We start from the raw sequence: 72089 nt of genomic DNA on the forward strand, positions 1-72089 counted from the left end.
AAGTGATTAGTTCAATTTCTTCACCACCCACATATGAAGGGGTGGTAAAGTAGTCATCATCCTGCGAGAACCATATGAGAAAGGTGGCATTGAAGCTAATGCACTTCTCTTAACAGTAGGGGGTTAATGTACTCATATGAATATGCAGAGAACTGGTTTTGAGGATTTATGAACATAATGATTTGAAGAGTAACGCTCATATTCATATTCCTTGTAGTTTCCCTGCATATTAGAAGCATTAGCACGGGTACGAGCATTGTTTTGACCAGTTGAGGATTTTGATCCTCTTGAAGACTTTGGTCCTCCTGAGGAATTTGATCTGGGGTTCAGATTCTTCATTGGTGGTGTCATGAGGACATTCACCTGAAGATTTTCAAGACAACTTTTGGGAACCCAGATTTTCCTCAGGGGAGGGCCATTCCTGCAGTTAGTTCCAACATATCGAGCAAATACTTCACCACCTTGATTTTTGAACAGTTTATAGTTGGAGTCAAATGACTCATCTGAGGAATAGCATAATTCACATGAAAAGCCAGTTAGATTGGATGGATCAAAAGGAGGCCCAGTAGCAGCAACCCATGAGGTTTTGGGATACTGCTCAGGTTTCCAATAAGATCCATGAGCATTCAATTTCCTCTCAAAGGCAATTCCTTCTTTCCTCGGGTTCTTGTTCAAGATCTGCTTTTTGAGCACATCACAAAGGGTTTGATGTCCTTTGAGACTTTTGTATATGCCTGTCACATACAATTCCTTCAGCCCTGCATTTTCATCAGTGACATTTGTGTTTTCCTCAAGTGAGGAATTTGACAGTACAGGAGCAGTTGAAGAATTTGTAGCAATAGAAGCATTTGATGATTCTGGTGAAGAATTAGCAGTTTCACGTTCAATGCATTTAAGACATGGAGGAATGAATTCAGCTTGAGCAGCGCTGATCTGTTGAGCTAGTAATGAATCATTTTCCATTCGAAGATCATCATGAGAAATCCTCAACTTCTGTAGATCAAGCTTCCTTTGAAGAAATTCATAGGAAAGTTTCTCGTGATCAGCGAGGAGTGTAACATGACGATCTTGAAGATTGTCAAATTTAGACTGAAGACTTTTCATGTCATCAGTGAGGATTTGGGTAAGATTCATTTCATCATTCAACAGATCATTGCTTCTATCTAGCAGTTTCTGAAGCTTTTCCAGGGCAGTTTGTTGTTTAGTGCCAATGATAGCAAGTTTACTGTAACCGGGTTTTTTATAATCATCAGGTTCACAGTCACTTGAATCAGAGGAGGAAGCATCATTCAGTACCTTTGAACCTTTTGCCATGAAGCAATAGGTTGGAGCGAAGTCATCAGCATAGTCATCAGTGTGGATGGTGTTATCATCTTCTTCAAGGTTGAAGATTGACTTGCTAACGAAAGTGGTTGCAAGTGAAAGACTAGCCTGTACGGATTCTGAGTATTCATCAGAACCCTCCTCTTCATCACATTCCTCTGATTCTGCTTCGGAATCCATTTCCTTGCCAATAAGTGTCCGAGCCTTTCTGAAACTAGTCTTCTTGTGCGATGAGGGCTTTGAAGATGAGGATTTTGAAGATTTCTTCTTCTTCTTCGAGTCATCAGAACAATTATCCTTGTATTTCTTCTTCTTTGATTCCTTTCCCCAACAGGGACAATCAGCAATGTAGTGACCTGATTTCTTGCATTTGTGACAGGTTCTTTTCTTGAAGTCCTCAAATGAGGATTCTGATTTCCTCATATCTCTTCTTGAAGATTTACCGAGCTGGCCACGTCGTGTAAACCTCTGGAATTTCCTCACGAGCATTGCAAGATCATGTCCAGATTCTTCAGGATCACCAATGCTATCATCCGAGTCTTCTTCTTGAGATGAGGAAATTGCTCTAGCCTTCAGTGCACGTGGTCCAGAATAGCTTGGCCCATATAGATCTTTCTTTTCTTCTTGCTGGTATTCATGACTATTGAGTCTTTCGAGTATATCAGCTGGATCAAGCATCTTGTAGTCTGGTCTTTCTTGAATCATTAGGACTAAAGTATCAAATGAAGAATCCAAAGATCTTAGCAGTTTCTTCACAACTTTGTGATCAGTAATGTCTCGAGCTCCCAGTGCTTGCAGTTCATTTGATATGCCAGTGAGGCGATCAAAGGTATCTTGGCAACTTTCATTGTCGAACCTCTTGAAGCGATTGAAGGGATTGCGAAGAACATCAACACGAAAATCACGCTGGGTTGATACTCCTTCATTTACTTTGCACAGTCTTTCCGAGATAAGTGTCGCTGAGCCCAAAGCACTCACTCTGCCAAACTGGCCTGGGCTCACATGGCCATAGATGATATTCTTTGCTTGAGAATCAAGTTGCTTGAATTTCTTCACATCAGCAGCAGAGACACTAGCAGAGATGATGGGGATGCCATGTTCCACAATATACTAGAGATCATTGTCAATAGCGTGTAGATGCATCTGCATCTTGGTCTTCGAGAAGGGAAAGTTCTTTCCTTCGAAATTAGGACATGTTGCAGTAACCTTAATCATGCCTATAGTCGACATAACTTAAACTCCAGGTGGTTAAACCAAAATCACACAGAACAAGGGAGTACCTCGCTCTGATACCAATTGAAAGTGCATTATATCGACTAGAGGGGGTGAATAGGAGATTTTTAGAATTTCATCACTGAGGAAATTCCTGTTGAGGAAATTCCTCACTGATGACTAACTTACAGCGGAAACAGTAAAGGATCAGGAGTGCAAAGTTTCACTACAGTAGTTTTTCAGTATGAGGAATGTGAAAACAGATTGCACAGTAAGTAGGCACGCAGAAAACAGATGAGGATTAACTTGCGTGAAGAATTTGGGGTTGAGGAATTTCAGAGAAAGTCTTCAGCAAATTCTTCAAACAGTGGCAGTGAAAATCATCAACAGATAATCTAAGGAATATAAAGAGTTGAGGAATTAGAACCCGTTTCACAGCAAAGACAGTAGTTGATGACCCAGTTCCAACTGTTGTGACAGTTGTACATCTGGTTTAGAGCGGCTTGGTATTCAAACCGAAAGACACACAGTCCCGGGACACACAGTCCCTACCGTATTCTCCTTGGGCTAAGAACACACAGTCCTCGCCCAACACTCGTGGTAAGTCTTTAGGGCAGACTTCCAAACCCTCACAAACTTGGTCACCCGGCGATCCACAATTGATTGCTGGATTGCTCTAGACCATGACACCTAACCATCTGGAGGATGCACAGTCCTCAAAGGTAAAAGGCTTCAGTCCCACACAGGAACAACTTCTTCAGTGATGCTCAATCACTTGGTTCTCGGTTTGTGGTTTGGTGTTTGGGGTATTTCCTCACTGATGAATTACTCTCGAATACTTTTGAGGAATTTGGGTTGCTCTTATGACAAGTGTCAGTTTCTAACGGAGCAGCCAACCAGCTAATGGTTGCGGGGGCGGCTATTTATAGACTGGGAGCATCCCGACATGATTTGACACTAATGCCCTTAAATAATATGACCGTTGGTGTGGATAAGACCAATGATGTGGCGTGGCTATCGAAACGGCCGAGACCCTCAACTGTGAGAGTCCTCATGTCACTCATATTTCTCACTTGAGTCTTTTGGTAGTATTAGGCTTGGGTTGAGCATCATGAGGAAATTCATTCCAATGTGTTACCACGACCCCCTTTAGCAGTACGGTGTTCCTATTACTCAAGTGTGAAGAAAACAAAACAGAAAGAGTAAATCTTCATGCTTCAAAGTCTTGAGAATGATTTTCTTCAGGACACACCGAATTCCTCAATTTCAATATCTTCATGAGGAATATCAATTTCATCGCAAATTCTTCACGATTCAAATCTTCAGCTTCAGAACAATTTCTTCAACCGAAGATATACATTTTTAGGGGTCGATATTCATCGAATATTTCAAACTCCTCAGTGACTTATAGATCCTGTGTACACTCATGAACACATTAGATACTTAACCTATAAGTCTTCAAACCACCAAAATCACTAAGGGGCACTAGATGCACTTACACTTAGAGTCATGTCGGGTCTAATCCATCTGGGCGATGAATCGGAATGGATGTGTTCATGTCCTACTGTGTGAGAGCTAAGTGAGCGAATACGATCTGGTAAAGGTAGCGATGAGAGGCCATGTAGGAGTACATGGTGGGTTGTCTCATTGGGGTCGTTCTCAAGAACTGAGTTTTGTGTATGTTATCCAAGACAAGATACTACCACAAATTGAGATACTTAATTGACCCTCTCCGCCTATTAATCGCCATGATCTCCGTCGAGGAGTTGCAACTAGTTTTTGGTGTTTGTAGGAAAAGTATTGGCGACCGTGTTTAGCGCCGCCTCACGGGGTGGGCTTCCATGTGGTACATACACAATGGCACGGTGTACCAAGTGGCACCCGAATGGTGGGATTCTGGAACCATGCACACATCATTTGGGTCCGTATAGGAAACTTCTGGTGAACTTCCTTGCGGGTTCAGTCTCAAATAGGTGATAAACCTGGACTAGAGTCTTGTATGGTTAACGATCGTGGCCGATGCCCACGCTTGTGCTTCTGCTTGAAGGTTGCCGAGATGTGTGACATGCATATGGTGATAAGTGGTGAGAGCATGTGTGAAGAAGTATGCCCCTGCAGGGTTAACTAATATGTTCGAATAGTCGTGTCCTCGGATATGGACTACTTGGAAAGTTTATGTGGTACATAGAAAATTGAAATGGATACTCTAAAATGCGCAATATAAGTGTGAGTGTTATGGATGGCCTTATCGTAGGGAGATGGGAGCGGATCCATAATGGTGCATTGATGTGGTGAATGTGTGGACTCATGTGCGCCCTCTTACCCGAAAGAAACTACTCATAGTCGTAGTACAGGTTAGGAAAAAGTCAAAGGTGGCTTGCTACAAATAAGCTCCACAACCCCCTTGTTGATAATGATGCATATGTAGATATTTATTATGTAAGTCTTGTTAAGTACCTTTGTACTCACGGTTTCTTAATTATGTTTTTGCAGTGGAGACCGTAGTCTCATTATTGGTTTCTACACGAAGTTCAATGTTGATCGATTAGCTTGGAATCGCAGACAGAGATTTGGCTCCTTTGGGAGGGTGGTTGTAGATTTTCAGGCTCCTCCAGCCACTTTAGTAGATGTCTGTACTCAAACATGATGTGCTTCCGCTTGTTGCTTGTACGACTTGAATGTTGGGTCATGTGATCCCTGTTTGTAATATCACACCATGTTGGATCTTATGAGTCTTTAATAAATACTTGAGTCATAGAGTTATGTTGTGATGCCATGTTGTACCTACGCATATCGTGCATATTGCGTGTCTGTTTAAAATGCATTGGCATGTGTGGGATTCGACACCTAGTCGTATACCTATGGTGGCCTTCTTTACAGGGAAATGCATCTTTGTGCTTCCGTTGAGCCCTAGTAGCTTGCTACTGCTCCGGACACATTGATTGGCTCGCATGTATCCTTCTTTCCTGATGTGTCTGTCCCTACAAGGAAATGTCACGCGGTGTAATGGAGTCCATGTAGCCTGCTATGACTCGTCTACACATGTTGATGAAAGAAATGTCACACTATATAATGGAGTCAGTGTAGCTTGCTATGACTCATCTACACATGCTAATGACCGACACCTGCATTGTTGGGTTACATATGATTGTTCCTGTATGGTTGTGCCACTTGGTTCTATAACTAGTCATCTTGACCCGGGTTCTTTGACGTATGATTGCTAGCGACATAGTCATATAGATGAGACAAGAGACGCAAACGGTCCCGACCAAGGTAAGGTGGCAGCCGTGGGGATTACCGTGTGTGAGCCGCAAAGTGATATGATGTGTTACATGCTAGACTTGTATGGCTTAGGATCGGGGTCCCGGCGGTCTGAAGATTTAGAAAATTTTGACTCGGGCAAATTATGAACAATGGAATTGCTAGTAATTTTTATCATCATCCACATTCCAGGTTTGAAATGCATTAACATTCTAAAAAATTACTTTGTATGCAACATGTTCCATGGGTTTGATGTACATATAGTACAAACCAAACGATAGAGAAATAATTTCTCATGTACCTTGTTGCCATATCTTTGATCTTTGGTGAAGAGTAGATACTCCAATTAGTTGTACTCATGGGTTCCAATGTGAAAACACTTTTTATGGATATCTCGATGACTGGTCAGGGTACGTGATGAGTCGGGATACAATAAAGCATCCTCAATCATCACTTGTGTACCACTTGGGAGTGTGAATATGGCACGTTCAATACCAACAATCACTGTATCGTGTTCCGCGTTAGTTAGAATATCTCCATTCATGTTTTTCATAGTTTGGAAATATTTCATCTCCCTCAGTATGGAGTCTGTGGTACCACTGTCCACAAGGCATAATTCCTCTTCCATCGTATTGTCCCGTAGAGAACTATGTAAAACAAAGATTTCAGTAAGAAAAACCTTGTGTTAATACATAGAATACAATCTTATTATATCAAATGTGTTGATACAATATAGTGTAAAGACAACAACAAACTTATGTTCTTGTTGCCGAAGTCGTCGATGATCACAAGATCAAGATGGATGTAATGCGCTTGAAGATTAGAAGGATTAGAAATTATGCCCTTAATAAAGAGGCTTGGTTTCACTATGTTGTTGGATCAATTGTTACCTTAGTTGCGATCTTGATCGCATTTGTTGTTGCATTTAAATGCTTTAGCTAGAAACTCATGTATGTTGTTTTATGAGAATAAGTGTGTATGAACCTTATGTGTGAACTTGTATTAATTTGGTCTTTTCGGTCTTGTGTAATGAAGATGAACCAGCAATGGATGTACGAAGACCGACGCTCTCCCCAGTTCATTAATGGCTTGCAGAGTTTTCTGCGTACGGCTGAGGCAAACAAGCGGGGTGGTTTTATTTGTTGTCCATGTGCTGTCTGTAAGAATATCAAACTTACTCTAAGTCAAAAGTCATTCACGTCCACATGTTTACATCTCGTTTCATGTCCGGTTATAACTGTTGGACCGAGCATGGAGAAAGAGGGGTTCTAATGGAAGAGAATGAAGAAGAAAAGGATGATGACGGCTATCCTTCGTCCCCTGAATACGATAGTACTATAATGGGGGAAGAAGCTGAAGTAGAGGCACTACATGAGCCCGCTGATGATGTTGGTCGGGTCATTGCTGATGCAAAGAGAAACTGTGCAAGTGAACAGGAGAAGCTGAAGTTGCAGCGCATGTTAGAGGATCACGTGAAATTGTTGTACCCAAATTGCGAAGATGACAAGAAAAAGCTCGGTACCACATTGGAATTGCTGCAATGGAAGGCAGAGAATGGTATATCTGACAAGGGTTCTAAAAAGTTGCCGAAACTGTTAAAGAAGACGCTTTCAAAGGACAACGAATTGCCCGACAGTACATACGAAGCAAAGAAGACTATCTGCCCACTAGGATTAGAGGTGCAGAAGATACATGCACGCCCTAATGACTGCATCCTGTACGGCGGTGAGGAGTACGAGAATTTGAAAACATGCCCGGTATGCGGTGCCGAGCGCTATAAGATCGGTGGGTGACCCTGGTGACGATGTTGAGATCCAGCGCCCCAGGAAGAGGATTCCTGCCAAGGTGATGTGGTATGCTCCTATAGTACCACGGTTGAAACATTTGTTCCAAAACAAAGAGCATGCCAAGTTGATGCGATGGCACAAAGACGAGCATAAGAAAGACGGGAAGTTGAGAGTACCAGCAGATGGGTCGCAGTGGAGGAAAATCGAGAGAAAGTGGCCAGACTTTGCAGATGACCCAAGGAACTGTTGGTTTGGTTTAAGTGCACATGGCATTAATCCTTTTGGGGAGAAAAGCAGCAATCATAGCACCTGGATCGTGACTCTATGTATCTATAACCTTCCTCATTGGTTGTGCATGAAGCATAAGTTCATTATGATGCCAGTGCTCATCCATGGCCCCAAGCAACCCGGCAACGACATTGATGTGTACGTGAGGCCATTAGTTGAAGAAATTTTACAGCAGTGGGCTATCAAAGGTGTATGTGTGTGGGATGAGGACAAACAAGAGGAATTTGACCTACGAGCATTGTTGTTTGTAACCATCAATGATTGGCCTCCTCTTAGTAACCTTTCAGGACAGACAAACAAGGGATACCATGCATGCATGCACTGTCTAGATGATACCGAAAGTATATACTTGGATAAATGTAAGAAGAATGTGTACCTAGGACATCGTCGATTTCTTCCAATCAAGCATCTCTTCAGAAAAGAAGGCAAGCATTTCAAAGGTGAGCCAGATTACCGGAAGAAGCCTGTCCACCGTACTGGTGATCATATACTTCATATGGTCAAGGATTTAAATGTAATTTTTGGAAAGGGTCCTGGCGAACAATCGGTTCTGAATGGCATTGATGGACACGCACCCATGTGGAAGAACAAATCTATATTTTGGGAGCTACCTTATTGGAAAGTCCTAGAGGTCCGCTCTGCAATAGACGCGATGCACGTGACTAATAATCTTTGCATGAACCTTCTATGCTTCTTGGGCATGTATGGGAGACAAAATATACACCGGAGGCACGGGAGGACCAGCAACGTATGCACGAAAAAGACGACATGCATCCAAAGCAGTATGAAGGTCTTGCAAGCTATGCTCTTGCCAAAGAAGAGAAGGAAATCTTCTTTGAATGCCTGCTCAGTATGAAGGTCCCGTCTGGCTACTCGTCAAATATAAAGGGAATAATAAATATGGCAGATAAAAAATTCCAGAACATAAAGTCTCATGACTGCCACGTGATTATGACGCAATTGCCTCTCGTTGCATTGAGGGGGCTCCTATCGAAAAACGTCTGATCATCCATTCTGAAGCTATGTGCATTCGTCAATGCAATCTCTCAAAAGGTAATCGATCCAGAAATCCTACCAAGGTTACAAAATGATTTGGTGCAATGTCTTGTTAGTTTCGAGTTGGTGTTCCCACCATCCTTCTTCAGTATCATGACGCACGTCCTAGTTCACCTAGTCGAAGAGATTGCCATTCTCGTTCCTGTATTTCTACACAATATGCTCCCGTTCGAGAGGTTCATGGGAGTCTTAAAGAAATATGTTCACAACCGTGCTAGGCCAGAAGGAAGCACCTCCAAGGGCCAAGAAATAGAGGAGGTCGTTGAGTTTTGTGTTGACTTTATTCCTGATATTAAGTCGATTGGTCTTCCTGAATCGGGGCATGAGGGCAGACTGGGTGGAAAAGGCACGCTAGGAAAGGATTTAGTAATATGTAACGACGAGCATTCTTGGGCGGAAGCACACTACACAGTTCTACAAAATTCCACCTTGGTGGCTCAGTATATCGAGGACATATGGATATTGTACGCTCCAAGAACGCGGAGCAGTCTGATCCATGGATCAAACGTACACACATGTCTTCATTCGGTGGTTGGTTGCAAACACGTCTCATGCATGACCCTGAAGTTGGAGATGACATGTACTTGCTGGCCAAGTCACCATCTTCGACTATATCGACTTTCAAAGGGTACGAGATAAATGGGAAAAGAGCACCAACCAAAACAGCGGTGTCCGCTTTGATGCAGCAAACACCAACAATAGGCGAAAGGACACATATTATGGTTATATAGAGGAGATATGGGAACATGACTATGGAAACAATTTGAAGGTCCCTTTGTTTTGGTGCAAATGGGTCAATTTGAAAGGGGGCGGGGTAAAGGAAGACCCGCGGTACGGAATGACAACACTAGAACTCAACAATCTTGGATACACAGATGAACCATTCGTCCTAGCCAATGATATGGCGCACGTTTTCTATGTGAAGGACATGTCTACCAAGATGAGAAAAAGAAAAGGTGAGGAAGGGAATACATCATATGATGAGCCAAAGCACCACATAGTTCTTTCAGGGAAAAGAAACATCGTGGGAGTGGAAGACAAGGCAGACATGTCAGAAGATTATGAAAAGTTTCACGAAATTCCTCCCTTCACGGTGAAGACTGACCCAAGCATCATGTTAAATGATGAATATTGTCCATGGTTACGTCGCAAAGGGACACACGTGAAGAAAAAGTTTTATACCCCAACATCCCAATCTAGGAAGTGACCGACTTTCACTGTCATCACTTTCTTCTTAGTGAGTTTCCGGCTATATATGTGTGTGTGTTATGGCATTTGAAACGCGAAGAAAAATTATGTATCTCTTTCATATAAAAAAAAATCGAAGGGTTACGGCAAAAACAGGATGCACTTCATGTACAAACTCGACTATCTCTTTCGAAGTATCACGGTTCTGGACGAATACTCATCTCTTAAAAAGCCATTTCATTTTTTAATCTTATTTCAACTCGAGACTTTTTGTGCCCTCAATATGCATCATTCAAAGTCACCTCATAAATTTTCAACCCTTTCTCACCTCATCTGCTATTTTCCATGCATTAAATGATTTTTTAGCTAAATGACTCTAAAATTGGAAAGTGCTACAAATCAACTCTGAAAATGATGAAACTTGGCATGGTATCATCATTTTACCCACATGGCATGTGCTAAAAAGTTGAAAGGGTTATGGCCAAAACAGGATGAATTCGTGTACAAACTGGACTATCTCTTTCGAAGTATCACGGTTCTGGACGAATAATCATCTCTTACAAAGCCATTTAATTTTTTTAATCTTATTTCAACTCCAGACTTTTTGTGCCCTCAATATGCATCATTCAAAGCCACCTCATAAATTTTCAACCCTTTCTCACCTCATTTGCTATTTTCCATGCATTAAATGATTTTTTAAGCTAAATGACCCTGAAATTGAAAAGCTCTAGAAATCAACTCGGAAAAGGCTGAAACTTGGCATGGTATCATCATTTCACCCACATGGCATGTGCTAAAAAGTTGGAAGGGTTACGGCAAAAACAGGATGCACTTCGTGTACAAACTGTACTATCTCTTTCGAAGTATCACGGTTGTGGACGGATACTCATCTCTTACAACCCATTTCATTTTTTAATCTTATTCCAACTATAGACTTTTTGTGTCCTCAATATGCATCATTCAAAGCCACCTCATAAATTTTCAACCCTTTCTCACCTCATTTGCTATTTTCATGCATTAAATTATTTTTTTTGAACTAAATGACTCTGAAATTGAAAAACGCTACAAATCAACTCTGAAAAGGCTGAAACTTGGCATGGTATCATCATTTCACCGACATGGCATGTGCTAAAAATTTGGAAGGGTTACGGCAAAAACAGGATGCACTTCATGTACAAACTGGACTATCATTTCACCCACATGCAAAAAAATAAAAAAGGCCCACCTACTTACCACCAAGGCCTGCATACGACTAGAAACCCTAGAAATGGGCCAGGATGCAGGCCCGCAGTGCAAACAGACCTAACAGGGCGACTAATAGGCATGTACTGCCAGAAGTTGAGAGGAGCTCGAGTGGGTGGCGGCAGCTTCGCTTATATACCACTCTGAGCCCCTCTCAACTAGCGAGGTGGGACTAAACTTGTGCAAGCAGGCCGAACATGGCTTTAGTCCCGGTTGGTGGCTCCAACCGGGACTGAAGGTACCCCTTTAGTCCCGGTTACCCCTTTAGTCCCGGTTGGAGCCACCAACCGAGACTAAAGCCATTTGCTTCCCGCCCTCTCGGCTGCCGAAAATGACCTTTAGTCCGAGCTCGGGGCTGAAACCGGGACTATAGAGGGACCTTTAGTCCTGGTTGAAGTGACCAACCGTGACTAAAGGTGGGGCTATATAAGCGGCAGTTTGGAATTTTTGATCTTTCCCCCTCTCTCCATTCGATCCAGACGCCGACGCCGCCCCTGCCCCCGACGCCGCCAGGCTGCTGGAGTCGCTGCCGCCCCTGAAGCCGTCCTCGTCGTCGCCGCCACCTACGTCGGCCGCTAGCGCCTCCTCGCTCTGCCCGCCGACGAGCAGCTGTTGCGCCCCGGCCCTCCTCTGCTTCCCACGGTGAGCTCCGCTGCCGCTCCTTCCTCTCATTCCCTAGCTCCGGCTGCCTCCCATCGGGCTACGCTCCGGCGCCCCCCTCTCCTGACACCATGCTCAGGTGCCCCATCCTCTCCCCTCACCGGCGCCGTGCACCCCCCGTGCTCAAGAGCCCCCATGAGAAGGCGCATGCAAAAATTAGTCGAGGGATTAGTTAGCAGTGCAAACATTACTTCCATCTCTATTGCAAAAATTAGTTATGCAAAAATTAGCTATGCAAAAATCCCCTACGAGCAGTGCCAAAATTAGTTATATGCAAAAATTAGTTAGCAGTGCTTTATTGCATCATTGGGGATTACATAATATAGCAACTATTATCTATAAGCAATATTTTCTTTTTTGTTGAGTTTTTTGCTGAAACTAATTAAATAGTTTCTATTGGTATCTAGCAGTAAAAGTTTATTAAATAGTAGAAATTGAAATAGTTGTAGAATTGGTTCTCGGTGTTGACGTACGATGTCTGGCCCGCATCCTCCTCGTCGACTCGGTGGCGACCACCTGCTTGAGAGGCGCCAGCATGTGCGGGACTGGGCTCCGCCTGGCTGGCACTGGGAGGAGCTACCTTTCGGGGCGTGCAGCTTGGTGAGGAACCGGGGTCTCGTCGTTGACCCGGAGCTTCTTTGGTGGCGGTCGCGTGGGCCACTTTCGGTGCCGAGGCTGGTGGCCCCTAAGGAGGAGGTACGTCGCCGTGTCAGGGAGGAGGACGAGCACGTCCGTCGCTACATGGAAGCGTTGGAAGCCAGGTTCTCCAATACCTGGCAGGTTCTTCAGGGATCTCACCCAGCTATGATCCGGTGATGGTTCTTGCTCTTTGGGTGTCCATCGCCCGCGCCTCAATACAGCGGCGGCTCTTTTTTGGTTGACCAGTTAGATATTATTCGAGAGATGTATTAGTGATGTATTCAAGATTATATATTCGATAATATTAAATGGATTATTGGATGATGCATTATTTAAGTGGATTATTCGATGTATTAGTGATATTATATATACATGATGATCTTGCTAGCTAAAGTGAATACTAAATTGTTTTATCTTTTTGTCGGTTAGTTAAGCTATGGACGGTAGACACAGACACCATGATCAACAGGATGTCTTGTACGACATGATACGCTGTGGAAACAAAGAGAATGAAGAAGCAGATGATGATTGCATGCAATACCTTAAGCCATCCGGTGAGGGAATTGAGGAAGAACAACCAAGAGACGAAGGGGAACCAGACGACGATGATGTTGAAGAAATTTTTCTCGAATTATCAAAGTCTGACGAGGTATATATTTGGCTTGTGATGATCATTAGATGTGTATTAATTGATCTGTATATATATATTAATTAACGAATCTCCTCTTTTAGCCCTCCGGATCGAGCAAAACTTCTACGAGCAGGGCAGTACGAGGCCCAGCCAAAAAGTTGCCCGAGTGCATAAGGTACAACATTGACGCAGTAACATTAGGTGGATAACCAACTGATCCCAGAAAGAATGCATCCAAATTTGTACGTCAATGCGGAGTTATTGTCAGGGACCAAATCCATATCTCCATTGAAGAATGGCATAGGCCAAAGCAAGATCGAGAAGTTAGTTTTGTGGACGAAAGAGCAAAAAATCTCCTTTGGGATACGCTCATGACACATTTCACCCTACCAGAGCATTTCTCAGATAGAAAATGTGAGAGAGTCAAGAAGTTTGCTCTTAAGAAGATGGTCACCCAATTCTGCAACTCGAAGAAAAGGTTATGGATCGACTTCGACAAACAAGGCAAGACTCCAGAATTCACTAGACAATACGAGAAGATAAAAGATCACTAGGACTTATTCGTGCAGTTCAAGCAATCAGAAACAGCTAAGGAGCGGGCGAGGATAAACAAGGAAAATGCTCAGAAAAAATAGCACCACCATTCTGTGGGGCCAGGTGGCTACAAGAGTGGCATTCCTAAGTGGGATGAATTCGAGCAGAAGATGATTGATGCAGGGGTCACTCCGTAAACATCCACTTGGCCTGAAAGGTGCAGGAATTGGTTTTATGGGCATGAGGGAAAGTTGGACCCAAAGACAGGGTTGCTTGTGGAGCAGGCAAGTCTTAAAAATGCCTCTCAAGATATACTTGCTGCAATAGAAGATGCTCGAACGGGGGTGTTCCATCCTGAGAGAGAGAACGACGAGCTTACACGCGCCCTCAAGAATCCTGAACACCCGGGACAAACACAAGGCAAAGGCGTTGTTCCGTGGATTGAGGGGATTAAGGACTGGTGCAATTACAAAAGCCATGCGAGAAAGAAGAATCAGGAGTCAGCTAGGAAGAAGCAGGATACTCACCGGCTTACGGATTTGGAACGCAAATTCTTGCGGCAACACGAGCATATCGACACACTTAGCTACCAAAGGACGCCTCAGCTGCTAGAGGAACCAGCAGATCCAGCATTGGATAGTACCGTCCCATCGATGCTGAAAATCAGCGTGGGTTCCACGGGGGTCCTTGCCGACGATGCACTATTGGCTAGCTACCCCGTGGATGAAATCAGAGAGACACAAAGTTGTGAGCTTCACATGAAACTCAAGAACATATCCATGAAGGCAGCGGTCGGCTATGCTTTAACAAATTCCCGTGGTGCAACCTTCCATAGCACTCCGATTCCACCTGGCTATGCTCGTGTCGGGGTGGATGAAGTGATGTCGGGATATGAGTCAATACAGCTCGACATTCCTAGAGGTGAAGGGCATCAGACACTGCAAGAAGTCATACGTGGCCTCTGCTTATGGAGAAAGGACTGCATCGTCTTACCAAGGCCATCGAGTCCTCCTTCCGCCGCGCCAGCCGACTCCACCCTGCCAACCCGCCACCGGAAAGCCATTTCATTTTCTGTCAAAGAACCAGAGTCCAAAGCGGAATAAGCCTAGGAAGAAACACACCTCTCCTCCCCCGCCAAAGTTGGCTTACGATAAGACCAGAGAGGAATTAGATGAGACAGTGGCTGCTGAGTTGTAGGCCCATAAAGACAAGAGAAAGCATGTACCAAAGGATATAACACCTCTGTAGACGTCAAGCGCATTCTGGCCAATCTTGCAGACCCGTCGCCTCCGAAGAGAGTTAAATCAGACTATGACCGCTCTATTGCCAAGTCATATCAAAAAGGGCAAACAAAGACGATGCTCCTTACTAGAAGCAGGAACACTATTCCCAAGCTGGGAGAACAGTCAGTGCAATCGATCCTGTCGTTGGTATAAGCTTGACAGTAGATGTGTAGGGTACGAAAAGGATGGGCAGAGCCTTAGCTACGGCGAGGTTGTATGAGTTCAGGCCCCTCTGCGGTGGAGGTAATAGCCCAACTTCTCAGTGCTCAGGGAGCTTGTTGTCGAGTGGAAATATGGAATACAATGAGTTGCTAACCCCTCTACCAGCGGGGGAGGGTGGCTTATATAGAGTGCGCTGCCCTCCACAACGGTTCCGGTACAGGGGTGGAGTAGTGGCGATTGAATGCGTACGTTACAGGTAACGTACGCCCTAAATGCTAATAAATGCACCTGGAAACGTACGACCGTTTCCCTCCAGGGGGGTTACGATGTTCCGAGTGGTATACAGTCGGTTAGCTTGATATCCTCCGAATGCTAGTCTCCGACTGGATGATCGAGGACCTGTTACCGACTGGATGATGGGGACTCCTTAGTTCAGTCGGAACTAACTAAGGGCCTTGTCCTTTGTGAGGGGTAGTCCTTGGGTAGGACCTACAGGGTAGGCCTATGACCCTACCCTAGGACTATAACCCCATCATTAGTCCCCGAATGGATTGGGGTTGGAACGACGAAGCGATGCTTGAAGTTTGGATCCGACTGGAACGGATTTGGCTTGGGCGTTGCTTGCCTCGATCCATTTTATCTTTTCAGACCAACGATTCGAGTGGAAATCTCCGTGGAACAAACTGTCAGAAACCGAGTGTTTTCGGGGTATCTCTTGACGCGACCCGTCAACTGACAGAAGCGGATTTTCCGGGATCTTCAAATTTCGGTTTCCGCGCGCTCAGCGGGGATGACGCCAGCGCGCTCGAGTAGTGCCTGACGCCTCGATTCTCGCGCCGTCAACTCCTCCACTGATATCGCCGTCGCCGGTCGGGGGATAAGGTTTCGGGGCCACCTGCCAACGACCCAGTCGGAACCTTACTTAAATCCCGGCGGCAAGGGTTTTTCGTTACGCCTGCCGGATCTTTTGCCTTTGCTTTGTCCTCCTCGCCTCTTCCAGCGCACCTAACCTCTCCACTCCTCCTCCCTCTCCGCGAACTCGCAACTTCCGCAATGACCAAGGATCAGACCAGTAAGATGGAGGCAAGGAAGAAGAAGGGGAAGGCGGCGGCTCCTGCTCAGCGGCGGCAGCGGCCGTTGCCGGCGGGGTGGATTCAAGGTGACTTCCTCCCCTCCACGGTGACAGAGGGGGATCTGCTGCAGCTGGTGGAGGACGGGATGATCGTCCACAAGTCTTGGAGGCTGCCGGCGGAGAATGAGGTCGAGCCGGCACCCCGGGAGGGGGAGCGCGTCTTGCTGCTCAGCCATGTCTACCGAGGTTTCTCCCTGCCCCCGCATCCTTTCTTTAAGGGCATCATGAACCACTTCGGGGCACAGCTTCACCACTTTCCTCTGAATGCTATTGCCCATCTCTCTGCTTTCATCGTTATGTGCGAGTGCTTCATCAGCTGCCCCCCCCCATTGGGGGTTGTTCAAACATATATTCTCTGCAAGATCTCAGACTATCAAACGACTCAGCCAGTCGGATGATAAAACGCATCTTCTCCAACTCTGCGGAGGCTTAGGTTTCCAGAAAAAGAGTCGGAGTAGTTATCCTGCTCTTCAGCTGAGCGAGTCGGTCAGGAACTGGCAGTCGACGTGGTTCTACTGCAAAGATGTTGCCTGTCCGAACGCCTCTTCAGGGTTGCCCCCTTTCAGCCTTGATCGTCCCGCTCCACCTAAGCAGCTCGCGCTCACGAAGGCGGAGAAGCTCGACATCCAGCCCTTGGTCGACGCACTCGTAGACGTCGTCAGGAGGGGAGTCACCGGCATGGATTTGCTGGAGACTTTCCTTGGTCGGCGCATACAACCACTGCAGGCTCGCGACCACGCCATGTGGCACTACTCGGGGACCGAGGACTCCACTCGGACTAACGTCTTGAGCGTGACCGAGGAGAAGGTGGCGTCGTGGGTGCTCCAGATCACAGGCGCCTGCGAGAACCCCAGAGGGTCTCGGCGAGTGAGGGCTTTCAGCGTGGACAATCCTCCTCCGAATCAGGTGAGTACCATGTGTCGAGTGCACGTATCTGTTTTAGTTTTATCGCTTTCTTGAATCTCTGCTCGTCGCTTGATGTCGCCGACTGTATTTCACGCAGAAGTGGACCAACTGGTTTTCTCCTGTCTCGAACGGGAACCCGGACGAGGAGGAGGAAGAAGGCAGCCAAGAGGGAAGCGTGGAGAGCGCTGAGTATGTCTCCGACAGCGGGGAGTCGGAGGAAGAGACTAGCGAGGAAGAGGAGGAAGGCGAAGAACAGGACTCGCCGCCTCCGCAATTAGAGCATCAGACCAAGCGCCGACACGAGCCTGCCGTTCCCTCGGTCCCTCCGGCATCGTCGAGTGCTCCGCCCACTACCCCAGTGGTCCCGAGTGCTCGGAGCACCAAGAGGGCCAGGGATGCTGCCGCTGAGCCTGCGGGTCGGTCTTCCAAGGCGGCCAAACCAAGTGGGCCCAAACCTCGGAAGGCTCTGCCGCGGATGAGGGTTGCTGTCCCCGTCACCTCCACGTAAGTGTATCGATCTTCTAATTTCTTCTGATATCCGAGTGAACTCCTGTTTATTGGTCGAATGGATTTCACTCGACAGAGTCGCTACTTCTGCCACCTCTCCGGCGCGCCAGGAGGATGACCCCATGGACATGGACAACGTCGTCTCGTCCTAGCCAGGTGCGTTGTAGTGACTCCGAGTGTTTTATACTATCGCGTCTCGAATTCTGTCTTCGGTCTCGTCCTTCTCTTTTTCTAAGATCTCGCGCCATTCGGTCTGGCAGGGGCGATTTATGCGGGTGAGGGTGACCAGGAGGGGCCTGAGGCAGCCGCAGAGCCTGTCCTTGAGGCCGTCCCGCCAGTTGCTGCTCCCGCCGCGGACATGCCGCCGATTGAAGCGATGCCGCCGACTGAGGAGGCGCTGGTGGCGGCTGAACCGACTGGAGCGGGCCTCGGGATGCCCAGGGAGCTTCCAACGATGCCAGGCCCGTCCAATGTCGAGTTCAACATCCAGCACCTCTCGGAGGATCACGTGGGAGCGGCCAAGGGGGCCATGGTGCATGCCGAGCTGATGGCGGGAGAAGCCAAAAAGGCGTACGACTCCATCGCCTCCTTGTACCAGCGGAGCTTGGAGTTACGGGACGATATCCGAGTAAGTGGCCTAGTAAGTAATTACTTTTCTCTTGTAACCCACTGGGTGTTTTTGGATAGCATTTGTTGTTTGCAATGGGTTCACTCTGAGTGAACCCAGTGGGTGTAGTCCCCGAGACTACTGTCGAGTGCTTGCACCGGTAGTTGTCTTTATACATATTGTCTTTGGTTTGGTCAGGTCTGTAAATAATATGACCGACTGCGAGCAGTTGTGGCACTCGGAGTGCACTTACTGTAAGAGTCCCCGAGAGTAATTTGTACCCAGGTCAGGTAGTATTGGCCTCGTAGGCGTAGGTGGTAACATGCATCTCAATAGGGCGGGCCTGCTTGAGTTGCATGCCAGTGGGGTCACTCTTAGTGAACCCACTGGGCGTAGTCCCCGAGACCGTTGTCGAATGCTTGCGTCGCAGGGGTCTGAAGAACTTAGACTTTTATTGCTGAATTATCTGATTGTCTCTTGGTGCTGGCTGGCAGAAAACTTGTGAAATGGGGACAGCATATGAGACTCTGAGGGCGGAGAAGATTCAGTTTGCCGGTGAGCGGGATGCGGCACTGCTTGCAATGGATGGTATGAAGGTGGTTCTGGCGGAGCGAGAGAAGTTGTTGGAGGAAGCTCGTGAAGCGAACAAAGTGCTGACTGAGGAGGTTGAGAAGATGGGGAAACAAAGGACTGCTCTGATGGGACAAATGGACGTGTTGAACAAACGGTGCAGAGCGCAGGAGAAATACGTCAGTGACTGGGCTCGGCAGATGATGACGCGTCTGGCTGGTAAGTCCTGCTTTTTTCGAGTGCTTGTGGTATGTGTGTCACACTCGGCGCTTATTGTTTGCGTGTCCTGTTGTCGTAGATTTTTGCATTGACGCCGAAGCTGAAGCAGCTGATGTGGAGCGGTCGATTCGCGATAACGTGCCACTCGGCGAGGACGCCAATCGGGATTTGCGCACATCCGCGTGGGCAAAGTTGGTCCTTTCATCGGTCGACTGAGAGAAGTCGTCAGCCTAATCGACAAGGAGCTTTGGCCAGAAGATGAGTCGCGGCAGGACATGGAGAACCTGATGGCTCGACTGGAGGAGACTCCGAATCGAGTGCAGTCGTGGAAGAAATCTGCAGCTCGTTGTGGTGCAGATGTTGCTCTGTCCCTGGTCCGAGTCCATTGCAAGGAGGTGCGCGAGGAGAAGCTGAAAACATTGAAGGTGGCCAACACAAAGAAACTTCGATTCGAAGACTTCATGGAAACTTTCCTTGAGAGTGCTACCCGCATCGCCGACGGTATTGATCTGGACACGTTCGTAGAGCCCTCCAGTCCTGGCGTCGATCCAAACGACGCATAAGAAAACATTATCCTCGGTATGCCGAGTGTTGCTTTGTAAGAAACTTTGGCCACTGTTGTTGGCCGTTACATTCTCGTTTTGGTGTGGGTAAGCTTGATCCACACCGAGCCATTATCTGTGGTTGAACTTGACATCGAATCCTTTACTCTTCTGTTGCAATTTTGACTCGAGTTTTTGTTTGGCGTTTCTTGGTGAAGCCAGGGATAAACATTCGGAACATGTCAGTTGTCTTGACATCCGCATGAACCTCAATGAGGGTCTGCACCTCATGTAGTTGTCAGTTGTTTTGACATCCACATGAGCCTCAATGAGGGTCTATAACTCATGTAGTTGTCAGTTGTTTTGACATCCACATGAGCCTCATTGAGGGTCTATAACTCATGTAGTTAGGCGATTCTGGATCACAGCTAAGTCTCCGAGTGCGATGTTTAGTGCACACTTGGAGAAAGATATTACTTAGGCGATTCTGGATCGCAGCTAAGTCCCCGAGTGTGACGTTAAGTGCACACTCGGAGAAAGTTAATACTTAGGCGATGCTGGATCGCAACTAAGTCTCCGAGTGTGACGTTAAGTGCACACTCGGAGAAAGTTCATACTTAGGCGATTCTGGATCGCAGATAAGTCCCCGAGTGTGACGTTCAGTGCACACTCGGAGAAAGTTAATACTTAGGAGATGCTGGACCGCAACTAAGTCTCCGAGTGTGACGTTAAGTGCACACTCGGAGAGAGTTCATACTTAGGCGATTCTGGATTGCAGCTAAGTCCCCGAGTGTGACGTTAAGTGCACACTCGGAGAAAGTTCATACTTAGGCGATTCTGGATCGCAACTAAGTCCCCGAGTGTGACGTTAAGTGCACACTCGGAGAAATTTCATACTTAGGCGATTCTGGATCGCAGCTAAGTCCCCAAGTGTGACGTTAAGTGCACATTCGGAGAAAGTTCATACTTAGGCGATTCTGGATCGCAGCTAAGTCCCCAAGTGTGACGTTAAGTGCACACTCGGAGAAATTTCATACTTAGGCGATTCTGGATCACAGCTAAGTCCCCGAGTGTGACGTTAAGTGCACACTCGGAGAAAGTTCATACTTAGGCGATTCTGGATCGCAGCTAAGTCTACGAGTGTGACGTTAAGTGCACACTCAGAGAAAATTCATACTTAGGCGATTCTGGATCGCAGCTAAGTCCCCGAGTGTGACGTTAAGTGCACATTCGGAGAAATTTCATACTTAGTTGATTCTGGATCGCAGCTAAGTCCCCGAGTGCGACGTTAAGTGCACACTCGGAGAAAGTTCATACTTAGGCGATTCAGGATCGCAGCTAAGTCCCCGAGTGGGACGTTAAGTGCACACTCGGAGAAAGTTCATACTTAGGCGATTCTGGATCGCGTCTAAGTCCCCGAGTGTGACGTTAAGTGCACACTCGGAGAAATTTCATACTTGGGCGATTCTAGATCGCAGCTAAGTCCCCGAGTGTGACGTTAAGTGCACACTTCGGAGAAAGTTCATACTTAGGCGATTCTGGATCGCAGCTAAGTCCCCGAGTGTGACGTTAAGTGCACACTCGGAGAAAGTTCATACTTAGGCGATTCTGGATCGTAGCTAAGTCCCCGAGTGTGACGTTAAGTGCACACTCGGAGAAAGTTCATACTTAGGCGATTCTGGATCGCAGCTAAGTCCCCGAGTGTGACGTTAAGTGCACACTCGGAGAAAGTTCATACTTAGGCGATTCTGGATCGCAGCTAAGTCCCCGAGTGCGACGTTAAGTGCACACTCGGAGAAAGTTCATACTTAGGCGATTCTGGATCGCAGCTAAGTCCCCGAGTGTGACGTTAAGTGCACACTCGGAGAAAGTTCATACTTAGGAGATTCTGGATCGCAGCTAAGTTTTTTTTTTGATACCGGAGTCTGCGACCGCGGAAGAACTTTGAACCTGCAAAAAACTCAATCTGCTTTATATTATTTCACCAATACTTGTTCTTTACATTGCTTCAGTCGACGGTCACGTGTAGAAGCGCTTCAGGAGATCTCCGTTCCATGCTCGCGGCTCGTCTATCTCCCTGTCGACGTTGTAGAGTCTGTATGCTCCATTGTTCAGCACCTTTGAGATGATGAAGGGTCCTTCCCAGGCAGGAGCCAACTTGTGAGGTTTTTGCTGATCCACTCAGAGCACCAGGTCGCCTGCTTGGAACGTACGACTCCTGACGTGTCACGCGTGAAAACGCCGCAGATCTTGTTGATAAATGGTTGAGCGAGTCAGTGCCATCTCGCGCTCCTCCTCTAGAAGGTCCACTCCGTCTTGCCTTGCTTGTTCTGCTTCAGCTTTGGAGAAGAGTTCGACTCGTGGAGCGTTGTGAAGTAAGTCACTCGGAAGGACTGCTTCTGCTCCGTAGACGAGGAAGAACGGTGATCGCCCTGTAGATCTGTTCGGGGTTGTGCGAAGACCCCAAAGCACTGAAGGTAGCTCGGTGACCCAAGCGCCAGCGGCATGTCCTATCTCTCGCAGGAGTCGGGGCTTCAAACCTTGCAAAATAAGTCTGTTTGCCCGCTGTGCTTGTCCATTGGACTGCGGGTGCGCCACGGAAGCAAAGTCCACTCGGATACCTTGGCTTGTACAGAAACCTTTGAATCTGTCCGAATCAAAGTTTGTCCCGTTGTCCATGATTATGCTGTGAGGTACACCGAATCTGAAGATGATGTCCTTGACAAACTTGACGGCTGTTGAGGCGTCGAGCTTCTTGATGGGCTTGGCTTCGATCCATTTCGTGAACTTGTCGACTGCCACCAACAGATGTGTGTATCCACCTTGGCCTGTCTTGAATGGACCGACTGTATCTAATCCCCACACTGCAAACGGCCACACAAGAGGGATCGTCTTCAACGCAGACGTCGGCTTGTGGGACTTATTGGAGTAGAACTGGCAGCCCTCACATCGGAAACGAAGAAACCGAGTAATTTTCCGCTGGGAACGCCGAATGAACATTTGGTGGGGTTGAGCTTGATATCGTACCTACGAAGGTTGGCGAATGTTTCTGCCAAGTCAGTCAGCAGGTCGAAACCTTTGCGTGACTTGACTACGATATCATCCATATACGCCTCCACATTCCGACCGATCTGGTCGAGGAGACATTTTGGATCATGCGCATAAAGGTAGCTCCTGCATTCTTCAAACCGAATGGCATAGTGATGTAGCAGAAGCACCCGAATGGGGTGATGAAGGCTGTTTTTAACTCATCGGGACCATACAGACGGATCTGATGATAGCCCGAGTAGGCATCAAGAAATGACAGACGCTCGCAACCCGCAGTCGAATCGACAATTTGATCTATCCAGGGGAGCGGAAAATGGTCTTTCGGGCAGACCTTATTGAGATGCTTGAAGTCGATGCACATTCGGAGCGACTTGTCCTTCTTGGGCACCATGACAACATTGGCGAGCCACTCGGAGTGGTGAACCTCGCGAATGAATTTGGCCGCCAACAGCTTGGCCACCTCTTCCCCGATTGCTTTCCTCTTGTGCGCGGCGGACCGGCGCAGGCGCTCTCGGACAGGCCGAGCAGTGGAATCCACGTGCAGTCGGTGCTCAGCCAACTCCCTGGGTACACCTGGCATGTCAGAGGGCTTCCATGCAAAGATGTCCTAGTTCTCACGGAGGAATTGGGTGAGCTCAGCTTCCTATTTAGGATCGAGGGTGGTGGAGATGTTCGTCGGGGCAGCAGTGGCGTCCGTCGGGTGGATGCTGACCTTCTTCGTTTCTCCCGCCGACTGAAATGCAGACTCTAAAGTTGGCTTCTTCGAGTGCATCAGGTCGGCGGGGTCGACTATTTTCTTGTACTCGTCAAGCTCGAGGACGGCCATCTGCTGGTCGGCGATTCTTGATCCCTGCTGCAGACACTCTTCGGCCCGCTGCCGATTGCCTGTGATGGTGATCACACCCTTCGGGCATGGCATCTTCAGCTTCAGGTATACGTAGCATGGACGGGCCATGAAACGCGCATACGTTGGGCGACCCAGAATTGCGTGATAAGCGCTCTGGAAGTCGACCACTTCGAATGTCAGCTGATCCGGCCGAGTGACTTGGCCTTCCGTCCAGGGACGACTCCATGGAACTGCATGATGCTCTCGCTGAGTTTGGACATTGGGATGCCCATCCCCTTGAGTGTGTCGGCGTACATGATGTTCAAGCCGCTGCCGCCATCCATGAGGACTTTGCGCAGTCGGACTCCTTCCACCACCGGGTCGACGACCAGAGCCTGTCTCCCCGGGGTGGGTACATGTGCTGGATGATCCGACTGGTCAAAGGTGATCGCAGTCTGAGACCATTTGAGGAACTTGGGGCTGGCAGGGGTGGCCATGTTCACCTCCCTGTTCACCAGCTTCAGTCGACCCATGCTCTCGACGTCAGCAAAAATCATCAGGGTTGCATGGACTTGGGGGAACGGATCCTCCTTATCCTCCTCATCCTGTTCATGGTCCTTCTCACTCGGTTGCCCTTCGCTGAACCCCTGGATCAGGAGGCGACAATGTCGAGTGGTATGCTTCGCATATATGGGGTTGCCCTCTTCATCCATCTTCGTATGAACCGGACATGGCTGGTCCAGGATGGGGTTATTGAACTGCTTCTTCTTGGGGGTGAAGTGAGCCTTCCCTTTGCCCTTGAACTTGGCATTGGTTATGGCTGCGGCTTCTGCTTGTGGAGCAGTCGGAGATTTGTGCTTCTGCTTCCGAGTGTTGCCTCCATCTCCATCAGCGACTGTTTTGTGCTTGCCGCTTCGGATGCGGTCTTCTTCTTCGCCATTAGCATAGCGCGTCGCTATTTCCATCATCTTGCTCATGGAGATGTCGCCTGTTCGACCGAATTTCAGATACAGATCTCTGTACCGCACGCCTGCCTTGAAGGCGCAGACTACTTGATGCTCGGTGACGTTCTCCACCGTATGGTAGAGAGTTGTCCAACGCTGGATGAAGTCTCGCAGGGGCTCATTCTGCTTCTGGACGCAGTGCTGGAGCTCCACGAGGCCAGCAGGGCGCTTGCACGTCCCTTCGAAGGTCCTGATGAACACCCGGGCCAAATCTGCCGAGCTGTAGATGCTTGAGGGGGCCAACTGGTTCAGCCACGCTCGAGCCGAGCCGTCGAGCATCAGAGAGAGGTGCTTCATGGCGACATGGTCGTCCCCTCCTCCGATCTGGACTGCCACTCGGTAGTCATCCAGCCACGTTTCTGGCTTGGACGCTCCTGTAAACTTGCTGATTCCCGTTGCCAATCTGAAGTTTGGCGGGATGTCAGCCGAACGGATGGCTCGACTAAAACACTCGGGACCAGACACGATGGTCCTGCTTCCGCTCGGACGGTCCATATCATAACCCTCGCGGTGGGCTCGGCCCCTGTCGACCCTTCGCTGAGCGATACGCCCTCTTGCGTCAGGCCTTGGGTCGTAAGTGTCACCGACTGAACGCCGATCATCATGATGTCGGAGCCCGTAGGGCCCACCCCGCGGAGGGGTGCGTGAACGGCGGCGATCTTCGTGATTTATGGAACGGCTGCCTCCTCTGTGCCGCTGATGGGAACCAGGGCTGTGAACCGACCGATGCGTATTCGCATGAACGGAACTATTATGGATCCTGTTATGCGACTGGGAGACTGCCGAATTCTGCTGCTACGCCGTGTGCAACAGGGCTCGGATCTGCTCGATTCCCCTACCAGCCTCTGAATCAGTCGGCTGGAGGGAATCGGCTATCTTGGCAGCTGCAGCCAAGTTGAGGAGGGGTGTGCGGAACAACTCCACGTTGCTCCGCCGAGTGTGTCGACTGGCAGAACGGCGAGGTGGACGACGCGCGTCGGACGTTTCGCCGATCTCGTGCTCGTTCCGGCCAGCTTGACGGGGATCTTCATGGGAGTTGGCCATGTGTACTTCTGCTGCAGGCCCGCGACCCGCGTATTCGGAAGGAAACTCGGTCGGAACCGAGCCCGAGTGCTGGGACTGCAGGGCAACCACAACAGACTCTAGAACCGCCACTTGCGAAGACGCGTTCTGGCACGCCTGGGCGTGTTGCACCCAACGCTGGAGCCGCGGACGACGAGACCGCTTGCTACGGCGCGTGACGGCGGTGCAGGTCGACACCGGAGCCGACTGTTGGAGAAGAAGAATGCCGCGGGCGCCGGCACGGAAGTGCGTAGCCCCACGATGGGGAAGCGCCTCGACGTCGAGAGGAGCATCCCGAAGCCACGCCGAATCATCGATGCTTAAGGAGAGAGCGCCGAAGAAGATCTGGTGACCCATGCTCGAACCTCCACCGGACGACATGACGAAAGGAAGTAGTCGCAAACTCGCCGGAAGTCGCTTAGACGCCTGCCCCACGGTGGGCGCCAACTGTCGTGGGTATAAGCCTGACAGTAGATGTGTAGGGTACGAAAAGGATGGGCAGAGCCTTAGCTACGGCAAGGTTGTATGAGTTCAGGCCCCTCTGCGGTGGAGGTAATAGCCCTACGTCTTAGTGCTCAGGGAGCTTGTTGTCGAGTGGAAATATGAAATACAATGAGTTGCTAACCCCTCTACCAGCGGGGGAGGGTGGCTTATATAGAGTGCGCTGCCCTCCACAACGGTTTCGGTACAGGGGTGGAGTAGTGGCGATTGAATGCGTACGTTACAGGTAACGTACACCCTAAATGCTAATAAATGCACCTGGAAACGTACGACCGTTTCCCTCCAGGGGGGTTACGATGTTCCGAGTGGTATACAGTCGGTTAGCTTGATATCCTCCGAATGCTAGTCTCCGACTGGATGATCGAGGACCTGTTACCGACTGGATGATGGGGACTCCTTAGTTCAGTCGGAACTGACTAAGGGCCTTGTCCTTTGTGAGGGGTAGTCCTTGGGTAGGACCTACAGGGCAGGCCCATGACCCTACCCTAGGACTATAACCCCATCAGATCCAGTCGCTCAAGGTGGGTACCGATGAGTTCGTAGTCGATCCCCATGTTGCTCAAAAGATGGATATGGAGGCTGGTGTCACTGTTGCACAACTCCTAGGCAACGAGAGCATTCCTTCCACGATGGAAAGGAATAACCAACTAGTATGGACATTTCAACCCAAGAAACCTCTCGTCAGGCCTGAGCATGTCAAGCAGCTACCAACAAAAATGTACAAATTGCATACCTGGTACATGAAGGAAGCAGAACTCGGGCGTGAGTCCCTAATGGTGAAAGTCAAGCCGGAGCATTTCTTCAGTTGCAAATATTTGTGGGTTGAGATGCCAGAATTTTGGCAGTTATACAATCAAGACGCACTCGACAAATCTCTCGTCATTTGCTATTGTTTGTAAGTGATTTCTTTATGTAATTCAAGTCTCTAGCTCATTGGCTCATTCATTTGCATCTAATTATCCTCACTATATTATTTTGTATGTGTGGTGTTATCCAGAATGAAGATGCTTAAAATGAAAAGAGATGGACTATATGGCATTGGCTTCATTGACCCAAATACCATTTTTGAAAAGGCGGTAGCAGAATACCCAAAAGAGACACAGGAGAACTTGTTTCGTTTTTTCGAGATACTAAATTACAATGAAAAAATATTATTCCCTTACTACTTCAAGTACGTGTTACTGTTGTCTTGTACTATAAATTATATTTTGCTTATCCGATCGATGTTAACTTTACGTATAGTTCTTGATGAGTTTCATGTATGCCCGTTTATATAACGCAGATTCTAATTTATCATGTTCGTCATTACGATTGACCAGGGAAAAGTTCAAGTACTCGACTCACTAAGAAAAGACGAAGGTGAGTACAAGTCCCTGAAGTTGATGTTGGACCGGTAATTTGAATCATTATCACACATGTCGGCCTCTTTAGTTCATTAACTGATATCAATTAATCAATGACTCCTTTTATTAATTTTCTTTGTCGGGCAGGGTTTGGAGCCGGTTCATCAAGAATGTTCGCGGTGAATGGAAACCAGAGCTGTGATGGACACCGTCCAGGGTAATTAAGTATTACTAGCTACGTCCGCGCATATCTTTAGTTCTAGTTTCAATACCATTATAATGCTTGATTATTATCTGACTGAATTATATTCTCGTAAAGTTTTGCATGCGACAGCAACCGGAGAATAATTTATGTGCATACTTTGTTTGCGAGAACATTCACTCTTTTACGACCGAACTGCCCACTAAACCAGGAACTCTTGCGGTACGTAAACATTATTCACAATTTTTATATTCATGGTCTAATATATATATATATATATATACACACACACACACACATATAAAATATTCATATTGGTCTCCTTTAAAAGATGACGAAGAAGTGAGAGGAACTCCTCCGAACGGAATGCATACGAGCACTTCAAGAGGAATTTGTCGAATTTTTGCTGGATGAGACCATAGATCCCAAGGGAGAATACCACTACACCGGTTAATGCATGCATGTAATTGATCCGCAAGTTGTAAGAGAAATTTTATATCCAAATTGTATATATATATATGCATGTGTGTATGCTTATATATATATATATATGATCGTACGAGATATTCTACGATATACGTTCTACGAGAAATTCTATGATATATGTACCAAATTCTATGATATGTTTGAAATGAAAAAGAATTAAATGGAAAACAAAAAATGAAAAGCAAAAATAAACAATAAACCCCAAAATCCTAAAACCCCAAATCACAGAATCCTTTAGTCTCGGTTGGTGTTACCAACCGGGACTAAAGCTCCCTGCCCCTTGGCACACTCTAACAACCACGTGGGAGGGATTTTAGTCCCGGTTCATGAAAACCGTGACTAAAGGGGCGTGGGGGGGGGGGGCTTTAGTCCCAAGTTAATAGTCCCAGTTGGTGAACCGGGACTATAGGTCTTTACCAACCGGGACTATACCCTCGTTTTCTACTAGTGCACTATGATCTCCATCATCATGTTGTCATCGAGGTTGTGGCGCTAACTATGTTGTTACTACTAAAGATACTACTAGCGATAAAGCAAAGCATCACCAAGTGCAAACTAATTAAAGACAACCCTATGGCTCCTGTCGGTTGCCGTACCATCGACGTGCAAGTCGATATTTAACTATTACAACATGATCATCCCATACATCCAATATATCATATCATGTCTTTGGCCATATCACATCACATGCATACCCTGCAAAAACAACTTAGACGTCCTCTAATTTGTTGTTGCAAATTTTACGTGGCTGTTATGGGTATCTAGTATGATCGCATCTTACTTACGCAAAACCACAAGGTGATATGCAAGTTTCTATTTAACCTTCTCCAAGAACCGCCTCGGTCAAATCCAATTCAACTAAAGTTAAAGAAACAGACGCCCGCTAATCATCTTTATGCAACAAGTTGCATGTTAGTCGATGAAACCGGTTTTCTCGTAAGCGTACGAGTAATGTTGGTCTGGGCCGCTTCAATCCAACAATACCGCTAAATCAAGAAAAGACTAAGGAGGGTAGCAAATTGAACATCACCGCCCACAAACTCTTTTGTCTTTCACTCGAGATATCATCTATGCATGAACCTAGGTCATTATGCCACTGTTGGGGAACGTTGCATGGGAAACAAAAAAAATCCTATGCACACGCAAGACCTATCCATGGTGATGATCATCTATGAGAGGGGAGATCGGATCCACATACCCTTGTAGATCGCTAAGCGGAAGTGTATATAACGCGGTTGATGTAGTGGAACATCTTCGCGATCCAAATCGCAGTCCATCCCGCGATCTCATCACAATCCGTCCCGCGATCCCATCACGATCCATCCCGATCTAGTGTCGAGCGGATGACACCTCCACGTTCAACACACGTACAGCTCGACGACGATCCCCGCCTTCTTGATCCAGCAAGAGGGGCAGAGATGTAGATGCATTCTCCAACACGACGGTGTGGTGATGGACAATCCAGCAGGGCTTCGCCAAGCGTTGCGGAACTAATCTAGAGGAGAAAACAATCTAGAGAGAGGAAAACACGTGGCTATTAGGGTTAGGGCTGCCTCTAATTCCTCTAGTATATATAGGAGGGAGGGAGGGGAGGAGGCAGCCTCAAACCCTTAAGGTTTGGCCGAAATTTGAGGTGGAGGAGTCCTACTCCAATCCTACTAGGAGTAGGATTCATCCTCTCCACTTGGAAACCCTTTTCACCTTTTCCACCTTTGGGTTTTCCCAGCCCTAGCGGCATGGGACTTAGTGGGTGGTTTCGCCAGCCAACTAGGGGCCGGTTTGACTCCTCCCACAGCCCATGAGGTCCTTTGGGTCGAGACACTCCTCCTGATGGCCCCCGCTACCCTCGCGGCACTCCCGATACACTACCGAAATACCTGAAACTTTTCCGGTGACCAAAACAGGACTTCCTATATATCAGTCTTTACCTTTGGACCATTCCGGAGCTCCTCGTGACGTCTTCGATCTCATCCGGGACTCCGAACAACCTTCAGTCACCAACATACATAACTCCATACTACCAAACTGAATCTTAAGTGTGCAGACCCTGCGGGTTCGAGAACTATGTAGACATGACCTGAGGCACTCTCCGGTCAATATCCAATAGCGGGACCTGGATGCCCATATTGGATCGTACGTTATTCTATGAAGATCTTTATCGGTTGAACCTCTATGTCAAGGATTCAGTTAATCCCGAACGTTGTTCCGTTTGTCCATTGGTATGTTACTTGCCCGAGATTCGATCGTCGGTATCTCCATACCTAGTTCAATCTCGTTACCGGCAAGTATCTTTACTCATTCCGTAAAACAGGATCCCGTAACTAACTCCTTAGTCACATTTCTTGCAAGGCTTGTTGTGATGTTGTATTACCGAGTGGGCCCCGAAATACCTCTCCGTCACACGGAGTGACAAATCCCAGTCTTGATCCATGCCAACCGAACAGACACCTTCGGAGATACCTGTAGAGCACCTTTGTAGTCACCCAATTACGTTGCGACGTTTGATACACACAAGGTATTCCTCCGGTGTTCGGGAATTGCATGATCTCATGGTCATAGGAACATATACATTGACATGCAGAAAACAGTAGCAATAAACTAACACGATCATATGCTACATTCACAGTTTGGGTCTTGTCCATCACATCATTCTCCTAATGATGTGATCCCGTTATCAAGTGACAACACTTGTCTATGGCCAGGAAACCTTAACCATCTTTGATCAACGAGCCAGTCGACTAGAGGCTTACTAGGGACAATGTTTTGTCTATGTATCCACACATGCATTTGTGTTTCAATTCAATACAATTATTCTAGCATGGATAATAAACGATTATCATGAACAAGGAAATATAATAATGACCAATTTATTATTGCCTCTCAGGCATACTTCCGACACTATGACCATAAGATAATGTAACTCATTGACACCGGAAGAGTACCTTGTGTGTATCAAACATCGCAACGTAACTGGATGACTATAAAGGTGCTCTACAGGTATCTCCGAGGGTGTCTGTTGAGTTGGCATGGATCAAGACTGAGATTTTTCACTCCGTGTGACAGAGAGCTATATCAAGGCACACTCGATAAATACAACATCACAACAAGCTTGCAAGCAATCTGACTAAAGAGTTAGTCACGGGATCTTGTATTACGGAACGAGTAAAAAGACTTGCCGGTAACGATATTGAACTAGGTATAGAGATACCGACAATCGAATCTCGAACAAGTAACATACCGATGGACAAAGGGAACAACATACTGGATTAACTGAATCCTTGACATAGAGTTCAACCGATAAAGATCTTCATAGAATATGTAGGAGCCAATAGGGGCATCCAGGTCCCGCTATTGGTTATTAACCAGAGAGTGACTCGGTCATGTCTGCATAGTTCTCGAACCCGCAGGGTCTGCACACTTAAGATTCGGTGACGTTTCGGTATAGTTGAGTTATGTATGTTGGTGACCGAAGGTTGTCCGGAGTCCCGGATGAGATCCTGAACGTCACGAGGAGTTCAGAAATGGTTCGAAAACGAAAATTTATATATAGGAAAGAGGTAAACGGGTCCGAAAAGGTTTCGGGCATTACCCGTAAAGTACCGGGAGTGACGAATGGGTTCCGGGGATTCACAGGGAGGGGCCACCCACCCCAGGGGGCACATAGGCCTAAGGGGTGGCGCACCAGCCCCTGGTGGGCTGGGTGGCCAGCCCCTATGGGCCTATGCGCGAATTGAGGAGGTGGGGAGGAGTCCGAGTAGGAGGAGGAGGACTCCTAGCGCCTCCACCAAAACCCAATTGGAGGAGGACTCCTCCTCTTGGGGCCGTCGGTGGACAACCCTAGGGATTTTCCCTAGGGCCCCACCCCTTCCCTCCCTCCTATATATATTGGAGGGAAGAGAGGGCATCCGCACCAAAGCCATAGCGCAGCTCTCTCTCCCTCCTCTAGTTCGTTTCGCCTCTAGATTGATTCGGTAGCGCACGGCACAGCCCTGCCGAATCAGCTCCACCAACACAACCGCCACGTCACATCGTGTTGTCGGAGAAGTCGTCTACTTCTCTGCCCCTATTGCTAGATCAAGAAGGTGGAAATCGTCATCGAGTTGTACGTGTGCTGAAGTCCGTTCGGCATTAGATCATGATTGGATCGCGGGATGGCTTGCGATTCGGATCGCGAAGATGTTCGACTACATCAACCACATTTCTTAACGCTTCCCGCTTAGCAATCTACAAGGGTATGTGGATCCAATCTCTCCTCTCGTAGATGGTCATCACCATGGATAGATCTTGTATGTGCGTAGGAAAACTTTTGTTTCCCATGCAACGTTCCCCACCAGTAATAGCAGGCAATGGTCCGAGAACAAGGTGGAGACCACCACCAACAAATGCTCTGAGTGAAGCTCTTACCACTGGGTGTTGTAGAAAACTTTATCAATGCTGCAAAGTGTAGGATCCTCCCTCTCATTGCTCCACGTAAATCTATGGTTTTTGCACTCGATCTCCTTTAGCCCGCGAGATCAATAGCCCTACGAAATTTCCCCATCATCCTTCTGTTGATATTTGAGTTGTTTTTGTCTCTTGCCTGATAGATCATGTTGAAATCGCCATTTATCATCCAAGGTTCTCCCGCAGGTGGTGCAGTTGCCGCAAGCTCATAGAGGAAGTTGTCTTTCTATGTGTCGTCCGTCGGGCCATACACGGTTGTCATCCACAAGTAAAACCCAGAGTGGAGCTCCTTTATCCTAGCGGTGATCGAGAAACTACCTAATCGATGAGAAACTACGTCGACTAAGGGTGTGTTTGCTTTGAGGATATAGTGGCACGAGACGGGTTGATTCCGTCCACGGTCCACCATTCCAATGTTTAGTTGAGGATGGAACCGGAACCGGATGATCCTCAGAAAAGGAATATTCTCTATATATGCTTCATCAAGTGATTCCACCAAATCGAAGGAATCACCTGGTTATTCTTCTCTTGTTGATAGAAGAAAAAAGAAAACACCCATGCTAATTGTTAAAACCAAAAATACAATGAAAATGTTGCTGGAATTTATATAATATTTCGATAAAAAGAAAAAGAATAACCCCACAAGGTGAGTTGAGTCATATTCTTCTTATTTCATATCTCCAACCAAACACAAGAATGGAACGAACCCGTGATATTTTTTATCTTCAACCGAACACAAGAATGAAACCAACCCATTCCTTCAGAATGAGGCCATGATATGCCATGCCTTTTGGTTCTCAAACCAAACAGTTCTTGTCCCAGAAGATCGCCGCGCCTCCTCTAGTGTCGATCGCCGACAGCTACACGCATCCCTGCAGCCTATGCCCTCCTACCTCTGTAGCTAAAGCCGTCGACCAGGATTATATCTTAGTTTCCTGCAAGCAAAGCACGGCTGCACTATGTGCGAAGGCAGTGTCGCTACTCACAGTATGCTTTGCTGGGATTTCAAGCCTCGCACATTCCGAAACATGAATCTTAGGTTGATGTGGCTCATCAAGGAACTAGAGATTGCTCCACCAACCGAACATAATACTAAAAGAGGACGAGTACACCACCCAACACACGAGGAGGCGACGACGGCCACCAACACGCCCAAAACCCCATCGTCGATTAACAAGCCACGGGACCGAAGAACTACACATAGACACTAATCCTAACTCAAACTAGTGGAATACCAGCCACTGGCGGAGCCTAGCTACATAAACTACAACTAACATCATCAACCATGCAAAATCTCTTCAGCCTCAGCAAGCCTCGCCATGCTAACAGCTTGGTCGGGGCTTGTGAGCTTTGCTATCGCGGCAATGTCACCATCAGGGAGGGGATCCTGGAAACGCTTCATGAGCTGCGTCGCCGTCTTTGGAGTCATCTTGTCTTTAGGGCCAAGTTCCCCTAACTCCTAGATGAGGCGCAGAACAGCCCGATGCACCACTGGAGTTGTGTTGGCCGTTGTCGCCTGACGTGCGCTACGGCGAGAGGGTGCTGAAGTGGCTCTAGAGCAGGGTAGAGTGTCGAGGATGAGGTGGCTGACTTGGGAGGACCAGAGGGGCCGCCACGGCGAACAGCTCGGCTGCGTGCTCCCGTCTACTGCCAATCTGAATTGTGCCCACCCTCTGAGTGACTACCTCCATCTGAAAGCTTATTGTGGCTGCTGCGGGGGAGCTTATGCAGAGCAGCAGGCACGGAAGCATCTCCAGGCTTTCCAGCTCGGCAGGGCCCAGCGTCCAGGCGGGGAGGGGAGCGGCCACCATCCTCAAAATCCAGAGGGGTGTCCAGGGCTTCGAGCATGGCATTCTCCATCTCCAATTGCATGCAGTCCGTGCGCGGGGGCGGGGAGAGGGCGCGGCCGGTGCCGGAGAAGGAAAAGAACTGGGCCGGGTCCTCCTCGACCTGCGGAGTGGGCACAAGGCCGAGGGGGGGCGGTGTGGCACGCAGCACCAGCGCACCAACGTCCTTCCCAGCTTGAGAGCGGCCGCGGCCACCTGTCACCGAAGTCCTGCTACGTCGGCGATGCGCATTCTTGACGACGTCTGCATCTTTTCCCTTTGCGTGGCAACCACGACCAAGAAGGCGGTCCCTCCAGGACTGGCCCAAGCCGCCACTGCCGCCGCCATCTTCCTGATCTCTGCCGCCACTCCCGAGCAAGGGGACACAACCCGCAGCCCCGATGCGCGGCGCACCTCTGCGAGCCCTGCCTTGGTCGTCCTCCATGCTAGCCACCCACGTGCCAGGCTCGATACGCGGGAGAGGGCGGTCGTCGTCTTCATCCGAGGAGGGCATACCACTCTGGCCTGAGTGTGAGGAGCGCGGCGACAGGGTCCAATCCTCCAGCAAGTCGACGTGGATCAGCAAGTCGTAGCATCGGACGCCCGACGGTGGAGGGATGCGGCGATCAAAGGGCGCGAGGCTGATGATCTCGTCGGCCCGGCCGGTGCACCACTTGAGCACCAAGAGAGCGCGCTTGGTCGGGATGTGGGCCACATCCCAGACCCAGAGCCAGCATGCGAAGGTTTTGGTGTGGCCCCACTCCAGAGTGCGCGTGTCCAGACGGTCGACACGGCCGACGTCACCGAGAGCCTCCTTGGCGCCCGACAGGGACCAGAACTGCATCAGCAGGTCTTCCACGACGACGCGCACATGGTGGTTGCACTTGAGGAGCGCAATATTGTCCTCCTCGTGCTAGACCCTGATGAAGTACTTGCAGCCCTTGACCTTGATGACGCCACGGCGCACGGCAATGTCCCGATGCACAGGGAGGTCAAAATGGACGAGGAAGGCCTCCATCTAGTGGGCAATGACGCGAAGCTGGTGCGGCGGGGTGGACAGCAGCTCGAAGATGACCCTGCCAAAGGCCGCAAGCATGGTGGAGTGCGAGCGGTCCGTGGCGGTGAGGGTGATGGCGTGCTGACGCAGGATGTGCTCCTTGATCTCCAGCGTCGGGGAGGCCATGATCACCTTGTTCCTCTCCCGCGGTCGCCTGGCCGGGTCACAGAGGGGGAGGCGATCCATGCACGCTGAGGAAGGCGGTGGCGGAAAGACAAGCCGGTCTTTCACCAGAGCTCTTGCCGAAGCCGAAGGCTCCAACCGAGCACGGGCAGCACCGCCTACGTATTTGCGATACGATATTCTTATGAGATTATTATGTGTACAATATGATGAGAATATTTGTATTTTTGTGATACGATTAGACTATTGTATAAAACCTGTAAAAATACATGCAAATACGCAGCAGAAAAAAAACACAACTAATGTTAGCAGTAGCGATGGTTAACCAGAAGCAGCAGCATGGGGTTATCAAGAATGCAGGTCCAAAAAAACGCTACTCCTACATGTTAGCTGTAGTGATGGACCGGCAAACGCTATTGCAAGGTAGTTGTAGCAGTAGAATTAGTTGTAGCGCCGTACGCTACTATTCTTCCAAAAATCGGCGCTACTGCTAGGGTTTCGCTAGTAGTGGCGGCTTGGCCCAGCTGTAAAGTAGATGACTGACGTGAGGGGGGTTGGGAGGTTGGGTGGAACGCGTCTATGTAATTCAAATTCCTAGATCGAATTCCCCGTTTCATCTGAGTTGAGAGGTTTCATCCGAATTTGAGAGATTAGATCCGAGTTCCTCACAGGGCTCATCTCCAAAAACGCCGCAACCAAGGAGCATATGCACTTAGCCTTGCTTAAACTTAGCTTCGCTTTTAAGCAAGGCTGGCAGTTTTGTGGAGTCAGAGGGTGCTTGGATTTAAGGGACTAAAACTAGTCTGACTAAAACTAGTTTTTTTAAGAGGCTAAAGTTCCAATCACCCCTGACTAAAGAGAGGCTAAAACTAGTCTTGAGGCTAATATCTTTTAATCAAGGGTACCCTTACTAAAATGTGCATTAGTCCTCTCTCTCCTCATTTAACTCCTCGGGCAAGTTCTGGATTGGAGGGTTTGGAGGATAATAAATGCTCATTAACTTGATTTTAGTCTCTTTAGTACTCCCTCCATCACGGTTTAGAAGGCACAGTTAGACTTGCGTGCGTTTTCAAAATAGGCAAAGATTAAGGCACGTTGCATTTACTCCTAGCAGCTAATTAGTACTCCGTTGTAGTACTTCTATATGCATGCGTAGTGTGAATGCTATTTTTTAACTCATTTCACAGCCAATCAATAACTACTAGGTCCTAGAGAATTTGCATGCACATCTTCTAAACCGTGACGGAGGGAGCATTTGGATCCAAGCATGGGTGAGGCTAACAAGTTTTAGTCTCATTACTTTTAGTCATGGGACTAAACCGTATCCAAGCACCCTCTCATTACTTTTAGTCATGAAACTAAAACGTATCAAGCACCCTCTCAGAGCTGTGGTCTAGCTGTGCCCAGAGGGTTTCCAGGGCTCAATCTCCTAGTACAATGGCTATAAAATGGCATCGAGATTGCGACTTCATTAAGGGCGGGAAACCTGGGGCACCCTTTTAAATCCTCTGATTCCTGGGAGAAGAGCGAAACCTTACCACAAAGGAAGTAAACAAAGTACTACGCACAGTTGTCTATGCGCCCCCTACCCCGGTCCTCACCAGCCAACACCACACCCTTCGTATGAGAGGGCTGTGACTTTTTAGTTCATACAGTGATGCAACCATAGACCTAATTACCAATGGCCAAGGAAAGCGCTCCTCCTCCAGATCTCCATGGCATAAACCTCATCAGAAACCCGAGCAGAAGATTTCCCGGTGGAAGAAAACTCGCGCTGATACTAAGCGCGGTCGTATTCGTTCTTGTTTCATCGGCGTACTATCCTGGGCAGGTTTTCTATGGCTCTACAGAGCCAACTCATAATTCTCATCAGACGGCCAACGCCGGTAGGCCTCTTGCTGTCTTAGCATATACGAGTACTATTTATTTACTAGTTATGTTTCATGTAATACTGTCATTTACCTTTATGTGCCAGATTTCTTGAGCACTTGGTTATTTCCTCCGTTCGGATGTATCTAGAACTAAAATGCATTTAGATACATTCAGTCCTCCGACAAGTACTTTCAGACGGAAGGGGTATTTTCCATTTTCAGTTTGGAATATGAATGAAGAGCATCATACTCGGAAAAAAAAAGATACCAGCTCAATGTCTTTTCCAATAATAACTGGTCAATTTGGTTTTCACTCAGTTTTCCCTAATTAACCGGCAACTATGTTCTTCTTAATGAATGCAGGAATCCTGCCAGTTTGAAAAGAAAAAAAAACTCAATGTTCTATGTCAAGCTCAACTAGTACCGTTCGGAAGGTTATGGTGACATGATTACCAGGCCTGTTTGGCTCTATATATACAAATATCAGTTACTCCCTTCGTCCCAAAATTCTTGTCTTAAATTTATCTAGAGATGGATGTATCTAAATACTAAAACGTGACTAGATACATTCATATCTAGATAAATCTAAGATAAAAAATTTAGGACGGAGGGAGTACCAGTTACAGTGTTAATATTTCATAGGATATTTTTTTCTCATTTCTTGCAATGCCCTGCACATCAGATTAGTTTATACATATAAAACAAAAAGCAAGATAAATGAACCTTTATAAAACATAAGAATACAAAGTACAGAGATAAATAAACAACAAAAAGGAGAACTTTTGCTCTGAAAAATCAATGCTTCAAAGAGTCACAGTACTATTACAATGTCATACGAGAGTAGAGGATACGTCGCAGGTCCAAACAGTATGAAGCACAGCAAGCTTTTCTCACCAACAAATTCATATCAATTTCGCTGTTTTTCAGGTCACGAAGACAATGAACTAGACTGCAATCTATTCAATGGCACATGGGTCAGGGATTTGGAACGCCCAACCTACACTAACGTGACATGCCCAAGCATGCCAGATTCAAAGAACTGTGCGAAGTATGGAAAGCAAATGGATTATGTAAACTGGAGGTGGAAGCCACAGGGCTGTGATATGGCAAGGTTTCAACCTCAACTATTCTTAAATATTGTCCGAGGGAAAACATTGGCTTTCGCCGGGGATTCAATTGGACGGAACCAGATGGAGTCACTCCTCTGTTTATTGTCTCAGGTGAGTAAGCAGTGTTTAGTTACGATACATGTTATGAACAATAGCAATGCCAGTATCACTTATCACCACTGATCCTGACATTAATTTGCGTATGGTTTAGTTTCACTTTTAAAGTTCTGAACATATATGTAGATCCGGTAGGCAGGCATTCTTAGAGAAGACCCTAGAAAGACAGAAAGTCCAAGAAATGTTCCCGGTTACAGTTGCCAAGAAAGAAAACAAAAGGCTATTGGTTGAGACAATAAAGATCTTAACTGGGCAGCATAGCTCTACTGGAGCCTTCACCATATCAATGGAGTCACCTAAGCATTCGCATATCTTTATGTAGCTTCATTGGTTTGTTCCGAATGTTTAGAATCTACAGTGAGCCATAGTGACTCAAGCTGCTTATTTATTTACTACTGTGCAAGCTAAGCTGAAACCGTATTACACTCAGTACGTCGGACCTCCATACTTTCATGGGTTTTATGCAACAGTTGTTGAGGCATAAACCACTTAGTCTACTTTAATAGTTAATTCCACAGAAATGTACCATAGATACTTACAATATTGTAGCACTTCTACTTCATTTACTTTATGTCTAGAACACTTCCTATTAGAGTGAGTAATCTGACTGTACAAACCAATGCAGGTAGAAGCTCCAACAAAAGTTCACAGCGACACTAAGGATAAATTTGTTACATGGCACTTCAGATATTATAACTTCACTCTCATGGCACTGTGGACCAAATTTCTAGTAGAGGATTCTCAAAGAGAGATCAACGGGACATTAGTTGAATCGCATGATATGCACTTAGATAAACTTGATGCGAGATTAGCTGCAAACTTGCATGAGATCAATATCTTAGTTGTATCTAGTTCACGTTGGTTCTTCAGAATAAATTATCTCTACGAAGATGGGAAACTCATCGGTTGCATATACTGCTCAGAGGATAACATCACAAGCTTCAGCGCCATTTCAGCTATTCAGAGGGTGTTTAGGACGGCCATCAGTAACTTGAATAGCCGCCGAGAATCCAGATTGCAGTTAACAGTGGTAAGGACAGCAACACCGGCACATTTTGAAAATGGCCAGTGGAATACTGGAGGAACATGCAACAGAACTGAGCCAGTGGGAGAAGGAACAGCAATAACCAGTACAATTGAATGGGAAATAAGAAATGTCCAGGTTGAGGAAGCCAACAGAGCACAAAAGGAGAAAAAACAAAAGGGAAGGATGAATATCGAGATCCTAGATATAACCAAACTTATGTCTATGAGGCCCGATGCACACCCAGGTATCCATTGGAATAACGAGTGGATGAGGGGTTACAGTGACTGTTCGCATTGGTGCCTGCCAGGACCAATTGATATATGGAATGAGCTATTACTTGCTGTGCTTAACAAATATAGGAAAAACATGGAAGACCAATGATGCAAGGACTTCCGCTAATCCATAAGATCCCAGAGAGTCTCTCTTTTCCTTCTTTTTACTATACCAAAGTCAAACCTCATTTCTCTGTTTTTTGCATCAGTTTCTATTAGATTCAGAAAGATGATATATGTGTACGGTAATGACCTGTACACATGATCAGTAGATCGTGTGTGGAAAGTTTACGAACGACAGAACCAGAAAATCTACCTACTCCAAGGCACATTAGATTAATTAATTTCTTCATCATTTTTTCAAACCAGCAGAGTTACCTATGTTCAAACGCCACTTTTGATCAGTGAGCATATTAGCTATACAATACGTCAAGACATGTTACAAGTACTTAGATTCATCTCCGCAAATACCATTTTTGATAGCCAGTTGACAAGGAGAATACAGTAGTAAATATGCACATGTCAATTAGTGGCTAACTAGAAGCATAAGATTTATACACAAGATTCAACTTATGTTTACCTGATGGTGCTATGGCATGTTCAGCCCCTCAAAATTCTAAGGTTTCACTACCAACAGAAACTTGCGGTAATTCCTTCCGCATCAAGTGCTTGCGCTTCTGGAGGCTCAGCCAAACAAGAATACTGTCAGTCTGAACAATGTCGTATCCAGCTTTTATGTACATGTTGAACGGCACTTCATCGATTATTCTACAATGAAGATATACACGCGTTTTGGCACCCATCTTGACAACCAGATCCTCACATGCCTTAAGAAGTTGCTTTCCAATTCCTCTTCTGGTGAGCAAAACAAGATATTTAGTTTTAGAACAACGCTAGAATCCAATGTCATAAACAACATGTGAGATTTAAGGTACTAGTATAGATTAGATTTTAGAGAAAATAAAAGGTCTACACTCTTTTTTTGGTGGGACGAGATTACAGCTGAGCTATTATTTGGTAAAAGGAAAACGTATACACTGCTTATCTTGGTGGGCCTAGATAATAACGACGTAGCCACGTAGGCTTGTAGAAAATACTATAAGAATCCCATATACAAGAATAACAAACCTAGCTGTCAAATTGCGCAGGCCACTCCAATAGCTATATAAGCAAAACCAATTTTAAATATTTGTTCGCCTAAATGTTCTACTTTCGTGAATTACAGTAAATTTGTACCATGTATTAAAGCAAAACTAACTACCATTATCGATTAAATCAAGATAGTATAAGAGCACCAAGCAATTTAAAAAGAACAAAAACAAGCAATGGACTCCTTCATAAGAACAAAATTTACATCAAGATACTATGAAGAAGGTATCTTCAACCCGCCCTTCGTGCCTGTATTTCTCCAATACTCCAGTAAAAAGGTTGCAGAAGACCAAGACTGCAGAAGCACTTGAAGGTTCCGAAGAGCCACATCAGCTGCCCAGACCAACAGGTGAGAACCTAATTTCATTGAACACATTGTGGCCGGGAACACGCCCTTTGCAGGGTAGGGCAGGATGACAAACCACTGCTTCGTGCCAGATTGCCCGGGAAGAAGACGAAGAGCACGGAAAGACAAAACTGGAGAATCACTAACTAGAAAAACCTCATAACAAACATTGTCATCACCTCTGCCAAGTCAGGCAGTAACGCTGGACGGCAAACTGCCGAATCAGGAATCAATCTGTGGGAACAGAATAGAAAATACATCTGGCTCTCCAACATTAAGGCGCTTAGCTACACCAGGACAGGGATAGCGTCAGGAGACTTTTAGTCCATATGTCATCACATTCACAGTCAAGACGCCATCGCTAAGAACACACAAACCTAACATACGAGGAACCTAATCTGTACCCCAAGCATTCATCTAGGGTTCCGGCGATGAGGGGAATCGGCGGAAATTAGCCAGAGAATTGCGGTCTCTTCTTGCTCCCAGAAGCTAGGATTTCAATTCATTCGATCAGGATAGCTGATCAAATGTGTAGGGGACTATGTTATACAGTAGTAAAATTGTATCTTTGGTCATGTTGAACATAAAAAGAGGACTGTAATTCCAGTCTGAAGGATGCATATGTCACAATTGGCTGAAATCTTTTACTCAAATGATCCATAGTCCATACTTCTAAGGAATCCCTTAACTGTACCAAACATCTTTAATTCCAACCTAAAGGATGCACTCATGCACATGTCCTATTTTACAAAAATAAACAGGTGGGCAAGATGATGGTTGGGAAGAGAGCATTATCCGTTACCTCCTCAACGAGGTCTTGACGGTCATGTTGCAGATGTAAGGGAACTCGAGCGGCGGCGTGGGCGTGGGCGGTGCCCCGGGGGCGCCCACCGCGTCCAGCGACACCTCGGCGGTGCACGCCATCTCCCCCTCATCCCCGTCGTCCTCGCCCTCCTCCCCTTCCTCCGCGGCGTCGGGCTTGTAGAAACCCACCAGAACGGCGGCGTGGGGCGCGAGGCCGCGGCGCTCGTAGAGGTAGCGGCGGATGACGAAGGCGAGGAGCTGGGCGTAGCGCTGCGCGGGGGCCCACCTGACGTCCTCAGAGAAGGAGGAGGCGAGGAGGCGGACGAGCACGTCGGCCTCGGCGTCGTCGGCCGGGGTGAGGGCCCGCACGGTGAGACTGCCGTGGGGGAAGGCGTGCTCGTAGCGGAAGGCGGCGAGCGCGTCGAGCTGAGAGAGCGCGCTCGGCGAGAGGAAGACGCCGCCGCCGGCGGCCGGCGAGGGGGAGGGGGAGGGGGAGGGGGAGGGGGAGGAGGAGGCGGCGAGAGGGGTGAAGCGGGGGTGGCGAGGCGAGTGGGTGTGGGAGAAGAGGAGGTGGGGGTGCCTGGAGACGGCGGGGGAGAGGGAGAGAAGGGCGGGCGCGGCCATGGGAGGAGGGAGACGGTGGTTTCGCGGGCAGCGTCGAGAGGAGCGGCGGAAGGAGGGATTTTTTGAGTGATTTTTCTGGTACGTTTAGAACGGCTTTACGTGGATGAACGTCAGCTGTGCCGTACTCCCGGCAAAGCTCGCTGGCTAGCCGGTGGCCGCCTCCTCGCGCAAGAGTGGTATATCCATGCTTCCAACATTTCAAAAAATGAAGTTCACAAGAGATGTCTATACTACCCCTAAAATTTTCAAATCCAAATTCAGAACACACATGGAGAAACAAAAGAAAAATACAAATCTGGATGTGAATAGTGTGTTTTTTGCTTTTGTCTTTTTGTGACACTTTTTTGACACAATTCATGCAGATTTGCTTTTTTTTTCTCTCCATGTGTGTTTTGAATGTAGATTTGCAGATTTTAAGGATTGTAGAAACATGATGTGTGATCATTCATGTTTTCGTTTGACTTTTCTGGATTTCGTGAAACGTAGAAATTTGTTTTCGAATGTTGAGAGCATGGGGCATTAAAGATGCAAAAACGCTACACATACGGACGTTTACACGCTAATTACGGGCTCTTTTTGTCTAATTAAACCTGACCCCCCTCCCCCCGATTTCAGCTGGGTGGAGCCCAACCCTACCTCTTAGTCCAATCACTGTTTGACACCTTGAGTCCACCCCTTAGTCCAATCACTATATAGATTCAACTAGCAACTAGCATAAGAAAGAGTATCCTTCCGATACAAAATAAGTGGCGTGGTTTTAGTCTAAAATTCAAAATCATTATGTTGTTAATGTTAAAAAGTCTAGTTCGCAGCATGGTTAAATTCTTGACGTAAAAGATTGAGGTGCTCTCTCACATTGCCAAGTTATCATCAATGAAATCTGTCGAAACACCATCCTCCATCATGTGCAATATGAAAGTAGCCTTCTGGATAGTGCTATGTCCAAGATTTCTGATGCACATCCTCCTTTGCTCGAAGAACAAATCATGTTGATTCGCACAGTTGGCAATGTAAAGGAACAAATTCAAAGACATCCTGAAAGTGTGTTATATCGATTAGAGGGGGAGAACAGGCGACTTTTATGTATTTGTCACTAAGGAAATTCCCTGTGAAGAAATTCCTCAGTCACAAACTGCGTGCAGGGGAATAAGTACTCACGCAAACGTGCAAAACAGCAATAGTATAGCCATCAGAGTGAAATGAAACATTCAGTTTGCACAAGTAGCGTGCTCACGATATGCAGGTGAAGAATAAGTAAAGTGAAGAATTTGGGGTGAGGAAATTGTGAAAGCCTTTGGTTAAATTCTTCAAACAGTAACGATCAAAGTCATCAACATACAACTGAGGAAATGAAAGGGTTGAGGAATTAGAACCAGGTGCTCGATGAAGACAATGGTTTGATGAACCAGTTCCAACTGCTGTGATAGTCGTATGTCTGGTTTGGAGCGGCTTGGTATTTATACCAAAGGACACACAGTCCTTACTTTATCATCCTTAAGCTAAGGACACACAGTCCTCGCTCAACACTCATGGTAAGTCTTTATGGCAGACTTTCAAACCCTCACAAACTTGATCACCCCGCGATCCACAGTTTACTGTTGGATGCTCTAGACCATGACGCCTAACCCTCTGGAGGATGCACAGTCCTCAAAGGTAACAAGCCTCGGTTCCACACACGAACAATCTCTTCAGTGATGGTCAATCACTTCGGGGTTTGGGGTTTTGGTTTGGGTGTTTGGGGTTTTTCCTCAGTGATGATTTTCTATCAAAGTCTTCGAGGAATGGGTTGCTCTCAATTGACAAATGTCAATTTCTCTCGCGGAGCAGCCAACAAGCTAGTGGTTATGCGGGGTGGCTATTTATAGCCGGGGAGCAATCTTGACATGATTTGACATAAATGCCTCAATGATATGACCGTTATGTGGATAAGGTTGGGGATAGCTGGCGTGCGGCGCAGCAACGGTCAGAATGTTTCAACCGTGAAAGTCCTCATGTCACTCATGTTCCTCACTGGTAGGTAATTCGCATTGGCAAAAACCTAACTCCTCGGTTAGAGAGAATTCCTCAGAGACCAGAAGATCTTCATCTCTGTCACTGAAGAATTTGATTAAACTGTAAAAGATTTCCAAAGGCTTCACTCGTAGGATTTGTATGTGTAGGCTTTGAGATGAACATCAGTTGGAAACTTTTACTTAGTTTTACCTCAACCCCCTTTAACAGTACGGTGGTCCTATGACTCAAAATACAGGAAATAAAACTACGAAAACAAAAGTCTTCACGCTTCAAAGTCCTCACATCAATTTCTTTACGGACACACAAATTTCCTAACTTTCAAAGTCTTCGAGGAAATACCAAAGTCTTTAGACGAAGTCAAACATTTTTAGGTATCGATATTCTTTGAATAACTCCAACTCCTCAGCGACTTATAAAGCCTATGTACACTCACAAACACATCGGTCTCTTAACCTATAAGTCTTCAATACACCAAAATCACTAAGGGGAACTACATGCACTTACAATCTCCTCCTTTTTAGTGATTGATGACAAATAGGTTAAGTTTTCAACGGGAATAATAATATGAAGTGTAAGTACAGAGTTTGAGGAATTCGATAGCAAGATATAGATAAACTCCCCCTGAAGATGTGAATATTTGAGGAATTTGCTTTGGACTGTAAATGCACATTGATACATCTCCGTCGTATCTACTTTTCCGAACTCTTTTGCCCTTGTTTTGGACTCTAATTTGCATGATTTGAATGGAACTAACCCGGACTAACGTTGTTTTCAGCAGAATTACCATGGTGTTGTTTTTGCGCAGAAATAAAAGTTCTTGGAATGACCTGAAAATTTACGGAGAATTTTTGTGGAATATAGAAAAAATATTGGTGCAAGAATCAGCGAAGGAAGTGGAGCGTGGAGCCCACAAGCCCACCAGGCGCGGCCCCCCCTGGCCGCGCCTGGCAGGCTTGTGGGGCCCACAACGCTCCACCGCCTCCAATCTCAGCTCTATTTAGTACGTCTCGCCCGGAAAAAAAAAATCAAAAAGAAGAGTTCATCGCGTTTTACGATACGGAGGCGTCGCCACCTCCTGTTCTTCATCTGGAGGGCAGATCTGGAGTCCGTTTTGGGCTCCGGAGAGGGGAGATCGTCGCCATCGTCATCATCAACCTTCCTTCATCGCCAATTCCATGATGCCCTTCACCGTACGTGAGTAATCTCATCGTAGGCTTGCTGGATGGTGATGGGTTGGATGAGATATATCATGTAATCGAGTTAGTTTTGACGGGGATTGATCCCTAGTATCCACTATGTTCTGAGATTGATGTTGCTACTACTTTGCCATGCTTAATGCTTGTCACTAGGGCCCGAGTGCCATGATTTCAGATCTGAACCTACTATGTTCTCGCCAATATATGTCTGTTCTTGATCCTATCTTGCAAGTTGTAGTCACCTACTATGTGTTATGACCCGGCAACCCCGGAGTGACAATAGCCGGAACCACTCCCGGAGATGACCATAGTATGAGGAGTTCATGTATTCACCAAGTGTTAATGCGTTGGTCCGGTTCTTTATTAAAAGGAGAACCTTAATATCCCGTAGTTTCCATTAGGACCCCGCTGCCACAGGAAGGATGGACAATAGATGTCATGCAAGTTCTTTTCCCTAAGCACGTATGACTACATACGGAATACATACCTACATTAGATTGACGAACTGGAGCTAGTTACATATCTCTCCGTGTTATAACTGTTGCATGATGAATAACATCCGGCATAATCATCCATCACCGATCCAATGCCTACGAGTCTTTTCCTACTGGTCCTTGCTACGTTACTTTGCTACTACTGTTGTCACTGCTGCTACTGTTACTCTGCTTCTGCTACTGTTACTTTGCTGCTACTGGTTACTGTTGCTACTGTTGCTATCACACTACCTTGCTACTAATACTTTGCTGCATATACTAAATCTTTCAGGTGTGGTTGAATTGACAACTCAACTGCTAATACTTGAGAATATTTTTTGGCTTCCCCTTGTGTCGAATCAATAAATTTGGGTTGAATACTCTACCTCGAAAACTGTTGCGATCCCCTATACTAGTGGGTTATCACACATTGAGGATTTATACCATGTAGATCTCCCCCTATATCTTGAAATCCATGCAAGCATTTGACATATGTCATGAGGAAATTGAAATGCATGATGAAAAGTGGTGTCTGGCGAATTTCAGCATGCGTGCACTAATCAACGTGAGGAATAAGCATGCGAGGAAAACGGTTCAAAAGTGTCAGACCACCACCCAGCATAAGTTTACAACTCATACAACCAAATACTTCAGAAAAATCAGAGTTCCAACTTAAAGAAATATAGTTCAAAAGCCCATAAAGTAGACTCGCTTGAATACTAACTAAGATCCCCCCTTGTCATCAAGTGAAGAAAAGGGACGAAAATGAGGACTGACGCCCTTGAAGAATATCAACTTGTTGATGAAGGAGGAGCGCCAGCGTTCTTGGGGTCGTTCGTCGCAGCTCTGTCATCAAGATCTTCAGCTGCCCTAGCAGGTTCGTGAGGTGCATGAATTTCTTCATCCGTGTCGGAGTCGTGAGGCAGTTCAACAATGTAGCTGGCCTGAGGAATTTGAGGTTGCGTTGAGCCTGCAACCCATTTGTTGTGGTCTGTGATGACTTGGTTCGCAACATTGACGAATCTGACCTTTGTACCCTTCCAGTCCGCATGAAAGCGATTGTATTCTTCACTGAGGTTTTTGATTTCAGTTTGTGTGGAGACGAGCTGATCGGGGGACATAGTCAGAGTTTTTCTTTAGAAAATTTTCTTTTTGAGTCTGTGCTTTTCTGGACTGTTTGGCCTTCTGAACCTTCCATTTTTTCTTCATTTATGAAGGTCGCCGGCATATGACTTGGTCTAGGTGGAAGATTCAAGTCATCAATACGTGTTTGAGGATCTTCATACTAGAGATCAATGAAGTCTAACACCACCTTTCGATCCATCATGAGAGGAATTGTGGTGCCTTTGGCCTATGCAACCCTTTCTTCTTGTTTCTGATGATTGCAACAAGTACTTCATCATCATCTTCTTCTTCTTCTTCTTTTGATCCAGAAGGAACATTGAGGACTATCTTGCTAGGGCTTGGCCTTTTTCCTCGCCCAATGGTTATCTTTGTCTTCACATTTGCACTTGAAGAATTATGTGCAGAGCCAGAAGCAGAGGGTCCTGAGGGAATTGAAGTTCCCATTAGGTTCTGACTTGTAGCCAGTTTCAGTGACGGTGAGGACTATGTGACAGTTGCTGAGGACTTTGCTGCCACCTTAGGAGCTGACTGAGGAATTTGCTGTGAGGTATCTGCAGTTGAGGACTTTGGCTTAACAACTGATTTCTTCAACATGGCTCATTTCGGAGCAGTTTCGGTACCATAAGCATCAACAGCAGAGGAGGAGGCAGCAGCAGGTGCAGCAGCAAATTCCTCATTGAATCTCTTCCCGGCCTGTTTTGCAACTTTTTGTAGTTTGGCTTGTTGATTTGCCCATTCTTCAGGATAGTCTTCACCAGTGGCAAGTCTTGTGGGATCAGCAACTTGTTGATTTCCCAGAGGAGGTCTTTGGCATGGAGGCTTGAAAGCGAATTTATTCATGTATTTAGGAGTCACATACGTGTACTCCTTCCATTCTCTAGCCCATCTCCTCTCATTTTTCTGCAACCGCGTTTTCGCTTTTCTTTTGTTTCTTTCCCATACATTTCTTCATCAGGGGTGCAGTATTCATCATACATGTCTTCACGGATTTCAAAAGTAGTGTTGGTATCAACCTTCTTTCCACCCTTTTGTTTCTTCTCATCAGCCATTTTCTTCACCTGAGGAATATGAACTTTTGAGGAATCTGATGAGGTATGCAAATTTTCTTCAAGAAATGCTGAAAATGAGTTAAGTTGATGAGAACCTAGTGATTCGTCAGCAAACATTTTGTACTTGTGAACGGAGTATGGGTGCGAAGAATTTGAAGAGGTCATATGCATTCTCACAAGATTTTCCAAAACGACTCAAGTTGAGGAAATTGACCAATACTATTTTTGAGGAATTTCTCTAAGTGTTCTTGTCGTGGGTTCTAGAGTTGTGCAGATCCGAAAATTCACACAATTGAGGAATGTCTTAAATAATTAAGTAACTTAGTGAAATTTGTCAAGTGTTCTAGACATGGAAGTGTTTGTGTGATGAATTTGCTGAGAAATAACACCTTTTGAAGATTCTTAGGGAAACACAAAGACCTACAAGGGCAGTAAAATTAGATTTTAATTACCATGGTTGAAGAACACGATGACTTGTAGAGGGTGAAAGAGAAGCTCGTAAGTTCAGATCTTTAGCGCACTAACTCGGTGGCTAAAGACAGCTATGGCAGTAGCACATGGAAGAGATCTATGGCCGATATGAGTACGGCGATGGCGACGTCAAGGCAGTGAATCTCTTCCTCACAGGCGATGATGATTTCTAGCGGCGGCGCTAGGTATGGGCTTCGAGCGGGGTGAAGTGCAAATGATAGGAAGAAAGTGAGTGAGGGGTGAGAGTGGGTATTTATAGCCCAGGTGAAAACGGTCTGGCCTGAAGTTTTCGGACCAGATTGCCCCTGACCCTTCCTCTCCGCTCGACATGTGGCACTCACGTATTAAGCAGTGGAGTTAGTGGAGATCGTGTAGATCGTTCTTATCCAATCATGGGTAGTGGGTGCGGTTTGAGCGGTAATGGCTTAAAAAAATTTAAATTTTTTTTGAGGACTTTGTTCGCAAATTCTTCAGCTGACAAGGACTCGGTGAAGACTTTGAACGAGTTTCAAATAGAATGCATATGAATAATTTGAGAACAAAATTGGTTGAGCTTAGCATAGAGGGGGAACCGGTCTAATCACATTCACTTAGAGGAAAAACAGAACATGAATACTTAGCTATAAGTGAATGTTGTTGAGGACATTGAAATCTCACAAATAAGTATATAGTCAATGAAGAACACATTTTGAGAAGTTTGAAGAATTTGAACTTTTGAGGAATTTGCAAACTTGAAGAATTTGAAAATCTGAATAATTTGAAGATTTGAAGAATTTGCAAAAATCTCAACTTTGAAGAATTTCAACTTGAAGAATTTCAAATTGGGTTGGTGGCGTGACACACCGTATAAGAATGATGATTTGAGGCAGCACGTACAATTGGCGTAGGGTCCTGAGAATCAAATTCATCATTAATTTCTTCACACTTAGAGTGTTATTATTCATTGATTGAAGAAAAGCATTACTCCGTGCATTGCACATCTAAGTCATCAATTTTGCATAAGTGTTAGGATGTGTGTCCTTTCACAAACATTCAAAGATTCTAAGATATTTATCTCACACCGCAACTTGCAAAATCTCTTTTCATCCAGGGGCTTAGTGAAGATATCTGCCGGTTGTTCTTCAGTCTTCACGTGGTCCATGATGATGTTTCCCTTGAGTACATGATCACGAAGAAAGTGATGATGAATATGGATGTGCTTGGTCTTAGAGTGTTGTACTGGGTTGTATGAAATCTTTATTGCACTCTCATTGTTGAAGTAGAGTGGCACATTCTTCATGTTGATGTCGTAGTCCTTGAGGGTGTTCTTCATCCACAACAGTTGAACACAGCATGAACCAACATCAATGTACTCATCTTCAGCAATGGAAAGTGACACACAGTTATGTTTGTTTGAGGACCAACGGACTAAGGATCGTTTGAGGAAATGGCAGGTGCCTGATGTTGACTTGCGATCCACACGGTCACCAGCATAGTCAGAGTCAGAATATCCAACAAGATGAAGATTTGAGCCCTTGGGGTACCATAATCCAAGTGTTGGTGTGTGAGCTAGATATCGAAGAATGTGCTTCGCAGCCTTATGGTGTGATTCATTTAGTGTTGCTTGGAAACAGGCGCACATGCAAACACTAAGCATTATATATGGCCAAGATGCACATAGGTACAATAAAGAGCCAATCATAGGGCGATATACCTGTTGGTTAAAATCTTTACCATTTTCATCAGAGGAGAGGTGGCCATTGGTAGGCATGGGAATTTTGACGCCTTTGCATTCATTCATGCCAAATTTCTTCACGACATCCTTGAGGTACTTCTCTTGAGAAATGAAGATGCCATTGTGTTGTTTACGAATTCGAAGCCCTAGGAAGAATTTCATCTCCCCCATCATGGACATTTGATATTCTTCACCCATCATGTAGGCAAATTTGTCACTGTAATGTTTGCCAGTACAACCAAAGATCATATCGTCCACATATATTTGCCACACAAATAGTTCATTATCATAGGATTTTGTGAAAAGAGTTGGATCGAGTGAACTGGGTTTGAAGCCTTCCTTCATGTGGAATTCCTTCAAAGCATCATACCATGCTGATCACGAGTTGATGGATATACTTCTCGCCCCTCGTTTGTTACCCTAAGTGGAAGGTGGAGATGTAGTCAGCAACAGATTTCCCTTACACGGAGACTGTAAGGTTTATCAAACCAAGAGGACTCCTAGGCTCAACAAGTAGGTGTCTCTTGTCCTGGTCAGCAGAAGACGTGGACCTGCACACACAACAAATAACTTTGCTCCCAACGAGTACAGAGAGGTTGCCAATCTCTCCGACCTTGTAGTTTGCAAAGGATCAAAACACAAGCGGGAAGGTAATGGTGATTGCAACGGAAGAGTAAATGAAAGCGGTAAATGATGGAGGTGTAAACAATGATGGTGATATGGGCCGGAGTCACATGATGTTCACTAGTGATGTCTCTCTCCAAAAGACGATAAACAACTATGCTTGGGTAAACAAATCACAGTTGGGCAATTGACAGAATTATGATCGCACTGCAATGCTAATTATGCTACTTGATAGTTAGAGGTTCAATAGTAATGGGCAGTATGCCAAGAAAGTAGACCGTTTATTCATCAGCATCTACTTACTAATTATCCACCTTGAGATATCTATACAGAACATCTCGCCGGTATTAAGTTGCGAGCCCCACCCAAAGTGTAAACTCAAAGGAACGGACAACTGTATTAGCAAACTATGCGTAAGGTAAACAATCCTTGGAACCGTGGTCACAAGCACCGTTGTTTTCTCCCTGGTGGCAACAAGCACATCCCCTAGTCTCATGTTTCTGTCACTCAAGCTAGACATCGAGGGGCATGAACCCACAATAATGCATAACGCTCCCTCTGGAGTTACAATCTACTACTTGGCCAAAGCAATAAATAGCAACAGAGAACATGCATGAATCACTAAGGAACAAAATATAAAAGGATAATCAAATATATAACTCATCACAATCTGAACATAATCTCATAATCCATCAGATCCCAACAAACCGAGCATAGCAAAAGCATGAGAATTACATAGATGCCTTGATCATGTAGGGCAGCTCACAAGGACTAACCGTTGAAGCACAAGATTGGAGAGAAGACATCACATAGCTACTGGTCATGGACTCATGGCACGTCCGGGAAATGTCCATGGCGGTGGAGAAGCTCCCGCAGGTCAATCCTCCTTCCGGCAGGGTGCCGGGAAGAGGTCTCCTGACGCTCCAGATCTCGGAAGCGCTGCGGCGGTAGAACGATGGAGAAATTCGCGATTCCAAAAAGTCTGTGAGCATTTCCTCTCGGGACTCTAAATATAGGCCAAAGGAGGGCACCGGAGGAGGTGGGACCCACCCAGGCGACCTCCTGGGGCAGCCTAGGGCCTGGCCGCGCTAGCAGGCCGCCTGGGAGGCCCCTGGCCCCCCTTTGGCCCATCTTCGGTGATCCGGAAGCTTCTGTTTCGCTAATTTTTTATATATTTTTTCCTTGAATTTTTCGGGCTTCGAAAAATTGGGTAAAAGCCCCTACAAAATAGACATCAGCAGACAGAAACTAGCACTAGGTGCACTGAGTTAGTAGGTTAGTCAAAATATGTGTAAAATGATATAAAAGTGTAGAAAAACGTATAACAATGTCACCCAAAAGTTCATGGAACAAGAAAAAATTATAGATACGTTTGGGACGTATCAACTGCCCGAGGGGCTTGCTTGAGGCCAGAGAGTGCCTTGTTTAGACTAAAGACTTTGTAAGGATGCTTTGGATCTCCAAAACCTGGGGGCTGAGAAACATATACTTCTTCCTCAAGCTTACCTTTGAGGAATGCACTTTTCACATCCATTTGATATAGTGTGATATTGTGATGCTTGGCATAATCAAGCAATATGCGAATAGCTTCAAGTCTAGCAACAAGTGCAAAAGTTTCATCAAAGTCAATTCCTTCAACCTGTGTGTAGCCTTGGGCTACAAGTCGTGCCTTGTTCCTAACTACCTGACCGTCTTCGTATTGTTTGTTTTGGTAGATCCACTTGGTATCGATGGCACTGTGCTTGCGAGGATCAGACCGCTTGATGAGTTCCCACACATTATTGAGCTTGAATTGATGAAGTTCTTCTTGCATTGCTTGAATCAACTCAGGTTCCATGAAGGCTTTATCAACTTTTGAGGGTTTTGTGACAAACACAAAGGAAGAGTGTCCACAAAAGTTAATTAAATGTGAAGCTTTTGAGCGAGTGAGGAGACCTGGTGCATTGATGTCGTCGAGGATTTTATCGATTTGCACTTCATTTGCAATCCTCAGATGTGCGGGTTCAAGACTTTGATAGGGCTGAGTTATTTGATCTGGAGCAATTTCCTCAGGTGCACGAGCCTGAATTTGTTCGTTGCTTGGGATGACTTCTTCAATAGGAGGTTATTCTTCAGTAGGAATGATATCTTCAGTAGCCTTGAACTTAATAGATTCCTCATGAGGCATTTCATCTAGCATAGGAGGCACGTGCTCTCTTTGCGAGCCGTTAGTTTCATCGAACCGCACATCTACAGTTTCAACGGCTTTGTTGTGGTAGTTGTTGAAGACTTTGAAGGTGTGATTGTCCTTCTCGTAACCACACATAAAACCCTCATGTGTTTTCTATGCAAACTTTGAACTGTGGTGAGGATCTCTAATCCAGCATCTTGCACAAAATACTTTGAAATAACTTACATTGAGTTTCTTGTCACCTAGGAGTTCATATGAGGTCTTCTTGAGGAATTTGTGAAGATATACCGTGTTTATGATGTGGCAGGCAGTATTGATTGCCTTAGGCCAGAAGAGACGAGGAGTCTGATATTCTTCAAGCATAGTCGACGCCATCTCAACAAGAGTCTTGTCCTTGCGTTCCACGATGCCATTCTGTTGAGGAGTATAAGGGGCAAATAACTCATGAGTAATACCAAGTTCATCAAGATAGTCATCAAGACCAGTGTTCTTGAACTCATTCCCATTGTCACTTCTGATGTGGGTGATCTTGATGCCGAAGTTCGTCGAGGCCCTTGAGGAAAATCATTTGAAGACTTCCTGCACTTCAGTTTTGTAAAGGATAATATGCAACCAAGTATAACGAGAATAGTCATCAACGATGAGAAAGCCATATAGTGATGCCGCATTGGTTAGAGTAGCATAATGAGTAGGTCCAAAGAGGTCCATGTGAAGCAATCCAAAAGGACGAGTGGTGGTCATGATAGTCTTTGGGGGGGTGCTTGGATCTGGTCATATTTCCAGACTCACAAGCCCCATAGAGTTTGACACCTTCAATGCCAATGACATGCTTCTTCTTCGTTAGTGTGTGCAGATTCCTCATGCCCGCATGACCAAGTCATTGATGCCATAGCCAGCCGTCTGAGGCTTTTGCAAGTAGACATGTGGTCAGGTGTGGACTTGTAGAGAAATCAATAATGTACAAGTCTCCTCTCCTAAAGCCTTCGAAGACTTTGGATTTGTCAGATTCCATGATGATCATGCATCGATATTTGCCAAAGATGACAATCATATCAAGATCACAAAGCATTGGGACTGGCATGAGGTTAAACCCAAGGGATTCAACAAGCATGACTTTGTCCATGTGTTGGTCCTTAGATATAGCCAGCTTACTGAGGCCCAATACCTTACTTTTACCTTTGTGTGCGTAGGTGATATGCTTCAGTGACGATGGAGTCAGTGGGATATTCATAAATAAACTCTTGTCACTAGTCATGTGATTTGTACATCCACTGTCAAGAACCCACTTTGTGGTTTTGGGGTTGTCATCCTGCATATGAATTAGTACTGCTTACCATCTCATATGCTTCAGAGTGAAGAATATGATATCAAATTCACCAGAATTAAATTTCATCACATAGAGTAGAATTAAGACATAATGCGGATGTGTGAAATAATAAACATTTCATCATGATTAGCTTGCGTCCTATCAAGCTTTTCCTCAGGTCTCCAACAAATTCTTCATATGATCATATTCATCTGGAGACCTGACCTGCAGAAGTGATTAGTTCAATTTCTTCACCACCCACATCTGAAGGGGTGGCAAAGAGTTCATCATACTGCGAGCACCATAAGAGAATTGTGGCATTGAAGATAATGCAGTTTGTTTCACGGTAGGGAGGTTAGAGTACTCAAATGAATATACAAAGAAATACTTTAAGGATTTATGAATATAGTGATTTGAGGAATAGTCCACATATTCATGTCCCTTGTAGTTTCCCTGCATATCAGAAGCATTAGTGCGAGTACGACCAGAGTTTTGACCATATGAGGAATTTGATCCTCGTGAAGACTTTGGTCCACTTGAGGAATTTGATCTCGGGTTCCTGTTCTCCACTAGTGGTCTTATGACGACATTCACGTGCTTTCCAACCTACTTTTGGGAACCCAGATTTTCCTCAAGGGTGGTCCATTCCTACAGTTAGTTCCAACATATCTAGCAAATACTGCACCATTCTGATTTTTGAACAGTTTATAGTCGGAGTCAAGCGACTCATCACATGAATATGAAGTTTCACATGCAAAGCCTGATAGAGTAAATGGATCAGCAGGAGGTCCTTTTGCAGCAACCCATGCGGTTTTGGGATACTGCTCAGGTTTCCAGTATGACCCATCAACATTCTATTTCCTCTCAAATGCAATACCCTCTTTCCTAGGGTTTCTATTCTGAATCTGCCTTTTGAGCACATCGCAAAGGGATTAATACCCTTCGAGGCTTTTGTAAATGTATGTCACATACAATTCCTTCAACTCTGCATTTTCGTGAGTGACATTTGTGGTTTCCTCAAGTGAGGAATTTGTAACCAAAGATATAGTTGAAGAATTTGTAGCAATAGAAGCATTAGAAGTTTCACATGAAGAATTAGCAGACTCGCGTTTGATGCATTTCAATCATGGTGGAATGAATTCTTCTTGAGCGGTACTGGTCTCTTGAGCAAGCAAAGAATCCTTTTCACTTCGAATATCATCATGAGACGCCCTTAGTTTCTCAAGATCTTGCTTTCTTTGAAGAAATTCATAAGAAAGCTTCTCATGACCAGCCAAGAGGGTGACATGACGATCCTAAAGACTATCAAACCTAGACTAAAGACTTTTGACATCATCGGTCAAGATTTGAGTCTCATTCATTTCCTCATTCAACAGGTCATCGCTTTCATCTAGCATTTTCTAAAGATTTTAAATAGCACTTTGTTGCTTTGTGTCAATATTAGCAAGCTTGTAGTAATTGGGTTTTTGATAGTCATCAGATTCACACTCACTTGAGTCAGATGAGGAAGTGTGGTTGTGTACTGATACGTCCATTTTGCATCATGCTTTTATGTTGATATTTATCGCTTTATGGGCTGTTATTAAACTTTACGTTACAATACTTATGCCTTTTCTCTCTTATTTTATAAGGTTTACATGAAGAGGGAGAATGCCGGTAGCTGGAATTCTGGCCTGAAAAAGGAGCAAGTTTGAGATACCTATTCTAAGCAACTCCAAAAGCCGTGAAAATCAACGAGGAATTATTTTGGATTTTATAAAAAATACTGGGCAGAAGAAGTACCGGAGGGGAGCCACCAGGAGGCCACAAGCCTGCCACACGCGACCTACCCCCTGGCCCCGCCTGGGCGGCTTGTGGGCCCCCTGTTGCCCCTTCGGCTCCCATCTTCTGCTATAAGGAGGGTTTTGTCCAAGAAAAAATCAAGAGGAGGCTTTCAGGAGGAATCGCCGCCGCCACGAGGTGGAACTTGAGCAGAACCAATCTAGAGCTCCGGCAGGGCCGTCCTGCCAGGGAAACTTCCCTCCCGGAGGGGGAAATCGTCGCCATCGTCATCATCAACACTCCTCTCATAGGAGGGGCCTCATCTCCATCAACATCTTCATCAGCACCATCTCATCTCCAAACCCTAGTTCATCTCTTGTAACCAATCTCCGTCTCACGACTCCGATTTGTACTTGTAAGGTTGCTAGTAGTGTTAATTACTCTTTGTAGTTGATGCTAGTTGGATTACTCGGTGGAAGATCATATGTTCAGATCCTTAATGCTATTCAATACCTCTCTGGTCATGAACATAATTATGCTTTGTGAGTAGTCACTTTTGTTCCTGAGGACATGGGATAAGTCTTGCTATAAGTAGTCATGTGAATTTGGTATTCGTTCGATATTTTGATGCGATGTATGTTGTCTTTCCTCTAGTGGTGTTATGTGAACGTCGACTACATGACACTTCACCATTATATGGGCCTAGAGGAAGGCATTGGGAATTAATAAGTAGATGATGGGTTGCTAGAGTGACAGAATCTTAAACCTTAGTTTATGCGTTGCTTCATAAGGGGATGATTTGGATCCACTAGTTTAATGCTATGGTTAGACTTTGTCTTAATTCTTCTTTCGTAGTTGCGGATGCTTGCGAGAGGGGTTAATCATAAGTGGGGTGTTTGTCCAAGTAAGGGCAGCACCCAAGCACGGTCCACCCACATATCAAAATATCAAAGTAGCGAACGCGAATCATATGAACATGATGAAAACTAGCTTGACATAAATTCCTATGTGTCCTCGGGAGCGCTTCACCTCATATAAGAGTTCGTCCAGGCTTGTACCTTGCTACAAAAGGGATTGGGCCATCTTGCTGCACCTTTGTTACTATTGTTACTTGCTACTCGCTATGAATTATCTTATCACACAACTATCTATTACCAATAATTTCAGTGCGTGCAGAGAATACCTTGCTGAAAACCACTTGTCAGTTCCTTCTGCTCCTCGTTGGGTTCGACACTCTTAATTATTGAAAGGACTACGATAGATACCCTACACTTGTGGGTCATCAAGACTCTTTTCTGGCGCCGTTGCCGGGGAGTGAAGCGCCTTTGGTAAGGAAACATTTATATAGTGTGCTGAAATTTATTGTCACTTGTCACTATGGAAACTAATCCTTTGAGGAGCTTGTTCGGGGTATCTTCACCTCGAACGGAAGCACAAGGAGTTGCTCCTCAACCTACTGCACCTACTGAAAATATTTATTATGAAATTCCTTCGGTATGCTAGAGAAACTGTTGGCTAATCCTTTTACAGGAGATGGAACATCACATCCCGACTTGCATCTAATCTATGTAGATGAAGTTTGTGGTTTATTTAAGCTTGCATGTTTGCCCGAGGATGAGGTCAAGAAGAAGGTCTTTCCCTTATCTTTGAGGGATAAAGCGTTGACATGGTATATGTCGGGGAACGTCGCATGGGAAACAAAAATTTTCCTACGCGCACGAAGACCTATCATGGTGATGTCCATCTACGAGAGGGGATGAGTGATCTACGTACCCTTGTAGATCATACAGCAGAAGCGTTAGAGAACGCGGTTGATGTAGTGGAACGTCCTCACGTCCCTCGATCCGCCCCGCGAACAATCCCGCGATCAGTCCCACGATCTAGTACCGAACGGACGACACCTCCGCGTTCAGCACACGTACAGCTCGACGATGATCTCGGCCTTCTTGATCCAGCAAGAGAGACGGAGAGGTAGAAGAGTTCTCCGGCAGCGTGACGGCGCTCCGGAGGTTGGTGATGACCTTGTTTCAGCAGGGCTCCGCCCGAGCTCCGCAGAAACACGATCTAGAGGAAAAACTATGGAGGTATGTGGTCGGGCAGCTGTGAGAAAGTCGTCTCAAATCTGCCCTAAAAGCTCCATATATATAGGAGGAGGGAGGGGGACCTTGCCTTGGGGTCCAAGGGACCCTCAAGGGGTCGTCCGAGCCAAGGGGGGGAGGACTCCCCCCCCAAACCGAGTTGGACTTGGTTTGGTGGGAGGAGTCCCCCTCCCTTCCCACTTCCTCCCTCTTTTTTTTTCTTTTCCTTTGATTTCCTTTTCTTGGCGCATAGGCTCCCCTGGGGCTGTCCCACCAGCCCACTAAGGGCTGGTGTGTCTCCCCAAAGCCTATGGGCTTCCCAGGGGTGGGTTGCCCCCCCGGTGAACTCCCGGAACCCATTCGTCATTCCCGGTACATTCCCGGTAACTCCGAAAACCTTCCGGTAATCAAATGAGGTCATCCTATATATCAATCTTCGTTTCCGGACCATTCCGGAAACCCTCGTGACGTCCGTGATCTCATCCGGGACTCCGAACAACATTCGGTAACCAACCATATAACTCAAATACGCATAAAACAACGTCGAACCTTAAGTGTGCAGACCCTGCGGGTTCGAGAACTATGTAGACATGACCCGAGAGACTCCTCGGTCAATATCCAATAGCGGGACCTGGATGCCCATATTGGATCCTACATATTCTACGAAGATCTTATCGTTTGAACCTAAGTGCCAAGGATTCGTATAATCCCGTATGTCATTCCCTTTGTCCTTCGGTATGTTACTTGCCCGAGATTCGATCGTCGGTATCCGCATACCTATTTCAATCTCGTTTACCGGCAAGTCTCTTTACTCGTTTCGTAATACAAGATCCCGCAACTTACACTAAGTTACATTGCTTGCAAGGCTTATGTGTGATGTTGTATTACCGAGTGGGCCCCGAGATACCTCTCCGTCACACGGAGTGACAAATCCCAGTCTTGATCCATACTAACTCAACTAACACCTTCGGAGATACCTGTAGAGCATCTTTATAGTCACCCAGTTACGTTGCGACATTTGATACACACAAAGCATTCCTCCGGTGTCAGTGAGTTATATGATCTCATGGTCATAGGAACAAATACTTGACACGCAGAAAACAGTAGCAACAAAATGACACGATCAACATGCTACGTCTATTAGTTTGGGTCTAGTCCATCACGTGATTCTCCCAATGACGTGATCCAGTTATCAAGCAACAACACCTTGTTCATAATCAGAAGACACTGACTATCATCGATCAACTGGCTAGCCAACTAGAGGCATGCTAGGGACGGTGTTTTGTCTATGTATCCACACATGTAAATGAGTCTTCATTCAATACAATTATAGCATGGATAATAAACTATTATCTTGATACAGGAATTATAATAATAACTATACATTTATTATTGCCTCTAGGGCATAATTCCAACAGTCTCCCACTTGCACTAGAGTCAATAATCTAGCCCTCACATCACCATGTGAATTACATTGTAATAAATCTAACACCCATACAGTTCTGGTGTCGATCATGTTTTGGCCGTGGAAGAGGTTTAGTCAGCGGGTCTGCTACATTCAGATCCGTGTGCACCTTGCATATATTTACGTCCTCTTCCTCGACGTAGTCGCGGATGAGGTTGAAGCGTCGTTTGATGTGTCTGGTCTTCTTGTGAAACCTTGGTTCCTTTGCCAGGGCAATGGCACCAGTGTTGTCACAGAACAAGGTTATTGGATCCAGTGCACTTGGCACCACTCCAAGATCCGTCATGAACTGCTTCATCCAGACACCCTCCTTAGCCACCTCCGAGGCAGCCATGTACTATGCTTCACATGTAGAATCTGCTACGACGCTTTGCTTGGAACTGCACCAGCTTACTGCACCCCCATTAAGAATAAATACGTATCCGGTTTGCGACTTAGAGTCGTCCGGATCTGTGTCAAAGCTTGCATCGACGTAACCTTTTACGGCGAGCTCTTCGTCACCTCCATACACGAGAAACATCTCCTTAGTCCTTTTCAGGTACTTCAGGATATTCTTGACCGCTGTCCAGTGATCCACTCCTGGATTACTCTGGAACCTACCTGCCATACATATGGCCAGGCTAACATCCGGTCTAGTGCACAACATTGCATACATGATAGAACCTATGGCTGAAGCATAGGGGACGGAGCGCATATGCTCTCTATCTTCATCAGTTGCTGGGCACTGAGTCTTACTCAATCTCGTACCTTGTAAAACTGGCAAGAACCCTTTCTTGGACTGTTCCATTTTGAACCTCTTCAAAACTTTATCAAGGTATGTGCTTTGTGAAAGTCCTATCAGGCGTTTTGATCTATCCCTATAGATCTTAATGCCTAGAATGTAAGCAGCTTCTCCTAGGTCCTTCACAGAGAAACTTTTATTCAAGTAACCTTTTATGCTCTCCAAAAGCTCTACGTTGTTTCCAATCAGTAATATGTCATCCACATATAATATCAGAAACGCCACAGAGCTCCCACTCACTTTCTTGTAAATACAAGATTCTCCAACCACTTGTATAAACCCAAATGCTTTGATCACCTCATCAAAGCGTTTGTTCCAACTCCGAGATGCTTGCACCAGTCCATAAATGGATCGCTGGAGCTTGCACACCTTGTCAGCATTTTTAGGATCGACAAAACCTTCGGGTTGCATCATATACAATTCTTCCTTAAGGAAACCGTTAAGGAACGCCGTTTTGACATCCATCTGCCAGATTTCATAATCGAAAAATGCAGCTATTGCCAACATGATTCTGACGGACTTAAGCATCGCTACGGGTGAGAAGGTCTCATCGTAGTCAACTCCTGGAACTTGTGAAAAACCCTTTGCCACAAGTCGAGCTTTATAAACGGTTACATTACCGTCAGCGTCCGTCTTCTTCTTAAAGATCCATTTGTTCTGAATAGCCTTGCGGCCCTCAGGCAGTATCTCCAAAGTCCACACTTTGTTCTCATACATGGATCCTATCTCGGATTTCATGGCTTCTAGCCATTTGTTGGAATCTGGGCCCACCATTGCTTCTTCATAATTTGCAGGTTCATTGTTGTCTAACAACATGATTGTTAAGACGGGATTACCGTACCACTCTGGAGCAGCGCGTGATCTCGTCGACCTGCGTGGTTCAACAGAAACTTGAACTGGAGTTTCATGATCATCATCATTAACTTCCTCCTCAACCGGCGTCGCAACGACAGAGGTTTCCCCTTGCCCTGCGCCACCATCCAGAGGGATGAGAGGTTCGACAACCTCGTCAAGTTCTATCTTCCCCCCACTCAATTCTCTCGAGAGAAACTCCTTCTCGAGAAAAGTTCCGTTCTTAGCAACAAACACTTTGCCCTCGGATTTGAGATAGAAGGTGTACCCAACTGTCTCTTTTGGGTAACCTATGAAGACGCACTTTTCCGCTTTGGGTTCCAGCTTTTCAGGCTGAAGCTTTTTGACATAAGCATCACATCCCCAAACTTTAAGAAACGACAATTTTGGCCTTTTGCCATACCACAGTTCGTATGGTGTCATCTCAACGGATTTCGATGGTGCCCTATTTAAAGTGAATGCAGCTGTTTCTAATGCATAACCCCAAAATGATGACGGCAAATGAGTAAGAGACATCATAGATCGCACCATCTCTAACAAAGTACGATTACGACGTTCGGACACACCATTACGCTGTGGTGTTCCAGGCGGTGTTAACTGCGAAAGAATTCCACATTGTCTTAAGTGAGTACCAAACTCGAAACTCAGATATTCACCCCCACGATCAGACCGTAGGAACTTGATCTTCTTGTTACGATGATTTTCCACTTCACTCTGAAATTGCTTGAACTTTTCAAATGTTTCAGACTTGTGCTTCATCAAGTAGACATAACCATATCTACTTAAATCGTTAGTGAAGGTGAGGAAATAACGATATCCGCCGCGTGCCTCCACGCTCATTGGACCACATACATCGGTATGTATGATTTCCAACAAGTCACTTGCACGCTCCATTGTTCCGGAGAACGGAGTTTTAGTCATCTTGCCCATGAGGCATGGTTCGCACGTGTCAAGTGACTCCAAAAGTCCATCAGCATGGAGTTTCTTCATGCGCTTTACACCAATATGACCCAAGCGGCAGTGCCACAAAAATATGGCGCTATCATTGTTCACTCTAACTCTTTTGGTCTCAATGTTATGTATATGCGTATCGCTATCAAGATTCAATATGAACAATCCTCTCACATTCGGTGCATGACCATAAAAGATGTTACTCATAGAAATAGAACAACCATTATTCTCAGACTTAAAAGAGTAACCGTCTCGCAATAAACAAGATCCAGATATAATGTTCATGCTCAACGCAGGCACTAAATAACAATGATTTAAGTTCATCACTAATCCCGATGGTAGCTGAAGTGACACTGTGCCGACGGCGATTGCATCAACCTTGGAACCGTTTCCTACGCTTATCGTCACTTCGTCTTTCGCCAGCCTTCGTCTATTCCGCAGTTCCTGCTTCGAGTTGCAAATGTGAGCAACAGAACCGGTATCGAATACCCAGGCACTACTACGAGAGCCGGTTAAGTACACATCAATAACATGTATATCAAATATACCTGATTTTTCTTTGCCCGCCTTCTTATCTGCCAGATACTTGGGGCAATTGCGCTTCCAGTGACCCATACCCTTGCAATAGAAGCACTCTGTTTCAGGCTTAGGTCCAGCCTTGGGTTTCTTCGGCGGATTGGCAACAGGCTTGCCGCTCTTCTTCGAATTGCCCTTCTTGCCTTTGCCGTTTCTCTTGAAACTAGTGGTCTTGCTCACCATCAACACTTGATGCTCTTTACGGAGTTCAGACTCTGCGACTTTCAGCATCGCAAACAACTCGCCGGGAGACTTGTTCATCCCTTGCATGTTGTAGTTCAACACAAAGCCTTTATAGCTTGGCGGCAGTGATTGAAGGATTCTGTCAGTGATAGCCTCTTGCGGGAGTTCAATCCCCAGTTCAGCTAGACGGTTTGAGTACCCAGACATTTTGAGCACATGTTCACTGACAGACGAGTTTTCCTCCATCTTGCAAGCATAGAATTTATCGGAGGTCTCATACCTCTCGATCCGGGCGTTCTTCTGAAAGATAAACTTCAACTCCTGGAACATCTCAAATGCTCCATGACGCTCAAAGCGACGTTGAAGTCCCGGTTCTAAGCCATACAAGACTGCACATTGAACTATTGAGTAGTCCTCCTTATGCGCTAACCAAGCGTTCTTAACATCCTGATCAGCCGTAGCGGGTGGTTCATCTCCTAGCGCAACATTAAGGACATAATCCTTCTTCCCAGCTTGTAAGATTAGCTTAAGATTACGAGCCCAGTCTACAAAGTTGCTTCCATCATCTTTCAACTTAGCTTTCTCTAGGAACGTATTAAAATTCAGGATGACACTCGCGTGAGCCATGATCTACAACACAAATATATTCAAAGTGGACTTAGACTATGTTCAAGATAATTAGAGTTCAACTTAATCAAATTATATGCCAAACTCCCACTCAAAAAGTACATCTCTCTAGTCATTTGAGTGGTTCATGATCCACTTACACTATCCCAAGTCCGATCATCACGTGAGTCGAGAGTAGTTTCAGTGGTAAGCATCCCTACTGCACCTACTGAAAATATTTATTATGAAATTCCTTCGGTATGCTAGAGAAACTGTTGGCTAACCCTTTTACAGGAGATGGAACATCACATCCCGACTTGCATCTAATCTATGTAGATGAAGCTTGTGGTTTATTTAAGCTTGCATGTTTGCCCGAGGATGAGGTCAAGAAGAAGGTCTTTCCCTTATCTTTGAGGGATAAAGCGTTGACATGGTATATGTCGGGGAACGTCGCATGGGAAACAAAAATTTTCCTACGCGCACGAAGACCTATCATGGTGATGTCCATCTACGAGAGGGGATGAGTGATCTACGTACCCTTGTAGATCGTACAACAGAAGCGTTAGAGAACGCGGTTGATGTAGTGGAACGTCCTCACGTCCCTCGATCCGCCCCGCGAACAATCCCGCGATCAGTCCCACGATCTAGTACCGAACGGACGGCACCTCCGCGTTCAGCACACGTACAGCTCGACGATGATCTCGGCCTTCTTGATCCAGCAAGAGAGACGGAGAGGTAGAAGAGTTCTCCGGCAGCGTGACGGCGCTCCGGAGGTTGGTGATGACCTTGTTTCAGCAGGGCTCCGCCCGAGCTCCGCAGAAACGCGATCTAGAGGAAAAACTATGGAGGTATGTGGTCGGGCAGCCGTGAGAAAGTCGTCTCAAATCTGCCCTAAAATCTCCATATATATAGGAGGAGGGAGGGGGACCTTGCCTTGGGGTCCAAGGGACCCTCAAGGGATCGGCCGAGCCAAGGGGGGGAGGACTCCCCCCCCAACCGAGTTGGACTTGGTTTGGTGGGAGGAGTCCCCCTCCCTTCCCACTTCCTCCCTCTTTTTTTTTTCTTTTCCTTTGATTTCCTTTTCTTGGCGCATAGGCTCCCTTGGGGCTGTCCCACCAGCCCACTAAGGGCTGGTGTGTCTCCCCAAAGCCTATGGGCTTCCCCGGGGTGGGTTGCCCCCCCGGTGAACTCCCGGAACCCATTCGTCATTCCCGGTACATTCCTGGTAACTCCGAAAACCTTCCGGTAATCAAATGAGGTCATCCTATATATCAATCTTCGTTTCCGGACCATTCCGGAAACCCTCGTGACGTCCGTGATCTCATCCGGGACTCCGAACAACATTCGGTAACCAACCATATAACTCAAATACGCATAAAACAACGTCGAACCTTAAGTGTGCAGACCCTGCAGGTTCGAGAACTATGTAGACATGACCCGAGAGACTCCTCGGTCAATATCCAATAGCGGGACCTGGATGCCCATATTGGATCCTACATATTCTACGAAGATCTTATCGTTTGAACCTCAGTGCCAAGGATTCGTATAATCCCGTATGTCATTCCCTTTGTCCTTCGGTATGTTACTTGCCCGAGATTCGATCGTCGGTATCCGCATACCTATTTCAATCTCGTTTACCGGCAAGTATCTTTACTCGTTCCGTAATACAAGATCCCGCAACTTACACTAAGTTACATTGCTTGCAAGGCTTATGTGTGATGTTGTATTACCGAGTGGGCCCCGAGATACCTCTCCGTCACACGGAGTGACAAATCCCAGTCTTGATCCATACTAACTCAACTAACACCTTCGGAGATACCTGTAGAGCATCTTTATAGTCACCCAGTTACGTTGCGAAGTTTGATACACACAAAGCATTCCTCCGGTGTCAGTGAGTTATATGATCTCATGGTCATAGGAATAAATACTTGACACGCAGAAAACAGTAGCAACAAAATGACACGATCAACATGCTACGTCTATTAGTTTGGGTCTAGTCCATCACGTGATTCTCCCAATGACGTGATCCAGTTATCAAGCAACAACACCTTGTTCATAATCAGAAGACACTGACTATCATCGATCAACTGGCTAGCCAACTAGAGGCATGCTAGGGACGGTGTTTTGTCTATGTATCCACACATGTAAATGAGTCTTCATTCAATACAATTATAGCATGGATAATAAACTATTATCTTGATACAGGAATTATAATAATAACTATACATTTATTATTGCCTCTAGGGCATAATTCCAACAGTATAGGCTATGTGGTGATACTGGATCATGGAACTACAACCGATTGAAATTGGAATTTCATCAAAAGTTTTATCCTATGCATTTGGTACATCGTGATCGGAATTATATCTATAATTTTTGGCCTCGTGATAGAGAAAGTATTGCTCAAGCTTGGGGGAGGCTTAAGTCAATGTTATATTCATGCCCCAACCATGAGCTCTTGAGAGAAATTATTCAGAACTTTTATGCTCGGCTTTCTCATGATAATCGCACCATGCTTGACACTTCTTGTACCGGTTATTTTATGAAGAGAGATATTGACTTCAAATGGAATTTATTGGAAAGAATTAAACGCAACTCTGAAGATTGGGAGTATGATGAAGGTAAGGAGCCAGGTATGAATCTTAAGTTCGATTGCGTTAAATCCTTCGTTGAAACAAATACTTTTTGTGATTTTAGCGCTAAACATGGACTTGACTCTGAGATAGTAGCTTCATTATGTGAATCATTTGCTGCTCATATTAATCTCCCTAAAGAGAAGTGGTATAAATATCATCCTCCCATAGAAGTCAATGTAGTTAAACCAAATCCAGTTGAAGAGAAAGTCATTGCTTATAATGATCCTATTGTTCCTAGTGCTTACATTGAGAAATCACCTTTCCCTGTTAGAACAAAGGATCATGCTAAAGCTTCAACTGTGATACGTAGGGGCTACATTAGAACACCTACACCCCGTGAGCAAATTAAAGTTGAACCTAGCATTGCTATTATCAAAGATCTCCTGTCCGACAATGTTGATGGACATGATATTCACTTCTGTGAAGATGCTGCTAGAATTGCTAAACCTCATGCTAGAGACAAACATTGGCCCGTTGTTGGCACGCGTGTTGTTTCTATTAAGATAGGAGATCATTGGTATCATGGTTTATGTGACGTGGGTGCTAGTGTTAGTGCAATACCTCAATCTTTATATGATGAAATTAAAGACGAGATTGCACCTGTCGAGATAGAATCTACTGATGTCACTATTCAGCTTGCCAATAGAGATACTATCTGCCCTTTGGGAATTGTTAGAGACGTTGAAGTCTTGTGTGGTAAAACTAAGTATCCTGCTGATTTTCTTGTTCTTGCTACCACACAAGATAGCTTTTGTCCCATCATATTTGGCAGACCTTTCCTCAATACTGTCAATGCTCACATTGACTATGAGAAGCAAACTGTCACTGTTGGCTTTGAAGGTGTGTCACATGAATTCAATTTCTCTAAGTTTGGTAGACAACCTCATGAAAAAGAATTGTCTAGTAAGGATGAAATTATTGCCCTAGCTTCTATTTATGTGCCTCCTGCTGATCCTTTAGAGCAATACTTGCTTGAGCATGAAAATGATATGCATATGGATGAAAGGAATGAGATAGATAGAGTTATCTTTGAACAACGTCATATCCTTAAGAATAATTTGCCTGTTGAACTACTTGGAGATCCACCCCCACCAAAGGGTTATCCTGTGTTTGAGCTTAAACATATACCTGATACTCTTAAGTATGCTTATCTTGATGAAAAAGAGATATATCATGTTATTATTAGTGCTAGCCTTTGAGAGCATGAAGAAAAGAAATTATTGAAAACTCTGAGGAAGCACCATGCTGCTATTGGATATACTCTTGATGATCTTAAGGGCATTAGTCCCACTCTATGCCAGCATAAAATTAAAACCGACCCTGATTCCAAACCAGTTGCCGATTGATACGTCTCAAACATATCTATAATTTTTGATGGTTTACGCTGTTATCTTGTCAACTTTGGATGTTTTGTTTACCTTTTATATATTTTTTGGGACTAACTTATTAATTCAGTGCCAAGTGCCAGTTCCTGTTTTTTCTGTGTTTTTGACTCTTTTCAGATATGATTTTGGAACGGAGTCCAAACGGAATAAAATCCCCAAAATAATTTTTTCCAGAACGGAAGAAGATCAGGAGGCTTGAGGGCCAAGGCAGTGGGCCCACAGGGGGCCCACAAGCCATGTTGCCGCGGCCAGGGGGGAGGCCACGACAACCAAGCTTGTGCCCCCTGGCGCTCCCCTGCCCTAGGTCTTTGGCCTAATTTCCCTAAAAATCCAGAAAAAATCAGGGCATCCACGAAAACACTTGTCCGCCGCCGCAAGCTTCCGTTTCCGTGAGATCTCATCTAGAGACCCTTCCTGGTGCCCTGCCGGAGGGGACTTTGGAGTCGGAGGGCTTCTATCGTAGATATGAGATTGTCCATCTACATCATGTCATCTTTCTTAAGGCGTTACTCTGTTCTTTTGGACTTAATACACTAGATGCATGCTCGATAGCGGTCGACGTGTGGAGTAATAGTAGTAGATGCAGAAAGTATCGGTCTACTTGTTTTGGACGTGATGCCTATAGATATAATCATTGCCTTAGATAACGTCACGACTTTGCGCGGTTCTATCAATTGCTCGACAGTAATTCGTTCACCCACTGTCTACTTGCTTTCATGAGAGAAGCCACTAGTGAATACTACGGCCCCCGGGTCTATTCACAACTATTGTTTCCACTTTCACTTTTACTTTGCTTGTTTACTTTGTTGCTTTCAGTTCTCACTTTGCAAACAATCTATAAGGGATTGACAACCCCTTCATAGCGTTGGATGCAAGCTCTTTGTGTTTGTGCAAGTACTTGAGGCTTGACGAGATCTTCCATTGGTTCGATACCTTGGTTCTCAAAACTGAGGGAAATACTTACCGCCGCTATGCTACATCACCCTTTCCTCTTCAAGGGAACACCAACGCAAGGCTCCAAGGCCACGGGGAGATCCTTTGTATATTTGCCAAGGAAGTCCCTAAAGGCGTAGCCGTAGCAGCAGGATTCCTGGCGCCGTACCAGGGAAGGTCTGTTGTCGCAGTAGCAGAAGGATTTCTGGAGCCGTTGCCGGGGAGATCAAGTCAAGAATAGTCTCTCTTCAAAGTGCTGATTTCTGGCGCAAGGAGGAGAGATCAAGTCATCTATCCAAGTAGGTGTCACAAACTCATCTCTTGGTTTTACTTTTTTGCCAGTTGCCGCTCGTTTTCCTCTCCCCCACTTCACATTTGCCGTTTTCATTTGCCTTTCTCCTTTGCCTTTTTTCTTTTGCCTTTTTGCCGTTTTCCTTTGCCGCTTTCTTTTGCCCTTTTCCGGTTTTCTTGCTTGCTTGTGTGCTTGTTTGTTTGTTGAAGTCATCATGGCTGAAAACACCAAACTTTGCGACTTCTCGAGTACCAATAATAATGATTTTATTAGTACTACGATTGCTCCCGCCACTAGTGCGGAATCGTATGAAATCAACGCAGCTTTGCTGAATCTTGTTATGAAAGAGCGATTCTCTCGCCTTCCTAGTGAAGATGCCGCATCCCATCTCAATACCTTCATTGAGCTTTGTGATATGCAAAAGAAAAGATATGTGGATAATGACGTGATTAAGTTGAAGCTTTTTCCTTTCTCGTTGCGAGATCGCGCAAAAACTTGGTTTTTCTTCTTTGCCTAAAAATAGTATCGATTCTTGGGATAAGTGCAAAGATGCTTACATATCCAAGTATTTTCGACCGGCTAAGATTATCTCCTTTCCTAAGGATATCATGAATTTCAAGCAACTTGATCATGAACACGTTGCACAATCTTGGGAGAGGATGAAGTTAATGATTATAAATTGTCCCGCTCATGGCTTGAGTTTGTGGATGATTATACAAATCTTTTACGCTTGTTTGAATTTCTCTTCTCGCAATATCTTGGACTCCGCCTCAGGTGGAACGTTCATGGAAATCACGTTAGGAGACGCTACAAAACTCCTAGACAATATCATGACCAACTACTCTCAGTGGCACACTGAAAGGTCACCTCCTAGCAAAAAGGTACACACTATAGAAGAAATTAACTCGCTTAGTGCTATGATGGACGAGTTGATGAATTTGGTTGGTAGTAGAAATGCTCCTTTAGATCCTAATGACATGCCACTATCTTCCTTGATTGAGAGTAGCAACTCTAGTTTGGACGTTAATTTTGTTGGTAGGAACAATTTTGGCAACAACAATGCTTTTAGAGGAAACTGTGTTCCTAGGGCTTTCCTAGTAACTCCTCTAACAATTATGGCAATTCCTACAACAAAACTTATGGAAATCATAACAAATTACCCTCTGATTTAGAGAGTAATATCAAAGAGTTCATCAACTCTCAAAAGATTTTCAATGCGTCCATAGAGGAAAAACTACTCAAAATTGATGACTTGGCTAAGAGCGTTGATAGGATGTCTTGTGATATTGATGCTTTGAAAGTTAGATGTGCTCCTCCCAAGGTCAACTTGGATGAAACTTTGAAAGCTATGCGTGTTTCCATGAATCAGAGAAAAGAAAGAACCGCCCAAATTCGCGCTAGGCATGAATGGTTTAAAAGGGTGCGTTCTAGTGATGCAAATCACGAAGATCTTAAAGTGCTTGGTGTGACTCCTCTTGAATCTTTGTTTTCGCGTGTCAAACCTATTGATGAAGGGGCTGGACATGAATCCACTTTGGTTGAAAAATGCCCCAATGATTCGGAGCCCACCTATCTTGATGATAAAGGTGTGGAGAGTGAAGTAGAAGAAATCAAAATTTTGGGTAGTAATGAAACTCCCACTTTGGATTTCAAGGAATTCAATTATGATAGTTGCTCCTTGTTTGAATGCATTTCTTTGATGCAATCCATTTCAAACTCTCCACATGCTTATAGCCAAAGCAAAGCCTTTACCGCACATATCGTAGATGCTATGATGAAATCTCTTGAAGAGAAGCTCGAATTAGAAGTCGCTATACCTAGAAAACTTCATGATGAGTGGGAACCTACTATCAAAATCAAAATAAAAAACTATGAATGCAATGCTTTGTGTGATTTGGGTGCTAGTGTTTCCGCAATTCCAAAGTCTTTATGTGATATTCTTGGTTTTCATGAGATTGAAGAGTGTTCTCTTAATTTGCATCTTGCGGATTCTACTGTCAAGAAACCCATGGGAAGGATCGATGATGTTATTATTGTTGCAAATAAGAACTATGTACCCGTGGATTTCATTGTACTTGACATAGATTGCAATCCTTCATGCCCCATTATTCTTGGTAGACCTTTCCTAAGTACTATTGGTGCTATCATCGATATGAAGGAAGGGAATATTAGATTTCAATTTCCCCTAAAGAAGGGCATGGAGCATTTTCCTAGAAAGAAAATAAGATTGCTTTATGAATCTATGATGAGGGCTACTTATGGTTTGAGCACCAAAGATGACTATACGTGATTCCATCACCTTTTGCCTAGCTAAGGGCGTTAAACAATAGCGCTTGTTGGGAGGCAACCCAACGAATCTATCCTTTTTCTTTCTATTTTGTGTTTTCCACACTTTCATAATTCTGTTATGATTGTGTTTTTTGTGTTTCTTTTTGCGTTTGTGCCAAGCAAAACCGTTAT

General features: G+C 45.7%; 3 protein-coding genes across 3 annotated transcripts; 1 reads left to right on the top strand and 2 right to left on the bottom strand.

The window, feature by feature from the left end:
* Window positions 1–33728: 33728 nt before the first annotated feature.
* LOC123426947 lies at window positions 33729–35350 on the bottom strand. Its single transcript, XM_045110869.1, has one exon. It carries the CDS (start codon window positions 35332–35334, stop codon window positions 34309–34311), a length of 1026 nt encoding a protein of 341 aa, XP_044966804.1. The 5' UTR covers window positions 35335–35350; the 3' UTR covers window positions 33729–34308.
* A 1732-nt stretch (window positions 35351–37082) lies between these two features.
* Window positions 37083–40420, top strand: LOC123426946 (protein ALTERED XYLOGLUCAN 4-like). Its single transcript, XM_045110868.1, has 3 exons — window positions 37083–37556; window positions 38469–38761; window positions 39393–40420. Exons 1-3 carry the CDS (start codon window positions 37352–37354, stop codon window positions 40173–40175), a joined length of 1281 nt encoding a protein of 426 aa, XP_044966803.1. The 5' UTR covers window positions 37083–37351; the 3' UTR covers window positions 40176–40420.
* A 100-nt stretch (window positions 40421–40520) lies between these two features.
* LOC123426948 lies at window positions 40521–43075 on the bottom strand. The gene is made up of 2 exons (XM_045110870.1): window positions 42364–43075; window positions 40521–40921 (listed from the first exon to the last, which is right to left on the bottom strand). The coding sequence occupies exons 1-2, from the start codon at window positions 42987–42989 to the stop codon at window positions 40675–40677; spliced, it is 873 nt and encodes a 290-aa protein (XP_044966805.1). The 5' UTR covers window positions 42990–43075; the 3' UTR covers window positions 40521–40674.
* Between the last annotated feature and the right edge of the window lie 29014 nt (window positions 43076–72089).

The sequence above is a fragment of the Hordeum vulgare genome, chromosome 2H, assembly GCF_904849725.1.
Source record: "Hordeum vulgare subsp. vulgare chromosome 2H, MorexV3_pseudomolecules_assembly, whole genome shotgun sequence".
In the NCBI taxonomy this organism is placed as follows: domain Eukaryota; kingdom Viridiplantae; phylum Streptophyta; class Magnoliopsida; order Poales; family Poaceae; genus Hordeum; species Hordeum vulgare.

Coding starts and splice junctions, on each gene's coding strand:
- LOC123426946 (XM_045110868.1), top strand. CDS start 37,352: ATGGCCAAGGAAAGCGCTCCTCCTCCAGATCTCCATGGCATAAACCTC. Junction 37,557..38,468: donor TCATCAGACGGCCAACGCCG/GTAGGCCTCTTG, acceptor GCTGTTTTTCAG/GTCACGAAGACAATGAACTA. Junction 38,762..39,392: donor TCCTCTGTTTATTGTCTCAG/GTGAGTAAGCAG, acceptor AAACCAATGCAG/GTAGAAGCTCCAACAAAAGT.
- LOC123426947 (XM_045110869.1), bottom strand. CDS start 35,334: ATGCAGTTCTGGTCCCTGTCGGGCGCCAAGGAGGCTCTCGGTGACGTC.
- LOC123426948 (XM_045110870.1), bottom strand. CDS start 42,989: ATGGCCGCGCCCGCCCTTCTCTCCCTCTCCCCCGCCGTCTCCAGGCAC. Junction 40,922..42,363: donor GTCAAGACCTCGTTGAGGAG/GTAACGGATAAT, acceptor TTTGCTCACCAG/AAGAGGAATTGGAAAGCAAC.